This window comes from Gymnogyps californianus, chromosome 5 (assembly GCF_018139145.2).
Source record: "Gymnogyps californianus isolate 813 chromosome 5, ASM1813914v2, whole genome shotgun sequence".
NCBI classification, from domain to species: domain Eukaryota; kingdom Metazoa; phylum Chordata; class Aves; order Accipitriformes; family Cathartidae; genus Gymnogyps; species Gymnogyps californianus.
In genome coordinates this window covers 46,309,465-46,379,279 of record NC_059475.1, presented here as the reverse complement: position 1 = coordinate 46,379,279, position 69,815 = coordinate 46,309,465, and the positions used below count along the sequence as shown (strand labels likewise).

The following is a 69,815-nucleotide window of genomic DNA, read 5'->3' as shown; positions in this document are numbered from 1 at the left end:
ATGAAAATAGCAAGACAAGGCATTTCGTGTTATATTTCTGATCTGTAAGGAAAAGCAAAGAATGAGAAATGTCAGGAGTAAAGCCAGCCTTAGGAGATATCCTCTTCCCAGACAAAAGAGATTTGGAAGCACAACCATCTTTATTTTAATGCCTTTCTGAATAAAACCTCTGAATGTCTTGATGCATGGACCACCACTAATGTGATCAAATCATACTTAGACTGTCTGTGGATTTCTAAAGCACCTATCAGTGCTGCAGCTAGGTGACAGATTACAAGAATTAGAAGAGACATCGCTGCAGTTCCATTTATACCATATTCTCTGTCCCCCCTAAGGCATTTTAAGATGGATTCTCTGGTCTCTGCTAAATTTGCTTTGCACTGGTTATGGAGCATAGAGAGAACTCAAACAGGCAGGAGATTCCCACAGGAGAATTCCCTCAATACAAGGGAGGGCTGTGCCAGTTGTATAGCTGTCTCTTCTCTGCTGGCTATCCCTCTACTCTCAGCAGGAACAGGATGAAACAAAGTGCTATATTACAACAGATCTTTCTCTGGTATAAGGTCCATTATCTTGTTTGTGCTGGTGGTGTAAACTGGAGTATGTGATTTATTGTTATAGCTTCCAGTTGGATAAGGCGGCTAAGATTTGGACATCTGCCTCTCCAGCATGCCTTAGTCAAGGGTCAAGGTCTCTCTTATTCTAACTGTTTTGCAGGATAGCCACAGGGAAAGACACCCACTGTCTGTTTGGCAAATGACTTCATAGAGAAGGATTACAGCGTGCAGTGGCACCATGTATTGGTCTCAGCCTGAGGTCAGGCTGAGCTGTTACTTCACTGGAGAACATGACAAGATGTTCTCATAGCTGAACGTTTTCTGGCTCATGGGACCTTTTTGCCTAACAGAACTATGGGCTTCCCAACCTCAACCTGCTCACAGGAAAACCAATCATTATTTCTTTTCTTCTTTTCTCTTGCCTATGTTTTCACACAAACTAATCACAGACTCTTTACTGTCTGTTGTTGATAATCTCCTCCTGTCCCCACAAACCTCTCTAAACCAAGCCATCCAGCCTAGTCATTGGAGACGGGTTAGTTTCAGGTTCCAGTTTTACCTGGATTGATAATCTGCCCGCTATGCAATGAAGGTGCAGTTTAAATTTCTCAGGTTTTATTAGTCTTACAGTTCTTTCCCACCTTGCTCCTACTGGGCCCTGCAGCTGGTTAGCCAAAACTCATCCCGTACTTACTGCAGTCCAGACAACCTCAGGACATTCCTTCTGGGCTTCTCAAGTCCAGCTCCTTGCTTGCACAGCCAGCCATTTCATACAATCAGTTGAGTAAATGTGTCTAACTGCCTCTTAAAAACAGCTTGGTTTTTGGCCTTACTAAACCCATTGGGAGGCCTTCACAGAGCGTCAATGCTCTCAGCATTAGAAACCTGACAATCCCTAGCCTAAATGTATGCATGGCTAGTTTATACCCATTTGTTCTTGTGCCAGCATTGTCCTTTATCTTTAAATAGCTCTTTCCTCCTCCCCATGTGTTCACCCCCTAAAGTATTTATTTATGGATTGCAATTATATCCCCCTTTGCTAAGCTAAACAAGCCAGGCTCCTTAGTTAATTAAGCTCTGGTGAATGATGTAAGGCCAAACATCGTGGATGCCCAAAAGCTGCCTCAGTCAGGGCTACATTAACAGATTGTCGGGAGCCAAAAAGGACACACCTAATTTTTACCGGAGCTGATTCTAACTGCCCTCCTACTTCATGGGAAGCTTCTTAGTTCAAGCTGCGATCAAGTCTTCACTAGCTAGTCCTCCATTTTTTCTTTAAGGTAAGGCAGATGTGGGCTGCCTTTGATGCACCCTGTTCCATCCTGCTTGACATATCCAAGTGGCTGGTGTGGCAGATGCCACTCATCTGCAACAGCTGGGTAATCCATACTACATTAATCACATTGGGGTTTATTTTTAAAGTAGAATTAAGAAATAATTAAGTGAAAAATACGTGAACCTCAGTTGCTTGCTTGTTCAAAACATGTCCAGACAGAAACAGGAAATGTGTGAGAGGCAACAGTCCTACATCAGCTCTGGGAGATGGGCTGGAGGAGTTAACAGGGCTTTTCCATCTCTAGCCTGTAGGACTGTTGTAATTCATCATTTCTATAGCACCATAAATTAGACGGCACTTCGCAAGCAGAGAGGCAGTTCTTGCTTCCCTGAAGTCTATAGCAGGACTCTCTGGACGGGGTGCCTGGCTGAGGCACGCTCTTCCCCAGAAAGGCTTCCGCTGTGAATACCATGCCTACAGGATTATGTGACAATACTGCCCCATTGTCCCATTTGGAGTGGGAGTAAAAAAGCTGGGGAAGGCAGAGGGCTTTTTTCCCAACTCCCCCGTATCACAGCTGGACTTCTCATCTCTCCACGGCCTGTTTTAGCATTGCCCGGATGGAGAATAGGCTTCTTGGGGCTTTGATGCAGTCTGGCTGTCCTCCAGCAATATCCACAGTACTCCCTCCCCTCCCATATGCTCTCCATTAACATGCTCCTGTCTGCTGAATAAGGAAAGAATAACTCTCCCAGCCCCAGCCAGAGCCCCTGAGCCAGGGGAGTTCATCAGTCAGACTGGTTTCTCCTGAACCCAGAATAGGCCTTGTTAATGGGCCAGGAGGGGATTTTATTTTGCCTTTCAGCTAGTGGCTGCCCTGAGCCAGGAGTAGAGTCAAGTTACTGTGTCCGGGAATCTCAGCTATTCCAAGAGTAGGAGCAAGTGAGCTGCTGACTCAGGAGGCTTCCTAGTATTTTCAAGCAGGGCTCAGTCCTGTCAGAGCAAACTGAACTGTTGGTCTTGCTTTCTTCTAGCCCCAGGACAGGGATTAACAAAAGTCACAGCTGACTGGAACAGGCTGGGGAATGGAACTGGAGCAGGACTGTGGATCACACCCTTTCCTGGCATGGACACAGGTCCTTGCAAAGACTCATTTTAGTCCTTTACCCTTTTTTACTCCTCTCCTTGGAGGGCTGTTGAGTATAGTACAGACATCCACAAGCTATGAGGCAGCTCAGCTTTCTTTGCACCATTTTCTAAAAGGGAAGATAAAATCAGAGGGAGAAACAGACTTAAGAGGCAAAATGTTTCATTGCAAATCAGTGTCAAAAGAGAGACTGATGTTCAGGAATCCCTGCCTCCTTGCACCCTGCTGTCACCCAGAGACCACCTTGCTTCTAAACAGAAGGGATGTGCAGGGATGCGGGAGGATCCCTCCTGTGTAGCTACATCTTGCTTTGGGCTTCCCAGAGCCTGGAACGGAGTCCCAGCCTGTGTCTGGGACAAGCGGTTAGAAGTCATGCTGAGTTCAGGATTCTTGTCCTCATTTCCAGTCTGCCTACAGGCTCTTACTTCTTCAAAAGGAACCAATTTCTAGAGGTTAGCAGAGAAGATGAGGCTACTAAAGCAGTCCCCCACACTCACCCCTCATGAAGCAGCACGTACTCCTTTGCACAGAGAGTGAAGTCATTGGAGAGCATATGTTTGCACATTTGCACCCCTCCATCTCCCAGCACCAATGTGACTCCAGCCGGCCTGTTTTAACGTGTCTCCTTTCAGCCCCTGCAAAGTTCTGTCAGCAGAGAGAGCCTCAGCTCTCTTCTTCCAGGTTGTGTTAGTCCTCTCTTCTTTGCTGCCTCTCTCCGTGGGCTGTTTTCTCTTGCTGTCCTATTCCCTTCCTCAAACTCACTTCAGCAATGAATAGCCAGCTAGTATGTAAACGGCAGTCGGTACAAGCTACTATTTATAAAACAGAAGGTTTCTATCTGCCTGCAGCTATTAGCATGTCTGTCCTAGCCGCATCCCCTAAGACTAGGATCTGATATAAGGGCGAAGACAGGTAAGAGCTTCTTTTACTTTCCTTCAGTCTTGAAGTTACAAAGGCCCCCAGTTTGAACAGCTAAGGAGCTCTTGGCTTGTGGCCCAAATGCCACCTGTCTCTGCAGTATGACCAGATGGGTAGGATGCCTCTCTTAGCTAGCATCTCACAGAGATTTCCCTATCTAAGGAGAATTTTCAGCTACCTTTTTGAAGGACATAATATCCCTTTAGAGGTGCCCAACATTACAACAGTGACAAGCTGCAGATTAAGGCTTTGGCCCACTTACCTTTGGCATGCTGCTTGCTTTAGATCATGGGCTCTGTAGAGGTCCACAGATGGTGCCCAGGAGTTGTGATGGTTACAGGGAAGCAGCCAGGGACGAAGACATGCTCTGGGACATTTTCTTTTCTGGAAAACTGACAAGTGCTGATTTTTCTCCATCACTTCTTAACACACCATTTGGATTAGGCTGGGAGTCCCTTCTACAGAGTTTGTCCATTGACCAATGACCCCAAGAAACCTAGGTGTCTTCCTCCAAAAATCTTTAAATCAGAGGGAACTGAACTGTTTCGTTTCAGCTAACGAGGGCATGAATTAAGTATGTAGGACTGGAACAGAGTAAAAAGAAACTGCAGAGAGCAATGCCTGTAGGAATAGATTTCATTTGACCTGCTTGCTACCTGTGAGACAGGGATCCCTGTAAAAAAGGCAGGACAAACCTGCTCTGATAAATATGACCAGGTGAAATAACTTATTACTCAGTCTGTCATCTAGTTCAGTGAGTCACATGTGGTATCTCTAGAAAGTTGGTAACACCCCAGAAGTCACTAACTTAATACATGTTTAACTGAGGTCTTGTCTCATATTTAATAGCAACTCCAACTGGCTTGCACGACAATCTAGAGAAGGGTGGGGAATGCTAACATGGGCCTGAATAGAACACTAATAACCCTTTAGTATCCAAGACACCTAAGAAAAAGTCAGTAGAGCATTTGTATTTGTAGCCAAGGTTTATTTGCAAAAAGTGATAGAAATGTGATAAGACACCATGCTACAGTTGTATTGGCTAAGAAGCAGGAATCCAGGCTGAGGGCAAAGGATGGACACAGAGAGATGGTGGGGAGGCCCTGAACGGGATGGCTCCCATCTGAGGGCAACATTCAGAAAATGCTGTGAGCTCCAAATGTCCAGCTTCAGAGACAAAGACTGTCTTGAGAGTGTCTGGATAAATACAGCTAAGCTATCAGGATGCTTTATCTCCTTGGAGGGAGGGAGCCCAAATGCTGGAGTGTTGCATGCAGCCAGAATTCCATGTGCTGTGTGATGTGAAATATTTAAGGACACATGGGCTTTGTGGCATTTCCTGCCAATCTGCAAAGTACCAGTGTGGTGACTTGTAGTGCCAGGAGCTGGGTTAAGGAGAGCAGTTCCCCGGTGGGCATAACCTAGCTGCCGTCCTACGTGGGGCACGTGGCTGAAAGGCACGACTTGGCTATGGGGAAACCCTGAAATGTCACACTGTCCCTTCCAAAAAAATAAATAAATGTATCTGCCCCATCTCTGTCTTCCAGAGAGTCCTGCTGCTCCTCCTTCTCTAGCTATACACCCAAGGAAACAGAAATACTCTCCAAGTTCTCCAACTTGCCCCAGCTGTGCAGAGCAGTGGCTGTGACAGGGGAGGAGTACATACAGCATGTAAGGGCTATATCCTGTGTCCATGGACTGCCCTTCCCTCTGGATGACTTCTCCCCCATGAGCGGAAGTGACTCCTGGTGAGGCAGTCATCCAGCTGCTTCAGGTGGTGCACATGTGCCCACTTGACTCTCTCCTGGAAAACCTCATGCCTTCCTTAAGGATTGCTCACACCCATCCATATATATATATACATGTAAACAGCATGACACCACATTAACAGAGTTGAGATCTATGATAATGGCAACAAAACATGAAAGCTTCTCCCCTCATCCTTGTTTTTCTGGTTTGAAAGAGCAGGGTGTGAGTCCCTGAGTGGATGGAAGAGGGGTAGGTTCTCCTTCTGACAACTTAGCAGCCCTGCTCCAGCACTGCCTGGCCCAGCACTGGCAAGGCAGCTGCACTGCAACTGCTTGTATGCAACTCAAGAGCTTCAGGTCACTTCTGACCCGAGGTGGCATTTAGTGCTGCTGGTAATTGTTACTTCCTTACACAAAGCGAATAAAAATTCCTGCTGCACCAGCACAGTCACCTGCTGTGCTTTACCCAGGGGGAAAGGAGTGGGCAGTGATGGCCTGGCTGATGCAAGAGAGCGCTCTGTGCTGCTCCATGCTGCTCCATGCCTTTTGGGGAGATTAGGGACATTCAAAATCTTTCAGAGTGCACATTAGACAGTTTTCCTCTCCCATATGTGTACACCCCACACTAAACATGGGAACTGTCTACCTGACAGTCTTGTGGAAGGAAGTAAACTGGAGTGCTTATAGGTATGTGACTTGAAGTGCACAGGAGAGGGACGTGCAGATGTCCCTTCCCTCCCAGGCCAACTGGGAGGGCGGGTGGAAGGGGCTGGGAGTGGGGAGGGGGAGTTACCCCATTGAAGACGACCAGGATCTGTAAGGGCACAAAGCAGTGCCCCAAGGTTTTTGCAAATGGCTTCCTCCACTCTGAACGCCAAGAGCTTGTGAAGCGAAAGGAGGTACATGCCATTTGCAGAAGAGACGGGATTTTTTCGCCTTGTTGCAGGCAGGACCAGCTGCGTTCCAAACCCGTGACTGCAGCAGCCATGACCCCTCTGAAGGGAAATCTGAGCCCGCAAGCAGTTGTGCTGGGGAGGGCTATGCTCTCACGTTTCTCTGTTTTGTTTTGGAGCCTCTGATAACTAGTGGGCTTGCTTTTTTCCTTCCTTTCTTTTCTTTCTTTCTCTCGCTTTTTTTTTTTTTGAACGTATTTCCACAGCCTCAAGGAAGGAATTTAAAAAAAAAAAAAAAGGTTCTGGAATGGGAACAAGTATGTTTCAAATTACAGAAAGGATGTGAAAGGTTCAAGAATTTGAGCCCTGACTCCGCCTGTGTCTGTCTCCACCCCCCCAGAGAGCAGCTCGCATTGTGGCTTTTCCACTGCGCTGCACAATAATATGGCAGCGGGACCAGACCGCCCAGCGATCCCGGGGAGGCCGGGGAGGGAGAGGGTGCCCTTTGCAAGGGAACAGCCTTGCAGAGTTCAAGCGCTGCCTGCCAGCTTGCGCCGCTGTGCCTGGCTGGCCGGCCTGGGGCCTCCCGCACCCTCACTGGCTCACAAGCCTGCTGCCTGGCTGGATTTTCAAGGGTTTCAAAAAACCTTTTCTCAGCGCGCAGTTTGTTTTGAGCTTGGGTTTTTTTGTCTCCTAGGGTGTGTATGTGTGTCTGTGTGTGTGTGTGTGCAGGACTTTTTCCTTCCAGTGGTTAAGCTCCATCCCAGGAATGTGCTGAGGACCCACTTCTGAGGGCAGAGCGCCCTCTGCTAGGTGGAAAGGGAGGAAAAGCAGGCAAAGGTGCAGCTCTACGGTGGAGAAGCAAATTTGTTGCTGCTGCTGCTAAGGCGCTGGTCTTCCTTGGACACTTGCACACTGAGCGAAGCCAGTGCATGGTGCATGGACGCACCAGTGCCCTCACGGTGACTCAAGGAGAGGGCTGGTAGCTACACTGTAAGTTGTACAACAGCGCTAAGCCTCTGATTCTAACTGCCCTGCTTGGACTTTTTAGCACACATACCCAGTGCAACTGGGTCCCATACCAGCTCCACAAAGATGGGGTGGGGAGAAACCACTGGCAAAGAGGACTGTTGAAATGGCTTGGTTTTCCCTTACTGGGGAAGATCATGATTGGATCTGGTCTCAGTCCCTTATGGAGGACCATATCCTGGAGACCTTCTCTGTCATATGACCACTTTATCCTATGACCCCAACTGCAAACAGACCATCAGGGAATGCACATACTCAGTTTCCTGGAAGGAAGATCCTGTGAATAAGGTTATGTGGCAGGACATTATTTCCTTGTCCTCCTGTGACATGATCAGATACCCCCTTCCTGTGAGGCTGTGAAAGCTAGCATATTTGTCCCTTGAGAGATGCACAGCTAATAGCATGTCAGTGGAGGAACTAAGGTCCTCATGAAGTGTCTGGAACAGAGAAGGCTACCAGAGCAATCTCTCCAGCCTGTGGCGTGTATCTGGCTGCCATCTCAGCAGCCTGCAAGAAAGAGGGTGGCAAGGAATGAACCATGGGTTGATTGCATTCTTCTGGTGGGCCAAATTCAGAATGCAGTCCTTTGGCTGGGCTCTCTGGATTAAGAAACTATGAAATAGCTTCAGTATTGTTGATAGATAAGGAGTCACCCACGTAAGAAGAAAAGAACAATTATAACATACATTTTCAAGAACTGAGATGTCCATTATGATCTTGACCTTTTCCAGTGTCTTGTAAAAACCATTAGCATCAGTCAATTGACCCAAATCTGCTGCCTCATGCTGAAAAAATTAAATTTTGTCCTTGCAAACTTTCACTCCATCATCTCTTTAGATTCTATAACATTGCTGTGACAGATCCAGGTGAGGTTTTACTCACTGAATGAATGGACAGGGGACATATAAGCATCTCAGTTGCACTGACCAGTACATTGTGCATGGCCTGCTCCCAGTCCCATGATGCTTGATTTTGTGCATGGCTGCAGGATGCCCCTTTGCATAAGGCATATGTCCACTGATATACACTGAACACCTTTTGATATACTCATTATATGGATGGGAGGCCACTGGAACAAAGAACTATTGATGCAAGTTTAAAAGATGAAGACTAGTATCAGTGTACCCACTTCGGCAGCCCGTGAGATTTCTCCTTTGAAAGTAAAGCCAAAAACCTTTAGGCCAGTTCAGCTAGACAGATCAAAGATCTTCAGTGTGAACAAGCTGAGATAGTTCGGCATATAATGTTAGTCTTTATACTTCGAGATTTCCAGAGATTCTAACTAGTGATGTCTTTTTTAATGCAGTGATATGTTGTCCTAAGTGATGGGGTGGTGCCTAGGAAATCAGTCTGAATTGGGTCTCATTCTGCTGGATGAGATCCACAACAAAAAGATGATTTCCCCTCCAAGAGATCCAAAGGTTCATCTAAACTAGCTAACACATTAAATACACTTGTGTGCATGCTGTGTTTTCAAAACATGTTACTTAAACAGTGTTATTTTCTTTCTAATATTAAAGAGATCTGACAACGTCACTCGGCTGTGTCACTCTCACAAGCCATGGAAGATACAGAGATTATGTTTAGCCAGCTTTCTGCACTGTCTGATTTTGTGCTGGCAGGCTGAATTCGTGAAGTATGTTAGATGAGTCTCAGAGCTGCCTTAATTTATGCTGGCCAAACCATTTCCTTCTGCGCCATTTCACAGGTGCAGGATCAGCAGAGCAATTCATGTTCCACTCCCCGACCACCCCTGCTCAGTATCTACCACAGTTTATCCCTAAATTCCCAGCAAGGGGACAAATGCTGCCACCAAGCTTAAAGAAGCTTTATTGATCTGAGAGTGCTCAGAGAGACTCTGCAACAATACAAACTGCCACTACATCCCTCCACCATGCTGCTTGCATGTGAATTTGGAGAACTAAAATTTTCACTAGCACTCCCAGTTTTTTGCTAGTATTTTAGTTACATCAGGCCACATAGTAGGACAGAAGGTTGCTTCTAGTTCCTTCCCAGAAATCCAAGCTCTTTTGATTTTGTGTTTGGCAAAGTAGATAATTTTTATTTATCAAGCCCTTCTGGAATGGAAATTTGGGCTCAAACTCTTCAGCTGAAAGAAACCATCCAATCTCCCTGCAGGTTTTTCCTGGTGTAAAGGTACAATCTAGCTGCCACATCATTGTTGAGTCTGGAGTTTAAGTGGACACTCAAATAAAAGCTACACCTGCTGCAGGCCAGTACCCATCTCTATTTGATTATGTTGTTTTCTTACAGAAGATTTTTGATGGCTGTAGCTAATCTAGAATCTTAAGGGTGATAATTGGACAAATCAGTTTAGTTGGGCAGCTGATTCTGTGCAAACCTAAGCGGAATAGTAATGCATGACTAATACACAACGGCACTCTGCATGAGATAAAGATGCATGTGTTATATATGCAACACAAACCCAAGACACTGTGGGAAGAAAAGACAAAGGTATTTAACAGTATATGCGTGCTACTCCTCCACTCCAAAGTGCACCCTTTTCTGCAGAACACAGTGCTGTAGGGACAGTGAAGCGTGACCTTCGCTCTCTGCCATCAGGTACCCCAAGATCCCATTGTTCTTTCTTCCATGTTTTCCAGTCTGGAAACAAGTGAGAAACTTCTCACTCCTGATCTGGCTTAACTGACCATAGAGCATCTGCCTCCTGATAAGCCAAGAGGCTCATTTTTGAGGAAAATCTGGGATGCTGTAAATCTTGTTCTCTGTCAGGTAACAATAGTTGCCGGTCATGCTAAAAAAAACCCCACTCTTTTTTTGTGCAAATATAAAATCATTAGGTGTTCCCAGCTCCCCAGCCTTAATTCTCAGCCTGCACGTGTTGGTATTTACATTGTATGCCTCTTAAGCTGAAAAAAAAGGATTTCTTGGGTCTGAGGGGGAGAGAGAGGCATAGATACTTTATACTGGCATAGCCAGTGAATGGTGAACACTTGGTCAGCAGAGTTGGAGCCACTGAAGAACATCCTAGAAGATGACCTGTTTTAAACAACAGCCCCCTCCAGAAGTGATGAGTAACTACACTCAGGTCCATGGATCATGTGCAGTAACTTCAGTGGATCCAAGAGGTACTAAAACTGTCCTGCAGCAGTGATACCTCTCTGTACACATCAGAAATGTGGGCCAACAAGTGATGTCAGAGTTGCCACGTTGGTAGGGACCAATTGTCAGTATTTCCAGTCCCTCAGCCACCGATACAGTGAGTCCAGCACAAAACGTACCACATGCACTGCTCACCAACCCACCAGCCTCTGGAGCAGGATGGTGGAGGAACGTCTTGCAACAGTTAAAACGATGCTCCTGCTGGTAGTACTTTTCAGGAAAGAAGCAACGAAGTGGTTTTCAGAAGAGGAGCTGAAAGCAGGCTCCGGGCAAAGCCGGTGGGTCCCAGGGGGTTCGGTCCCCGCAGGGAGGGGAGGGGGCGGGTGGCCGCGCATCCCCCCGCGGGCAGCCGGCGGCGCAGCCCTCTCCCCTGGCACTGCTGGGGCTGGCCTGACATCTAGGGGCCAGCACGGGCACTGCCGCTCAGCGGCTGCCGCAGGAGTGTCCTTTCCTCTCACAAGGAGCAGTGTGTTAGTAGGTCTTTCTTAGGTGTAAGTGAGCTCGAATTGTAAAATGATGGGCATGGACCGCTCCCCCGCCCATGTGTTCAGGAGTAAGATCTTGCAGGTTTGGTGTACACTTCTATGAAAACATACTCCAGTGCTTAGGAACAGTCAAGAAAAGCTAATTACATTTTAGGAATGATGAGGAAAGGAACAGAAAACCCCACAGTGTTATACCCCTGCATGTGCAAACTACCCATCATCTCAAATGCTTTCTGCTGCTCTGATTCTTCATCTCAAACCCCACATATTCCACATGTGAAGGGGGCACTGACTGCAATCACAAGTAAATTCTAGAAGAGTCACAGGCATCAGAGGACACAGACCTGCTGGGGTAATGAGGTAAAGCCTACTGAAGAAGACTACTGAGCAGTTATACCAATGCCATCATGTCAACAGTTATGGTGACCTCTGATGAGGCACTGGAGCCACCTGAACTCTTAATTCAAAGATTTTTTCCATGTGGGAATTCTGCTGGGAAAGAGAGACTTACCAGATGGTAACTAGCTGCTTCTTTTCCTTTCCACTGAAGGCTGGTCTTCCCAAAGTGGCCAACATTTCCCAGTTCTCCAAGGTTCTTTGCATATACTCTATGTTGGCAGTTGCTCACATGGCAAAATGTACTTCCTGTGGATCTGCTCATCTGTACGTGTTTACATTTTCTAAATTCTATTTATAAATATTAATATATGTAAGACTTTCATTCCTTCTTAAGAGTTGTTGAAATATTTTTTTTTTTTATGTTGGTTTTAAAAAAGCAGTTCAGTATCTAAGCAATTTAAAATCTGTTATGGCTTCCATCCTTCTAGCATATTTTTTCCCATGGATATATTAAATAAAATTCCTATTACCCATAACTTTTTAAGCAACATGAGCTGTAGTTTCTCATTAATTGAATTTTTCTCCTCTTGCAAAGGTCTCTATGTCAGAACTGCTAAGTCTGGTAGGGGGTGTCCACAGGGTACTCGCTTCAGTCTTTGTCCATGTGCCCTCCCTCAAAAGGGGATAATAACAATATGTGAGTGTCTTAGTCTCCCGGTTCCCACTTTTTGTCTCCATCTTTGCAAATAAGTTCAGCATTGTCAGCATACAGAGCAAGACAGATTTGGTAACCAGGTCCAAAGGACCATTGTCAGCATACAGAGCAAGACAGATTTGGTAACCAGGTCCAAAGGACCAATCTTTCCTTAACCAAAAGGACCAGACTGTATAGGGACCTGCTGTGTAGTGGAACATCAACTTTATTTCTACATTCAATAACTTAGACTATCAGAGCTCCCCAGTGTTGGGCCTCCTCAAGCCCAGAGCCACTCTGAGCTTTCTTCCAGTGTTTCTCATACAATCTTTCATTGTCTGACCTGCCTCCTTGCTTCATTTTTATGGCTCTTCCTTCTCTTCCTCCTCGATTTCCCCTTCCACAGGATTCTGTGCCAGTTTCTGCTCTTTTAAGTGACTGATTGAAAAGAAGGAGGTGAACCAATATTAATCTAGTAAAGTGAACCTTCCCTGTCAGGTATTTTAAAGCTGCTGAGAGGACCTTGAGGAAACCGCTCGAGGTGGGAACAGTAAGGACAGCAAAGGTCACAACTCTTCTGACTTTTGTCTACAAGGTGAATATTACCACTACCACACATGCTACAGTGCTAAAATGCATTAAGAAGCTAGATAAGGAGTAGATATCTCTATTTATTTTTCCCCACATATCAACTCAGCCGCATTAATGGCACCAAATGAAGTCTTTGCCGGCCATTGGGTTTCAACAGTTCCTAATCTGCTTTACTACTTAATCACAGTTCTGTAATTTGTGCCTAAAGTACTTGGGAACCCCATGTAACCTCTGATTCAAGATTAACAAGGTTAAGGCCCATCTAGCATCTGAGCATGGATGCTTTTAGTACGGCACCGATGTATGCGAAGGAATAAGTACTGGACCTAACAAAGTAATTCGCTTCTCTTTGGAAACATTAGGAGGCTAAGAGGGGAAGAGATGTGCAAAACTGACCCATTGCTTCTAGCCTCAAAACTAGACTACAGCATATATTTAAACCCAACTGTATGTGCTGAGGGATGGGAATATGATTAATAGGGCTTTCAGCTGATGAGTCACATGTCAGAACTGACTGAAAATCTAGGGGGAATTTTAGGTCCAATGACAAGCGGTTTAGCCTGCAGCAACTGACAACCTCCGAGGAGTTTGCTGCTGACTGCTGAGGCTCTCAGAACTTGGACATGATTGCTACAGGCACTAAGGAAGAGGCACTTTCAAGAGAATGAAAAGTTCTGTAGTTTGAAGGCGGGTTTCCAGGGAAAACTAGGTCTCCTAAGAAGAAGGATCAGAGAGAAGGAAAAAACCCGAGAGTCCCTGAGGATGGAGGAAAAGGTCTGAAAGCACAGATATGCTGTCTTTGCAAATCTTACCCTGGCTTCAGGGGGAGGACAGTGTTGAGCTGATGCTTCTCACACAGGCTTATGAGAATGAATGAAAATGCCATTCAGCTCTGAGATCCCTGCACTCTCACAGCAAGTTTATCAAACAGAAAAATAAGACTGACTTCTAGTTTGACTCAACAGAGCTTCTAAGCATACACGTGTTTTTTCATCTACCTTTTACTTAGGCAGGTAATGGACTGGCCAAAAACGTATGTCCCTTCACCTCCTAAGGTGAATAAGGTTATGTTTATTTGGTGTTGAGCCAAATTAAAAAAAGAAAGACAAGCCAGGACAGTAAGTGGAGTCACTCACCTGTAGTCCACGACCCCTGTCTGATTCCGGTCTAGCTTGCGCACTAGTTCCCCAATTTGGACTCGATCCAGTGGGATGCTTGATTGCTAAGAGGAGAAGGGAAAATGCTAGCAAACCTGGGTATTTTTAAGCAGAAAAATCCTCCATATCAGACTGGGGCCTGGCCATCTTTTAATAGGTGAGCAGATGGCCTGGTGCATGGAGGAAGGGATGGAAAAAATCCAGAGTGGTGGTGGGGAAGCAATTTCACTCTTTTAGGATTAAAATAAGATTTTTTTTGCATTTTTTTGTAAAAGAGCATCATGGCTGGCTGACCATTGCTACTGATCCTAAGCACCATGGTGGTTTTGGTAGGAAGAGAACTGTCTACTCAGTGTGTAGAGGCAAGGGTTTAAATGCCTCTTTTTCACTTGCCCATAGCAGTAAGATATAAGTATCTATCAAGATCCTGTATATCCTATACAAACAGCAGACCTCTGTGATATTCTAAAGTTGATCCATTTCATGCCATATGCAGTATTTATTGGATGTCATAGCATTTCTGTTGGTCTCATTCAGGGCTCAACTTTTGCGATGGGTGAATTTAGCCTTTTAGCCTGAGCAACGTCACCAGCAAGGCTGGCTGGTGGCTGTGCTGCAGCAGAGAGGTTTCCCTAGAGCAGTAGCCTGCCAGAAGACCATCCTGGCCATGCTTTCAGAGGCATACCTGCATCATGGCTCTCCGGAAGGCTGCCACAGGGATCTTCATGTTTCCATCCTTGTCAATATTCCTAAAAAAGTCCCAGAGTCGTAGGTTGTGCTCTTTTAAATAGTTCTAAGAGAAGCAGAGATAAAACATGGCCATAACCAGGAAACAGCCGCTGGTACCTGCCTCCAGCTCTCCCCTTATTCTTCCATCTGTCACCCTGCTTTTACTCAGCCCATCACTGAGATATATGAGTCCTTAACTCCTTGTGCAGCCACCCTATTGTCAGAACAAAATCCTTTTGTTCAGGTTAATCCCATTCTTCTCAGTTATACCTCCTTCTCCCCCTTGAGACGAGACTCAGTAGTAAACCTGTTTCTTCTGATAATTGCATATGGTTATTTGGTCCTCATCCCAGCAGCCACTGCTTGGCTAGGCTATCTAATCCAGAGACAGTCCTCTCCCCCAGATCTCTGATCACTTTAGTTGCTCTTCTCTGAATTCCCGTCTGTTTGAATGAGGACACATCTGAGTACCATAATGGCTGTTAAAAACCGCAAAGCATGCTAGTGTGAGGATCACTAGCTGTGAAGCACAGCAGAACTGTTTCATGTGAGCTAACAGCCCAATCTTTTGCTTAAGTTCATCTGAATCCATATCCACAGCAAAGTCTCACCCAATTAGCTGAAAACCTGCACAGCAGCTAAGAATCACAGTGAAGCTGGTAGTGCAAAAGTGTTATTTAACTCAGCAATGCTCAAGTGCTTGCGTTGCCTTCCAGCAAGGAGGACAGCACCATCTGCTGCTAACCGTAGAAATTACAGACCTTGAAAAGCTAAGTAATTTCTATTTAGCACAGTATTTGCTTGTAATACCATATCCTACTTTTATGAAGCACGTTCATTTTGATGCTAAAGCACAACTGTCAGTGAAGGGTTCTATGAAAGTCAGCTGTTGCGGTGGGCTTGTGATGAGGACGGACACTTATTTGGATCAGACCTGAAATCAATCAGTTTGTTTTACACAGCGAGCAAACATCTATTCAGATTCTTTTTTCCCCCAGTGCTCTCAGATCCCAAGGCTTCTCCTGAAAATCAAAGGATTTGCTTAGTCAGTCTGCATGGACTGAGATATGTGAACATTGTGACAGTCTTTGTGAATATACTTTTCTGAGGGAACTTGGCTGAATTTCCCACTTGGAAGAAAGCTTACCCCTTCCAACTGCCATCCCTCCAAGTGCTTGGAGCATGTGTACTGTGTACAGGGGAGCTATGGACCCAAATTCAGTAGCTCACCTGAATCACTTTCATGGGATTTGGATGCTGCTTGGGGATCTTGGCAATACAGCCTTCGACCTCACCATAGATGACATCTAGTTCAGGACGCATTCGACACACCAAATCCAGCAACTTGATGAAAGTTTCGTTCACCAACACATTCTGGTACATAGGAGGAAGGAAAGTGCAGTCAGTGTGGACACCCAAAGAACAACATGGACTTGTTTGTATTCACAAATCCATCTAAAGTCAACATTAACCATTCTCTCCTAAGGGTGGTGCCTTCTCCTATCTCTGCTCTTCACTTTCAGGAATCCCATGGAGGCCCGACCCTAAATAAGTGTTCTTCTTTCTCTTTTCCCATGTCTGAGACAGAAAAGGGTCTACCAATTTATGTAGAAATTAGCTTAATGCAAGGTAGATATTCATCAGGTAAATGTCTACACCGAAGACCTCTTATGTTAGGTGATTCAAGTGATTCATGTTCATCCCTGAGACAGTTCTAGATGGGTCTCCTCTCCATTTGGTTAAGATGCAGACTGCAAGTTGAACAGTTAATGGCCAAAATGTGCCATAGAGTTCTGCAAAAATGAAAAAAAAACCCCAAACATCCAAATCCGAGAAGGATTAGTAAGTCCAGCAAGGTAGCTTTATAGCCCAGACAAGAGAGATGCACCTATCTGGGAAGGGTCCAGGTATATCCAGATGAAAAGAACTTTTGGTAAATCTCTGTTTCATTGTGTAACGCTAATGGAAGCTCCAGTCAGCAGTACAAGACCTGACGTTTGTTTTTTCCTAAGAACTTCAAACAGGGTAGTGACAGCTCAGCATCTCAAAGCTTACACTGTGAGTTTTCTGTTTTAGCACCTACAGAATGGGCAGCAGCACAGTGTCCTGATTTAGGGTTTTGGGATGTTAGAAAGTAAGGTATCAATGCAAATATTATTGATGTCACTGTAATTTATTCTTCTAAATTTAAGTTATGACAAATTTGCCTTTGCCTTGACTGATCTTTTAAAAACATGTTTTTGTTCATACCCATGATGACAGGGGAATTGTTCATGTATTATGTTAGTTATATACTTCATTGTTGGAAATTTCAAGGCAATTCAGGAAATTCATGAAAGCTTCTGTTTTCTGTCATTGCGGGAGGTTCCCAAGGCATCAAGCACCGTATTTTTTCCCAAAGTTTATTTACAAAGTCTCCCAATGCACTCTTATAGCTTCTTTTTAGAAGCTTAAGATCCACTGTTCTTAAGATCCATCTAGAAGCTTATGATCTACTGTGCAGTGAGCTCTTGACTGTTACTATTCGAAGACAGTCTTGAACGAGTCTGGGTCTGGCTGGGTTTACTAACTTTCATTCAGCACCAACGGTTTTATGGATGCAGAGTGACTCTCTGAAGAAGCCATTCAGACATCCTTGTACTAAGCACACTAGCAGAGTGTCCTAGTCCTGGGAACACAGCACAGGAGAGCCCGAGCTGGCTCTGCTGGCTGCCAGCTCTCTCTAAGGCTTGCCAGCCTGGGCTTGACCCCATGAGAGAGCCAGTGGACCTCCAGTGCGGCCTCAGAAGCAGCACAGCCAAAGCACCGTGTCTGGCCTAACAAACTGTTAGGGTGTCGGGTGGCACCTGGAGGGAGCCAGATTGTGCATTTCTGCCTGTTTGACAGAGTCAGTCCACAGTCCAGAAAAACAACACACGGACAGTTGGAAAGTGACAGTATTTTCTTTTGTACTGTGATGGTGAAGATGGGCACATGCTGGTTATTTTGATTCATGACTTCTATAAAATGTTTGATAGTCAGTATCTGCAAGTTGAAACCCTATAAAAAGTAGATTATGAAAAGAATGTGGGGAACAGTGCTTAGAAATGTTGTCAGAAGAAATAAACTGTTGTTAAAAATGTGCCTTTCTATTGCTTCGCCTTTGCTAGTGCTGTCAAACCCATGCAAAGGTTTCTAGATATGATCCTTATCCAAATTCCTCTTACAGACACACTAATTATTCATTCTTTAAAAGTCATGATAAGCATTTATCACTGGGAAAACGGGAAGAAGAGGCTTTTGTTTATGTCTTCCCTTAAGTTTTATAGAAAAGATTAAAACCTTTGCTAATTTCTTAAAGGTTTAAGGCAGCATAAGATCTTTGGAGCTGTATATTTGCAAATACTCTGAACTGAAATGCAAGACTCCCTACATCAGAGGTGGAATGAAGCCTGTCAGACAGATTAGATGTCTGTCTACAAGCATTTGATTGGGATACTGAAATGTCATTGTAAATTTATGCCATTGACCATTTATCTTGTGAAATGCCAGGTAATTTAGACTTTTTGAAGGGTGAGGTGAAGAGAGCATCTGTTAACCCTAAAAAGCAGAAATTCATAGTGAGATTTAGGTTGGATTGAAGATTCTTAATGTTAATTAACTCCTTGCCTCAAAATTTCTCGAGTGCCTCCTTTTAAATAAATGTATTTCAATAATTTCTTTAATTTCTCAGAATTTAGCTAAAATACATTAGTCTTTCCAAGTTTATGAATTGCTTAGGTTATTAGTAATAAAACTAGCAGAATCACGTATACTGTAATGAAGTCCTTTACCCCCACACAGCCCGTTTTATTTTTCCTTTGCAGAATGAGGCCTGACTCCTTGCAGACTTGGCAAATAATTCTCTTTGATCTTAATTTATGCAGGAAAAATTGTCTGCCTTAGAGGAATGCCTGTTCTTCAGATGATCTCTGTTGAAAGCCCTCGATACTCTCAGGAAAGACCATAGATGAATATTATTTATTCTGCTTTGTTTTAGTTTCTTTAATACAGTAACCACAGGACAAAGAAACACATGCAGATGTAACTTAGATACAACCCATTACGTGAGTCTCTGAAACTGCCCATGAACTGGTTTTTAGCTTGTTTCAGGTGTGAACATACTATTTATGTTCCAAGTCCCAAACCTACTCTTTGTGAAAATGCACGTTCCTTTAATCACGGTGCTGCCAAAGGTGGATGGAGGGCCCTGAGGCCCCTGATACGTTCTGTAACTGCTCCCATGAAGCACCAATGTATGGATGGGAGGGCCAGGAGTGGACTGATGTGTGCCCTGGTCTCTCCCCAGTGTTGGTCTACAATTCAACCCCTGCCCTCACTCAGGAGCTCAGAAGCATTTCTGGGTCTCCCATTATAGAAGCAGCACATGAGGTTACAACATAAGTGTCATGCTCCCGACTTGCTACGGAGTAGCATACTAAGATTTGGCCTCTTTGATTTTTTTTTTCCTTCCTTTTAATGTGTTGGGGGTTTTTTAATAAAATTGCTTTGCTTTCAATGCCTTGAAGCATCCATCATCTTCTTCTCCTCATACATACTGACAGGGTATCAAAGCACTTCACAGTATCTAGCATCTTAGGCTACCCTGGAGGGAGACAGCTCAGGGGATGAAGATAATTCATCCTCCAGTGGGAATTCACTCCTTGTTCTTGCTCTGCTATTGCAAAATGGAAGGGAGTGAAATGTGATAATACTACAGGCACCTCTCTCCAGAGCTAGACCAAAGCCCTATAGTTTCCACATGGCCCCTAGAAGGGCTCTCAAATAGTAGCCTCTTTTTATTAATGGCTGTGCATAAATGAAACAAACAGCAAGTCTCAAAACAGTTTTGGAAGGGGGTAGCTCTGTGATCCACCCAGTTCCTGAAAATGTATAGTGTATGGTCCTGGAGGCTTTCCAGCACATAAGCTCTTACTGAGATGTTGATCTCCTCCATCATGGATTCGGGGTTCTTTCTGACAGATGTGACTAGCGCAGTGGCACCTTCCATGGTCAGGGGATTACTGGCCATCTGTGGAAGAAGAGACATAGATCCAGACATGGTGAGAATGAGGATTTCATGCCTGGCAGAAGGCATGCTGTAACCTCAAGGATGACCCTTTCTTCCCATTCTTCAGCAGGGCTGTAGAATAACTGTGGTCCCTTTAGATGGGTTTGTCTGTTATCTCATCATCTCTTGTCTCTGTCCCACAAAACTCTGCAATGCAACTTCCCAGTGGAGTTGCCTTCTCAGCTTCTCTCTGTCTGCTTGTATGAAATTCCACATATCAGGTCCCTTATATCTGTCACGCAGGAGTATGTGATGTGGATCATGTTCAGACATGTGATGGGGAGAGGCTGAGGCAATGGGGTGCATTTGAATGTGTGCTTGCTAGTAGGGTCCCTCTGGATGGGGGTATGCCCCTCAGGACATTTCCCATACCCTTGGCTCCTCTTGGCAGCACAGCAGATCAGAGCTCAGGATGATCGGTTGCCTCCAGCCTACAAGGTCTAGGTATCTGGCGTTATGGGGTTGGCATTGCCATGGGCATCTCTTAGTGTGTGAACATCACCTCTCCCCCACCTTGGACTTCATGTGCAGTCCTCACTCCCACTATTTGAAAGAAAACTTTCTTGGTTAACATTGGCTAGCAGAATACATGTCCTCCTTTAAGTCCTTTGTGTTATCAGCTCCTAAGACAATCTGTGCAGTTACACAGAGAGAGGAATGCCTTTGTGTGAGCTAGTGACCTTACCTCAAGCCAGTTTAAGAGGAAGGCAAACAGACACATTTATTTACACAATCTAAAACAGCAGTCCCAAAGACTGCTGTGGTTGCAGTGATTTACAAGGACAGGGATGTCCAAAGACAGGCCTACATGAACAGCTTTAAAGATGCCCCTCAACCACCATATTGCCATTTGCAGGCTCTCAGGATGGTGATGTTAGGTCTAGCTGAGAACGCAGCTCATAAGCAAGCTGACTTTTCTAAGCTGAATTCCTAGAAAATGATCTTGGATTGAGACGACATGTTAACTCTCAACCCTAACCTCTGAAGCCAGCTTGGCTGGTCATTCAGTTTTGCCCTTTCCAGGACTATTGATCCCTAGCTTACTAGAAGGCAGTTTTGGCTTTCTTTTTCCAGGACTTGATAATATTCCTCTTCTTTAGGTAGTGCTGTGACATTGTCCTGACGTGGCAATGACAGTTTATCCTGTGTTTGAATAAATTTTTAGCAAATCATTAACACACTGAGAAAGGCACGCTGTTGCCCACCTGCAAACTTCAGTGTGAACCTTTGCCTTAGGTTGAAATGCATATTATGTGTACATATGTACCTTCACAACTACATTTCATGTATATATGCAGACCTGTTGAATGCCTAGGCTCTCTGCTAGATATGTTGAATGCGTAGGTTCTCACTTGACTGAGACGAGGCATGACAGAAATCAACCACTTTGGGGTGATAATGGGTGTGGGGTTATGCCAAGCCAGTCCCTGGGGGATTTTTTGAGGGAACAGTGCAATTTAGTTGCCCTGGAAGAAATTCACGGGATAGAATTTCCTTCCGCTCTGCTCACCTTCAACCCAGAGCAATATCATTTCCTCCAGTTCTAGCTCAGACAGCTCAACTCTGTCTTGTGTCCCTCCTGACTCAGATCTTTCTACTCCCTCCATTTATTCCTCCAGCACTGCCTGGGCTTTATTTTACCTTCAGGATTTTGAGTTTTCCATTGACTTCAAGGCCCCTGCAGAGCTTCTTGGCTCCCTCGTTGTTGATCTGGTTGTTGCTGATGTCCAGGTGAACCAGCACATTATTGACTTTGAGAGCTTCTCCTAGGGCCAGTGCTCCCTCGTTGCCAATGCCGTTCCAAGAAAGGTTGAGTACTTTCAGCGCACCATTGCCCTCCAGGGAGAGAAGAGGGATCTTAGCTACTGCATGCCCATCTTCTGTACCACTCTACCCTTTCTCGTCTGGCTGAGACAGGAGCATCCCTCAAGTCACAGCCAGGCAGCCCCAATGAATCCAACATCTCTGCAATGTCACCAACGTCTCTCCATCCACGTAAGTCACTAGACCTACTCACTGCTTTAGTCTTTCTCCTGGCGCTGACTGCCACTGTCAGGATGAGCCTTGCTAGAGCTAATGAATCCTGCTCAGACCTCAGGGATGTGAGTTCCCAATCAGTGTTTCAACCAGCTCCTGGTAATAATCACTGTGAAGGGTATCACAACACAGGGGCGTTCCTACCCTGAGACCTGTGCCCAGTGCTACTGTCCCCTTCCTCCTCAGGTGGTTCCAGCTCAGGTCCAGAATCTGCAGTGTTGTGTTGCTGGCTAGGAGAGAGAAACTGAGATGTCACCTCATCAAGAGTGGTCTGGACACAGCTGCTGACCCACTTAGGGACTAAGGGAAAGTTGGCTGGGGGTTCAGCAACAGCCTTCATTGATTGCAGTAGGAAGAACCTGTACCTACAGAGTCTTTGCTGTCCACAGCACACAAAGGACAGAGAATGGGCTGGTGATCACAAGCAGAAAGGGTACACAGTTTTTTTTCTGGCTTAATCAAAGAATAAGTTGTGAAGGAGGAAAGTAGCGAGAGGGAGGATTTCTTATATTAATAGACACTGTCTGTTTTTCTTACTGTGAAAAACGGCTGGATTCTCCTTGCCACATCTAAAATATCAAGACTCACTCTGCCTATGTTTCATTAGCAGAAGAGAGGAATTCAGCTTCATATGGTAGCTGTGCCCAGCTGTATATGTGCCAGTGCCAATTCACATGCATAGCACACCTCACGGCGTAAGTTCTACTTAGAACAGGGTATGTGTGAATTCATTTGTGTCTACTGTGACACTGGGAGGGGTAGGACTTGCTGCCAACACTTGTTTCTCATTCTCAGAGAGAATTTCTCATCCAGATTTTCCATGGATGGGAGGTTGGATGGAGGCAGATGGTGAGTTTAGCTGACTTAAAAATATTCCTTTAAGAAACAAAACAGAAAAGTAACAGATTCTGCAGTAATCTGCCTCAAGTGAGCTGGAAGGAGAGAAGAACTGTAAGACTTTTAATTTTTGGAGAGGCATTTTTCTGGGCTAGGAAGGTCACAAGTTTTAGTACTGATCTCTGCGTTGCCTGCAGGCTTGTCCAAGGCAGGGGCACAGTGCCTTGTCCTCACTGCAGTTTTAATTGATCCATCTTTTAAAGACATGGACTGTAATTAGAAAGAGATACATATTAGTGGAAATACTGAACCAGGAGAAGGAAAGCGTTAATTAAACTGAAAGCATTGTGTTACTGAAATGCTCAAGGAACACTGCATGCTCATAGCACACGCTTGTGGCCGTTATGGTAGCAGGCGTGTTGGACATACTGAGGGAAGAAGAACTGTCAGATATTCATGCAAGTCTTTCCCAGTGCACTAATAGCACCTGAGATTACTGGAAGACTGTAACCGTTTTGTTTGCTTTCCCTCTCCAGGGCTACTAGCACACTCTGGATCTCACTTTGTCTGAACAGATAAATTAGGCAGCTTAATTTTATTTCTTCCTAATCTGTTTCCCTTGCTGCTTGCTGTGCAATGGCTAAAACCATTAGGGTTTGGGCTACTTAACAAAAATTGAGATCACTTTGTAATCAAAAGCTTAAAACAAAAACCAGTTCTGATCCTATTAGATTTTAGTAAAATGCAATTTTCTGCTTTATACTCCCTGAGGGACTTCTCTTTCAGCTCCCTTCTCTCTGACACAGACTGCTCTGTTACCGTGGTTTCTCATCCTGTATTTGTGTTCTGATACATTAGTCATAGTTGCTCGAGTCACCTGTGGTGATGAAGGTGAGCCTGTGGACCACGCAAGAAGCTCTAAATCTGGGCAGGGCAGTCTTTTGTACTACCCACCAGGTCATGGGGCATTTTTGCTGGACAAGGAAATACATGTTCACTGTGCTGATGCCATCAAGTCCCCCAGTGCCTGTACTCCTGGCTTTGCAGAAGTAATAAATTAAGTTACCGAGCATCTGTCCCAGGAGCTGTCCTCCCTTCTCAGAGAACTCATTGTGGCTGAGGTCCAGCTCCTTCACTTGGTAATTGCCCTGCAGAAAGACAAATGTGCAGAGACAATGAGATCTTCCAGCCAGCTGCAATCAGATGCCATGCCAAGGCCCCCACATGAGGATGAAACAGAGGGATATCAGACACACTGAAATCTTCAGCGCATGGGAGATCATCAGCACGGAGATTGCGGCACTGCATGTCCCAAAACAAAGCTTTGTCAGGCATATAACATCACAGTGATTATCTTCCCAAAACAGCAAAAGCAATGGGACTTTGCATTGTGCAAACTTCCCTCACACAGCTCATGTCTGGTCTGCAACACATCCTGCAATTCTGTTCCTGCCCCTGTTTCACTCCCACCATTGTACCCTGACCAAGAGCGCTTTCTGGTATCAGGTCAAGGCCTTGCTTCAGGGCAGCTTCTGGTGGTGCCAAATGAGGCTTTGAGACAGGAACTAACCAGAGAAGTCAAGCGTCTTATTTTTAATGGAGAATTGCAAAATGATATGAAGTTGGGTTACTTGTGCTTCTTGAAAATTTGTTGTCACCCAGATGTCATTCTGTTGTTCTGTTACGCAGTCCTGAAGGTTTGTTTCTCAGCCAGACTCACGCAGCTGTCCTGAGAAAATGTTAATGCAGTCCATCCTGCTCTGTGTCCTCCCAGCCTCTCTCATTTCTGAAGTAAGCAAGAGGCACTTAGCGGAATTATGCCAGGAAATCATATGGGCATTGCCAAGTGAAATCATGCCAAGTGAGTAGCAGCTTCAAGGTGAGGGGAGTCTGTTACACAGCCAGGGCTACAAATGACCTTGGATTTCAGGTAACTCACCATTAACGCCTCAGCAAAGTATGGTGCAGTCTCCTCTCCAAAGTTGTTTCCTGGGGAAGAAAAGTATGTTAACAGTGCGCTGATCTCTCCCTTGGTGCTGTGCTGGGTTTGCGGGAAGCTGTGCTTTTAGGTGGAACCTCCAGTTAATCATGGCCCATATCTGGCTGTAAGAAGTTAGTCACTATTCCACTTCACTCCATAGAGTAGAATTACCCCAAGATGTGGGAGACACTCCAGCAATTATCTAAGTTTCTCGTAAGAGACTGGTTTTCAGAGGTGCTGGAGGTTGAGCAGGCCAAATATTTAATCACATCACTATAAATCCAGATTTCCACTGTTACACTGGGTTCCCATCAGAGACATAGCTGAGAGATTGGTTTTGCCCATAGTCTGACTAATATTCTCAGGATGAGAGACGGGAATGAAACACACGTTATTTCACTTCCACTACCATCACTGTTTGGGTGCCCACCTGAGAGCTGAAGAGCATGGAGGTAGGACAGGTTATCCAAAAGCAAACTGGCAATGGCTTCAGCTCCTGCTGTGTCTAGGTGGTTATTGGAGATGTTCTGGAAGGAAAGAAGGGAGAATAAGCATGAGTCCAAAGAATGAATGAGCTTTATTGTCTTCTTAATGCCCAAGACATCAAGGGAATAATGCAAGATGAGCAATATGAGAAATGTCAGCCAGACAGTAATTAGCATGTGAGTTATAGGTGTGTTTAACCCTGTATCCTTCCTAACAGGAATAAAGCCCTAGAGCCATCAGTTTCACATGGGTCTTTGTCTTCAGTGAACCAAGAGGCATTTGGCCAAGAATCTTTTCTTTCAGTGTGACACAGATCCCATGGCCTATCAAAAGTGCATTTTGTATACCCCAGTTTCAGACCGAAGGAACATTCCTACCAGTTCATATCTGAAAGTTTTGCATTATTCTCTTAATCTATTTAGAAAAGTTTCCCCGTGTCATATTGGAGCATGAAAGTTCCCGACCAAAACATTTTTTCCGTTGGCTAAGCATGAACTAGAAAGACTTAGTTATGGTAATTATTGTCACATCTGCTAATGAAGGGAACAGTTCCAGACTCACCAGACTGCCATCACATGCACACTTCTGCTTTTCAGAAGCTTGTACTTTTAAAAAGTAGAGCAGCATAAAATATCATGACTTTCAGAATGTGAATGTTTTTGCATGGGAACAATGGTTATTTGGTTAAAATTGTAATGGAATGAATTTGTTTTCTTTCAGATGGTTAACTTGGTAAGCAATAATTTTGGCTACAAACTACGTCAGATTGGGTACCAGTTCTTGAAGGGAGGAATTCTCTCGTAGCATCTCTGCTATGCATATGGCTCCTTCTGCCAGAATGCAGTTGTCTTCCAACTCTAGATGGGTGACAGTTGCGTTGGACTGGGAAGACACAAAGGTAAACAAACACACACAAAAAACTGCTGAAAAGTTAATGAAGGGCATGGTTTCCTCAGTTCAACAGACACTGGACATTTCCTCCAAACCTCAGAGAGCATTGCAGGTCCTGAGCAGGACAGTGATCAGGGGACGTGACAGAGCCATGGCAGTGGGAACTGGCATACAAAAGAGATGCTTTTTTGGAGAGGTTTTGAGTGGGTAGGACTTTCCGTTGCTTTCTGCCAGCCTGGAGACCCAGGTTCAGATCCAAGCTCCAATTCAGGCATCTTGGGCCTGTCCATTGGTGACTGTAGCATATCCCTATGCAGAACCCAGAGTGGGAGATACCAATCCCTCCAGCCCTACCTCTGGCCCTGTAGGAGTTAGGAGCACTGGGACTTGTGTCCCATGGAAGAGCATCAGTTTGCTCTTAGGGGTAACTCCAGCAAAGACCAGCAGTTGCCACACAAGACTTTCCTGTGCAGGGGATTAGAAACATTAGGGATGCTCAGAGCTCCTATGGGGAAGATACATGACTTTTTCTCCCACACTGTGTACTCAGTGATGGCTTCCAGGCCTGAGAGAGGCCTAAAATGCCTATTGTTCTTGAGAACAGTGGCCCCACTCTTACTGGCTACTCACCACCAGAGCAGTAGCAATGGCTTTGGCACCTTTGGGTCCTAGACCATGGTGGTTCAGGTTTATATAAGGCTTCGCCAAGTTCTGAATAAAGTGTGAGACAGGCACCACCCCCATCAGCCTGCATGCTTCGAAGTACAGCTCTGCACCTGTAATGCCCGCAAAGGCCTTCTCAGGATCTACAGAGAAAAAGTATATTGATGAGTGGTGCATTCAGTGTCTTCCCTTCTCTTTTAAATAAATTAAGTAACTTAATAAAATTAGGTAACACTATGCAACAACAGTAGGGTTTTATTCTTAAAGGGTTATCGTCCCCTGGTTCTCCCCATCCCTTTATCCCAGACCTCCAAGGGTTAATGTATCCGCCTTGCTTCTCCATTTGGCATCCAGTGACTTGCTGCAGCTTCTCACCAGTCTGCAATGTGACTAAACCTTTCTTGGTATAATTGAGAATTCTTGACATCAGGCAAAAACATTTTCTTTTTTTTTTTTTTTTAAATCTTAATTGAAGCACACAGCTGATATTGCCAGCAGAGCTAGGGCAGCTCAGAACATTTTGGCTTATAACCAGCAGAAAGAATCCCAGCATTTTCATCTTGGCCATTGGGTGTTGTTGACACAGCTGCAGTGAGACATACCAGTGCAGCTGGCGGCTGTACTTCCACAAAAACCTGTCATTTGGAATTCCTTCATCAAACCCCATACTTAGAGCTCATATTTCTCCATGTTGTTATATGCATTCAATGGTCTGACCTCAAAACAAATTCCCCTCTCATCAAAGCCATTTTCCAGTTCAATCTGAGGCCTCTAACAAAACAGTCTTTTATTCTTGCATTCTTACAGCTTTTGATTTTCCTTCCATTTATAACAAGTTAAAAAGTTCTCATCCTAAATTATGGACAAATCCTACTGTTACAAAAATGAGTGCAAGACTTTTGTTTAGCCAGAGGACTGACTTCACTAGGCAGAAGATAAGAGGAGAGTCACCAGAAAAGTCTAGGACAGTTGTGGCAAAGCTATGGTACACAGACCGCAGTTGCTACGCAGTGTTTCATCAGGAGCGCACAAACAGGGCCTCAGTCCCATCTGTGGTTTCAGCAAGCTGCACCTGCTGCCCAGATAGCGGGCTGGTCTGGTAGCATTGGTTATTAAGGACTAGAGAAGAGAAGAAGGAACAGAAGAATAGCCATGGTGTATAGAAAGCAGTTGAAGGAAAATGCTTGACATCAAAGGGAGAGCTCTTAGAGGGAAATTCATCCCCGCCCCCCGCCTTTATCAATTGCCAGATTACATGTGATTGTCAGGACCCTGGCAGGGTTGTGTCCTTGGTCTCCATTTTGGATACATACCAGTTAGTAGGTACAGCTCTGACTGTAAGGGAAAGGCTAGTGAGGGCAGGTGGTCAGAAAACATTCACCTTCAACCTCTAGGTCAGTGTCAGAGCCTTGTGTGGCCTTCTCTGCTGAGGTGTCATCCAGCGCCACAGACTCCAGAGACTCACCGATTTCAGACGTCTCTTCATTCTGGTCTGCCATGAAACCAAACAGATTCATTTTGTCAATGCAAGCCCAGCAGAGCTCCCTGGATGTGATAGACCTCCCACTGCTCTCACTGAAGCCTGTGCCCCTCTTCAACATGCTGCGGATGCACTCCTTCCCCAGCCCTGCTTCGTGCCCACCGCTCCCTGTGCATTGTACGCATGTGGTGCTGGCCCTGGTGTGGGGATGGGCTCACTCTGGGGCTGCAGATCTGCAGGCTGGCTGTGGCTTGGCAGCTTCTGGAAAGAGCCCTCCCCAAATTCTGCAGCCCATGTGTGGGGGACTCACAGTTCTCCTGCATTAGGTCTTCGTTCCTTCATGAGCTGCGTTTCTCCCCTTTCTCAATTTCTGAGCCCACCAGGCAAAGCAAATTTCCCTTCTTCATCCCATTTCCCCACAAACCTACAAGCCAAACCCATGCCAGTTCCTCCTAGCTCTCCTGAACTGACTCACACTTCCCCAGGCACGGGCAGGACATTGTTGGCTGACTTTGCAATCAGACTGGGAATGCTTTGTAGTACTCGTCAAACATGGCAGAAGAGAAAGCGTTTGAATGCTATTGTATATTGGGACTGAATGTAACTAGACCCGCTGGAAGCGATACAGCTTCTCTTGCCTACAATTCATCATTTATTTTACAGTTAGAGAGAAGGAGAATTTGGAAAATTCCTTTTTAAGAGGAATAAAGGCATAAAAAAATAATGAAGAGTAACTTTGCCAAAATAATTTCTGGCTAATAACATAATACATATTTTTTTCCTACTCTGAATCTTCCTTTTCATTCCTTGTCACTGCTTTTACTACCTTCTTCCCTTACTCCTTATTTCCCTTTAGAGCTCCAGGCTATTGACCTGTAATTTTGTACCCTTCTTGGGTGTCACTTAGCACTGATGTGTGATGTGGAGCTTGCAGTTTGGCTGTTCATTCAGACCTGTGTGAGGGAAAGACTGGCCAGCTGGCACCCACATCACCGCATTTCAACCAGCCCTGCAGCTGCAGCCCCTTCATTAAGACCTTTTCCTTCTGCCAGACTTTATTTGTTCAAATGATGGGTTTACTTGCATTACTTTAGTGCAAGAAAGACAAAAGAAAGGGTAAAAATAGGTCTAAATCCCATGTAAAGAACTCATGAGACAAGTAGAACCAAAGATTTGGGACATTATGACAGTACCCACTGATCCTCTTTGCTTAATGGCCCTACAATGCTGGACATCCTGATAAAAATAAACTTCCCACTCTGGGGAACAGACTGTCTATGCTATACAAAACCCATCCAGACTGTATCATCCCCGATAACATGGCTGTCGTGCCCAGTACGTCAGCCAGTCCTGCAGTGTGTGGACTGAGCCTTCTGAGGTAGATCCAGCAGTGGTTCCTGCACCCCTGTGGAGCTGTAGAAGTTGGCACTGATACAGATGATAATACTGTCATTCAAGCAGAAATTTGAAAAGTATTGAATCATGATTATTGGTGTTAAAACCAATGCAGTGGAAAGTGATGGGTCTGGAGACTCCTTCATCACCCTCTCCTTTCCCCAGGTGTTGGGGCTGCAGACACAGCTTTCTGGTCAGCCTGCCTCATGCACAGCTTGTACGAGTCACAAACCAGGAGCTAAGAGGGGAGTTCACTCCATGGTTTGATGTGCGACTTGTGAGGGATGCATCCAGGTAACTGCAAATCCCTTCTCTCATGCTAGGTGAACAATGCCTATTCTCTGGGTACGTTGCTTTATGTTGTCCCCTCATTTGTATTGTACAAATGCTCGATAAATCACACTAGCAATTTACACTTCAATAGCTCTGTGGAGTAGAGAAAATGTTTCTTATCTTTTGCCTAGTATTGCAACAAGGTCCTAGTTTGTGCCACTAAACTAATGAAGTGGTCTCTCTTAGAATCACTAGTGATGGATGCAAAGGTCAGATGAAGATTTGAATAAATTGTTCTCCTTCTCTGCCAGGATAAAATCTAATTGATATATACTAAGGAATTTCAGCTGTGAAAGGAAGCTACCAAGGTTGTCCTCACTTCTTTCATTCTGAACGTCTGGCATAAGAAATACATCAGAATAACAGCTCAACTGGGGCAACTCATAAAATGTGACATAGCATTTTGCAGTATGCAGACAAAATAATACTAATGTAAATGCTCAAATATAAGAATTTTTCTACATTCTGTAAGGAATCAGTTAATTCAGTGATGTGTCAAACTATATGATTATACTAACTTGGGAGTATTAAGTGTTGAAGGAATCTATGAGGAAAGAGCTACAAGATGTGGTTTTGTATCTAAGCAAAGTCTAAGCAAAGTATTTTGGAATTAATATCCTAAATGTTGTCATTTATTGAAAAATTGAGAAATTAGGTTTACTGTGGTTTGGAAAAAACTTAGTGTGTCTTAGCTTGGTCATCTAGTCAAGGGTATCAAATCTTTATCTCCTATTTTAAGTCATGCCACTGTGGATATCAAAAGACTTCTAGAGAAATTATGTTAGATATTTGTGGAAAAAAATAAATAAAATATAGATTTTTTTCTCCATCCTAATATAAACAATTTAGACCAAGAAAAAAACAAAACAACCAGACATTTTGACAACATTTTGCCTCTGGAATAGGGTAGGATTAACAATTATACCATTCTGCTCACTGCTACGGTCAGTCAAATTCAGCCAGCATTTTACCCACAATTATTTAATTCAATATATAAGGGAAAATGGCAACCAACTATTAACTGACCAGGTATTTCCTAGTGATAATATTTTTTAAGTTAATACTGCCAAAAAACCATGAGAAATACTAATTTTAATATAATTGTTTGGGCTTGATAGCAGATAATTAATTTTGTCAGATCCCACTTAAGGAGTGAAAGTTTCAAGAGTTCATAGCCAAGAAAATAAACCTTGTTTGCAGAAAAGCTATCTAAAAGGGACTAATCCCAAATAGGCAATAAATTATTACTGCTGGATCAGAAAAAAACCCAGAGTTACCTTTACAGAAAAATAAGAAAGGATATTTAGACAAATGTCATTTTGAAACAATGGAAAATATCTGATAAAGGTTCTCATCTATTATAGCAACCATTAGGGAAAATTATTATGTAACACTTCATAAATTGCATTATACTCTATTTAAATACAGAAAAACAAGAACCAAAGAGAGAAGTTGTCCCACATATCTGACTACCTTACAGTAATTGCATTATGAAGGAAAATAAGAAATCAATTTGTAATGACTAAGTGACAGGCCAGAGGAGGCTTTGAACTTTGAGAGGAACCGTTATGCTAAGCTAGGAAGTCAGGCCAAAATGCTGCCAGCAGACCTGGAGCCTGACTCTGCTGAGTACAAGCACAGCCTGACAGCAGCAGGTTCAGAAAACTCTTCTTTCCCTCATGCCCTGCCTGTCCTGGGCGGTGGAGGGCTCAAACAGGATCTGGTCTCACAAGGTGCTGAGCTCCGACATCTCCTGTGGGCATTAGGGGCAGCCGGGTGGAGTTGCCTGGAGCTGGTACGGGCAAGCCCTCTTCTGATGCATTTTGTTTTTTCCAAGCTGCTCCTGGGTGGCAGCTCCCGTCTCTGGGCACTGGCACCCTGCATCCCTGTTCGCCACCTTTCTCCTTATTGCTGCCTGGCCTGAGGAAGGGAAGCCTTCCCACCTGGTGATCAGCCTGCTGCAACAGCAGTCCCTCTTGGGTGCTTGGTGATTTTCCTTTGGCCATTTCCAACTGTTTCTGAAGTGAGTTTGCTAGTAACTAAACACCGCACCTGCGTCCTTCTCAGATTCGTTCTCCATGTCACCACCAGCGAGCAATGGGTTCATTTGATTTTTCTCTTCTGTAAATGAGGAGTTCACAGCCACCTCCTAGACCCTGTAAGTTCCTCGCACCTACACACAAAAAGTGCAGCCACTTGGCTATGATTAAAACATCTCCAGGACGAATGGTGCCACTTGTGAGATCTGTGTTCTTGATTTATACTGCTTATGAACAGGAGAATCCCATTTCCCGCTTGCAGGGGCTGCCCAGGTGTCATGAGAAAGCCCTGCGCAGCCTGCGGCTGCACCGCCCCCCCCGTCCTGCCACCACCACCCTTCTGTGACCTCACCTGCACCTTCCAGCTCCAAGGGGTGACATTCAGTGCTGGAAACCCCATCGCTCTGGGATCCCATCGGCTCCTGATAACTGCGAAGAGAACAGCTGCAGTTTTGGCTGTGAAACCCCCCCAGACGTATCAGAGAGTCGTGCCAGGCTGCTGGTAAGAGTTCTCCTCTCCTTTGAGTTCATATTCCTGTTTGTACAATTTCATGAGAAAGCCAGACTGCGGCAGTTTTAGTCTTAAAGGAGATGAGAATAGAAGGAGTGTATTCGTCTTATTAGTCTTGAATAGATTCAGACTTCCCTACTGCCAAATTCCCGGTACATTTGGTAATAAAGTGAGGCTTGTAAACATGTCAGCACTTAATGTGGCCTCGAATCAAGTACTCATTCATCCCACCAACTAGTGTTGGTGCCAAAATTGGTTCACTGCTTATTGTTTTACATCGTTTATACTGAGGACTTTGTGACCTTTCCTGAGGGGCTAAAACCAAAACTGTAACAGAAGAGGCTTTCTGATAAAGGTTGAGCAGAACTAACACATACACTTAGAAATCTTTCCATTATGGGCGATGCTCAGTGAACATAATCTCTCATACAGATTTTGAAGTTTATGTAGCCTACACAGTGTAATACAGAGAGGAAGAAAAAGTCCATTTTCCCAAGTATAGGGTATTTTTAGCGGTTTTATTTCCCTAGGTTCTACTTAAACCTCTCAAGTAGTCCAGTCATTAGAGACCATGGTAGGGTTATATTTGGATATAGAACAAAATGCCGCAAAAGCCAGTGGAAGGTTTGACCCTGAAGCAGATGACCATTGTCAGCTTTGATTTTATTGCCAAAGTTTGTAAACATTTTTTCTAGTGTAGGCCAAACAACTGTGGCTGTCCGGATACTTGCTTGTTTGTGGCACTGGCTAACATTCTTCTCTGATTTCAGTCTGATTATCCTGATGTGGGTTGGGTCTGAAGATACTTTCTTAGATCTTTCCTTTTAAAGAACAGCCTTGTTCTAAATGCCCCAGTCATCAGCCCTTAATGTTGCAGATCCTTCCTCTGGAGAACACCCTCCGTTTTCTGACTAGAAACCAATGATGGTTTCCAGAGCTTTGCTTACTGCAGCAGGATATGGGAGACCACAGTCCAGTTCTGTGCTTTTCCAGAGACATCTGTGAGAATTGAGGCAAGTCACTGCGTCTATGGTCTGTGGTGTTTTATAACTGGGGATTTGAAAACGAGACTGGTAGGATTTTTATTTATATACATAACATCAGCTCAGATCCTAGCCGTGGACACCCATTGTGCTAATCACCATACACAAATAGGGTAAGAGGCAGGTTGTCCATCAAAAAGTGTTTCGTCTAAGTATAACCCATGAAACAGCAGCTGGTCACCATCAAGGGAGCAGTTTGGCAGCACTCGTCAGCGCAAAAGGCAGGGATGACATGAGTCTTGACTTCATTGCAAGTGCCCATCTTAAACAGAGTTTGGAAGAAGGCTACCAAGATCACACATAGAAGTGTGTATTTGGTGTAAAAAGCCGTAGCGGTGCTCAGTTTGATCTGTTTGCCTTTAGATGTTGTATGCATTCAAATATGGAACAAAGCAAAACATTAAAAACGTGGACTTCAACCAGGACTTTTCTTATGAAACTGTCTGGTTTCAACATGTGACAGGTCTCAACTTGCAAACGCCACAGCGTGCTCACTGCCAGGTGAGAGGGAGTGATTTTGCAGAGCTGTGATGACCTGTGAGCAGCATACCGAGGGAGAGGATGCTCCTGCACCAGTATTTCACCCACCCCCAATGGCATTTGTCCACATAGAGGCTGCACTCCACAAAACCTTGACTATAATCAACTGTGTTTGGAAAGCCTGTGTAATTATTAACTCATCTGGAGCAAATGGGACTTTATTTGCTCGGTGGCTTTCCAGGGGAAAAAAAATCCTGGAAATCTTCCTTTCTGTTTGGAGTTCTGGAGAACGAGGGGTGAAAACTTTTGTTTGAAAACACAGATTTCAGGGTGGCGGGGCCAGAAAGCTGCCGTCACCCTGCTTAGGGTCCCAACTCCCGACCTCCTTCCCCCTCGCCCCGGGCACAGCACTGCTGCCGGGCCCTGCCGCAGGGACTGCCGGGTGCGGGGCCCCGGCTGCGCTCCTGCCCCACAGCGGGGTGGGCACGGCCCCAGCCCAGCCGGGGCCGCCCAGCCGGGGCCGTCCCACCCGCCGGCCGCGGCCTCCCGGGGGCGGGCGGCCCCGGAGCAGCGCACTAGGAGGGCCAGACCCGAGCTGGCCTCCAGCCCCTGCGGCGCGGCGGCCCAGCGCGGGGCCGGCCCGGCGCGGTGAGTGCCTGCGCGGCGCCGGGGCTTAGGCCGAGGCCGCGCCGTAAGGTCGTTGCTGAGGCGGGGCCGGCGCGTCGCGTCGCGTCGCGTCGCCTCGCTGGGGCCGGGCCGGGGGCGGTGGAGGCCGGGCCGCGCCGGGAGGTATGATCGGCACCGTGCTCTGCTACGTGCTGCTGCCGGCGGCGCGGCTCCTCCGGGCCCTCCGAGGTAACCCGGCCCCGGGCGGGCGGCGGCAGGGGCGGCGGAGCCGGCGGCGGGGGCCCGGAGGGGCGGGGTACGGGTGCCCCTCGCCTCTCCTCGCCCCGGCTTGAGGGGGGTGTGGCCGGAGGGGCCTCGGCGGCTGAGAGCCGGGGTCGTCCCGGCTGCCCCGTAGCTCCTCGAGTCCCTCGCCCTGGGCAGCAGGAGAGGCGGGCAGGTGGGGGCCTGGGACTGCTGCCCGAGGTGGCGTGGGCACTTGTGGCGGGCCGGGGCCGCTGACCCCCGGGGCAGCGCGGGGGGCTGGGTTTTTGGCGAGAACAGTTGCCGACTGTTGTGCTGCAGTGGCAGATTGCAGTCTGCATGGAGGCCCGAGCCTCCTGCCCCGGACCTGCGCTGCAGGTTTGGGGAGATCTTTGGAGGTGGGCTGCTGTCAGGTCTGAGACTCCTCAAGGACCTGCAGGTGACTCATGGATGGACTCTTGCGTGCATCAATATTTCACTTAGTTTCCTAGATCCTGCTGCTACTTTACAGTCCCTGGTGACTGCACTGATGTAAAGGCACTCTCCTGCCTGAACCTGTCTCCGGGCCTGTAGCAGCCACTGGCACGCTGTGGTCATAGTGAGCAGCTAGCTGACTCCTGAAATTCAGCTCCTGTCCTGTAGTAACAGGCTCTCGTAACAGCCGTGCCTGGCTAGTGGTGTGTGAAAATGTTACCTTGGTGCATTGGTGTTTCTGACACTCATGAACTTAATTATGAAACTACAGAGAGGAGTATGATTCTTAAAGCTCCATTTCTGACACATACAGAAAGCTTTGACATGAAAGATACAGTAAAAGCATACACGGATGTTGCTGACTCCTGTATGTTATTGCTCTGGCTGGCTGACTGTCACAGGTATACAATAGAGAAAAAGTGATTTGTAGACAACAGAAATTGCTAGTCAAGAGTAGGGACTAGTGTCTGTGCAGCACGTAAATGCTGTCATCTCTTACATAGATACAAGTGGGAGGAGTCCCTGTCTTTTTCTACTTTACCCCACCAATATTAGTATATTCAAATGTTACATTAACAGCAGGGTTTTTTTTAATTTTTTACCACAGATGTCAGTCATCAAGTGATCTGTAATTCTTACCAGGACTTCTTCTGTGCATATATTCTCTCTAATAAGGCTTTTAACAGCACATGTTGGTCTCTCTGTGTCTTTATTTTTCATGTCTTAATAACAGAACAGTTTTTCTACAACACATTCTTGTGATATGTTTGATCCTCTTAGCTGAGCACTACTTTCTTACTGAATCCCTGGAAAGAAACTTGCTCCAAGTGGTGATCTACAAGAGCTTGGCTTCTTAGCCCATGCAGCCCATCAGCTAACTTCTACAGACTATGCCTTTACATGTGTTGCTGAGAGCTGATAGTTTCCACAAGGCCTTTTAGCTTGGCTGACTGGCTGTGGTGCTGTGTAAGTTAGAACTGCATTCCCTAGAGTTGGTAAAGCCATTGTCATCCTGTACAGTTTCAGTGACTTTCACTAACATAACTAGAATTGGACTGTGGCCTAGTGTTCAGGAGGAGACAGAGTAAGTTATTCAGACTGTAGCTGTTTTTCTTCAGAGAAGTCATTTGTTTGGGTTGCTATACTGAGTGTTTTGTTGCAGAGAGTTACAGCAAATGCGTAGGACAAAGAAAAGAGTGAGTGAGAAACGGTTTCCATCTGTCTTATGTTGGTTTTGTTTGTTTTTAAATGGCAGATGCTTTCTTTACCTGTCGAAAGAATGTGCTTCTGGCGAAGAGCACGTCCACCCAGATAGAAGGCGTCTTTGCTGCGACCAGAGGAAGATCAGTCCCAGAAGAGCAAGAAGCCCTTCTCCAGCAGTGGCTGGAAGAAGGAGCAGGGAATTTGCCAGCCAGTGAGAGTGCCCCAACAGTGGGGAAAGTATCAGTTACGCTCACTAGTGACTGGTTAGAAGGTTCAGAGCTATTGATGACTAGCCTCAGTGACCTGAATTTGGCTCCAGAAGTCACCCAGTGTGCTGGCCAGCAGCTCACAGAGCTACACGCCTTGGCTTCTTCAGAACCGCAAGATCATGCAGTGACTGAACTGGCAAAATTACCAGCAGAGGAAACAGTGGCTGTAGCAGGCAGTGCTCCTTGGGCAGCTGTGGTGCCACAAACAGATCACCAGATAGCTGGCTGTGCCGCTATTGCTGTAGAAGTGCAGAATGAAGACCCAGCTGTGCTGGCCTGGAGTTTAGCGCGTGATGCAGAGACAGTGCCAGCGGAGACCCCAGGCTGGCCCATTCAGGATACGGTACAATTTTGTACTCTCCCGACAGAGGTACCCTACCATGGTCAGTAGTAACAGCTCTGAATCTAATGTTGGGTTTGGGATTTGCATTTGTAGTGAATGTGGTCAGGTTATTGTGTCTGGGCTTGCTGTCAGTAAGACATTGATTGTATCTGTTGATGCAGAATTGACAAGATCTGCTAGTGAAAACTACAAAGTGAGTTTTTGCTGAGGGAGGGCTTGTCACAGCTAGTAGTCTCTGTGCTATTAGATCATCTGGTCTGATCATCAATATATGCTCATTTCCCAAGAACTGTTCCCAAGTGCTGGCTTTATAATATAAAAAGCACCCAAAAGCTGGTTGAGTGTTTCAGTATGCTTGACTCTGGTCTTCTGTTAGGCCATCCCCATTGACAACTGTCCAAAGGCATCCAAAAAGAGCACTTGATGACCGGAGTGGGTGAGGGTTTGCTCAGAGGCTAGAAAAACTCTAGCTTAGAGAATGAGAATGGATATTTTCTGGGTCCCAGGAGAACAAAAGTCTCAGCAGGGTACCCAGCATGGCTGTAACTTGACTTTTTGTCTCTTGCATATAGAGCTTTTATGGAGAGACTGGGAGGATCTTTCTGTCCAGCCTTGTGTGCTAGAGCAGGTCTCGAAAAACACTCCTCTCTTTGAATTTCGAGTCATGTCTTACAACATCCTTGCCCAGGACCTGGTGGAGCAGGGCCATGATCTCTATCTACACTGTCATCCAGACATCCTGAACTGGAACTACCGCCTTCCAAACCTTTTGCAGGAGATCCAGCACTGGGATCCTGATGTGAGTATGACTGAGCCCTTCCCACATCAGTGTCACCAGAATTTGGATTCCTTGTTTGATCTAACAGCATTTAAAAAAAAAAAAAAGATGGGGGGGACGTCCTAGGAAGATACTACCTGCTTGGTAACTGAACGCTGATTCCTCTGAGAGTGTTTGAGGCCTTGTGCATACCTTTTTTTGGTGTCTGTCTTGCTTTGATTGTGTTACTGTAGAAACTTGTCATAATTTGATAGCAGGGCTTAACTTCTTTAAACAGAAGTAGAAGAAGAAGAGATAATGTGTGTTTGGGGAGGAAAGGACCAGGTTTATAAGGCAGCACAGGAGGGAAAGCCTGCATAGAAGAGGACTTCATGACTTTCTCTGTTCCTTGAGTCCTCTTTGTGTGATGAAGGATCTTCTGCCTCATCACTGCAAAACTGAACGATAAGCTAATGCGACCCAGAAAGTTACTGATCTCTATCTGGAAAGTACAGGACAGAGTTGCAGTGATGACCTTTCTGGTTGCAGGGGTGGTATGTGAATGCACTTTTCCGCTTTCTTCCTTCCCCAAAACAAGGTAACTAGCAAATACTGGTGGAGCGAGTGAGGTCTCTGCCTTCCTTCCAGGTTCTGTGTCTCCAGGAGGTGCAAGAGAACCATTACTGGGAGCAGCTGGAACCAACGTTCAAGGAGATGGGTATGTCCTGCTTTTGTGTGTCTGTACCTCCAGCTCGTGGGACTGGCCAAGCAGTGCTTCCTGCTTAACATCTTCAAGAGCACTCAGTCTTGAGAGAGCTCTTCTTGTTTGTCGCGTGGCTGCTGGCCCTACTTCTGAACTGTCTGCCTAGACCTTTACCCTTTCTTTTGTAACTGATCTTTCTCAGAGTTGACAGATCAGAATAACAAACCTGAGAGGGTCCTAGAAGGACAAGGAGAGAGAAAATACCCTAATGATAAATGATAAACTGTGATTATTGGAACAGAATTGGGTATAATGCTGTACCCAAATGTAGTAGGAACCTCTTCTGCTACACAGACTTGCTGAACTCCCCAGCTGATGAGGGGAGCCTGAGGTAGTAACTGGATAAACCTTTTAATAGGTGATGGTTTCTTTTCAGGCTTTGCATGCTTCTATAAACGGAGAACTGGGATGAAGACAGATGGCTGTGCAGTGTGCTATAAGCACAGCAGGTTCCAGCTGATCAGCCTCAGCCCCATAGAATACTTCCGGCCTGGCCTGGACGTCCTCAATCGGGATAATGTGGGCTTGGTGCTGCTGCTACAGCCTCTGCTCCCGGAGGGCCTAGATCTGAAGGCAGTCAGTCCTTTGTGTGTGGCCAACACTCACGTGTTGTTCAATCCCCGGCGGGGAGATATCAAACTGGCCCAGATGGCCTTGCTCCTAGCAGAGATCGACAAGATTGCAAAAACTTCTGAAGGCAGCTACTATCCTGTCATCTTGTGTGGAGACCTGAACTCTGTACCTGATTCTCCACTCTACAAATTCATCCGGAATGGTGAACTTTCCTACCATGGGATGCCAGCCTGGAAGGTAGGTGCCAGCCGGAACTAGGATTGGGTGGCTCTTTATTGCATGCTGCTGGAGAAATGCATGGCTGCATTCTTCCTCTCGTGAGGAAATAGCCCAAATACTGAATTCAGTTATTCAGTAGTCTTCCCCAATGCCTCCAGCACTGCTGGGGAAAGAAGTGGACAAATGTGTGTGTGTTGTTTCCACCACTGCTCTTTTGGTTTCTCTTGAGGCAGACCAGTGATAATAGACCACTTAATTTCAGGTCCTGGTTCTCCCTTGCTATGGGATTTTTGTGACTGGGTGACTGGAAGTGTAGGGGAGTACAACTCCACCAAGACTTACTTTTTATGTGGATGTTTGATCTGAAAACAGTTTGGAGGGGGCACCTATGCTGGAGTCTCTTGTGGTTACCTGTTACTGTGTATCCATGGTCAAATACATCATTGGCTTTGAAGCTAAATCATCAGTTCAATAATAGATGCCAGCAAAGTATCTTGTCAGGTGACTTTTAGCTAATTGTATCTGTCCCCCACAGCTGAAGGTTTATTATATCTGCACCATATTCTGAATAGCTTAGTTCATGCCATTCTATGAGGGCATTCTTCTGTCTTGCTCTTGGCAAGTGTATATATGTACATTGTCTATAGCTTGCAAAAGTTCTGCTCTGTGTTGCTGATGTTTCCTCTCCTGTTTCTGGCCTCCTTGCAGGTGTCTGGTCAGGAAAACTTTTCCCAACAGCTGTATTCACGGAAACTGCTGGCCCCACTGTGGCCGAGCTCACTGGGTGTAACGGACAACTGCCAATATGTCACACTGTGCCAGCCAAATAAACTAGGTGAGCTCCGGTGTGCACTGAGAACATGAGTTTTCTTAGGATGGACAGTTTGTGGGCCTTGCTGTCTCTCTGAGTAGTTTGGGCATGTGCTGCATGAGGCACTCAGCAAAGATTCTCTTCTTCTATCCATTTCCTTGGTATATGAATTAAATTTAATTTTTCTGGAGTCTATTGCTGTAGCCCAATTTCTGCCATTTTCTTTTTCTAGTCAGGAGCTGAATGTTCCCCTACCAGTAACGGTTGCTCTGTGTATCTCCTTCATATTCCCAGACTTAAGCTTTTGTGTAGTTGTAAACCATGTTCAGCAGCCACAGCTTTCAGCTACAGGTGTTTGTGGGAGTGGTTTTGGGCAGTATTTGCACACCACTATGAGGAAATAATTCCTAAGAGCCCAGTTACAATCATGACTGTTCTCTACTGTCCTTGGAGAGGATTAAAAAAAAAGAAGGAGCCCACACTAAACAGCTTTTGTTGGAATCTTGAATGTAGAACTTGTACTCAACCTAATCTCCAGAATTGTTTTTTGTTTTTCAGCAGACGTTTCCTTGAGTTGCACACTAACTGATCTGCTTAAAAGTCCCTTGAACTTGTGGTGTCTCAGAGGGGACATTCTTAATTTGTTTCATCAAGGTGCTGACCATGACTGTTGCAGTAGCTAAAGGGATAGCAATAACTGTGCTCTGTTCTTCTACATTTACGCATCTGTTCTGTTCTACATTTAGGTTATTAAGTGATTCCCATTCTCATAGTAGCAGAGTGCCTGGGCACAAAAACCTCTCTCAAACTAAAGAGGTCTAAATGTCTAAAGAGTATGCAGAGGTTCCCTGTAGATGTGACTTTGCTGCAGTTACTTTCTTCTTTTTAACTTGTATTTTTCTCTGCAGGCAGACGTAAGTACAGCCGGGACTTCCTGCTCCAGTTTCATTTTTGTGATGCTGCCTGTGAACGACCACCGCAGCTGGTCCTCTTGGAAGGTGTGACAGATGCTAAACCAGGTATTAATGGGAGATTTTTCAGCTTATGACTCTTCTAGCTCGATGAAAATGTGAGGTGGAGGTAATGCCTGGTGAGAAAAGGGGGAGGCAGAAGGGTGCCTTCTGTGGCTGTGTGATTACTGATGGATTCCATGAGAGCTCAGAGGAGTACAGTCTTACCACCCTCATACACACTGACTGTGTTCCTTGAGATGCACTGAGATTCAGCCTCTTTTGGAGGCTGTTTCTTATAAAATGATATATATATTTCTTTTTTTCTGCTTCAAGATTTTTGGTGGGGGAGAACAAACCTGAAGACTGTAATGTCACAATGGCCACTACATATATGTCTCTGGATGCTGGTACCCAGTAGACACTGCCTCACCTCTGGGCCTTGTGGCATGGCTGGTTCTGCTCTCTCCATTTTTGTTCTGCCTTTCTAGAAACCCTTTGAGTAAGCTGAAGGCTAAGGCAAATGAACTTTCTTTGAGAGCAAAGATTGAAGTACCCTGAGCTTTAATAATATTAAATGCTTTAAGGACTTGTCCTTAGCAGGACAGAATATGACTTCTCAGTTGTTTGCACTGATCTGCTCTCAGGATGTTCCTGTTAGTCTTAGAGCTGGGGTTTCCTTTGAATATTTTTCTTTAAGGTGCCTGTGACTGGAAGCTACCTGCTTTTCTTGGGCAAAAAGATTCGTTTGGTCTCAGGAGAAGCTTCTCAGACTTGGGATGAGCAGCCTGTTCCAGGATCTATGTAGGTCTGGCTGGAATCTCTTTGCTCCTTTGCAGACCGCCCTGCACACTGGCCCAAGCCTGCTGCCATGGTGAAAGACCCTGATCCCCAGCCATTCGTCCCAAGGTAATTTGGTGCACCTTCAATGGCTCCACTCTTCAAGCCTGATCTCATTGTCCTGAGCACTGAAAATCTGGCTGAAGTAAAGACTGAAATAAATGTGAGGGTGGAAGAGAGTAAGGAGGGCTATCTGGAAAAGCCAGATCCTCCCAGGGTTGTCCCAGCAGCTGGGCGCTGTTCTGTCAGCGTTGTGTTGGTGAGGTCGAGAACGAAGGGCATAGACAGGACTGGGTATTGGAGACAAAGGAAGTTCATAGTCCGCTTTGTCTTTGGTGTAAGTGGAGTGAATAATTCTGAAAGACTGTCTTTTATGTGTTCACAAAGTAGAAGTAGTTTGTACAGTTGCATCAGCAAGGGAACATCCAACTTCAGCTGTGACTGCAGTACTGAACACTGCATCATTCTCTTTGCTTCCTTGGTAAACGGTGACTGTTCATGTGCAGGTCTTCAGGCATTATCCAGCATGGCCTCAACCTGACCTCTGTCTACAGCCACTTCCTGCCACAGAGGGGACGCCCGGAGGTCACAACGATGCCCATGGGGCTTGGAGCCACTGTTGATTATATCTTCTATTCGGCAGAGCCTGTGGAGAATGGGAACAGGGGGGGTGAGTGTGGCAGTGTGGGGCTTATCCCTGTGACATTGGGAGAGGGCTGTGAGGCGTGCCAGAATGCAGCTCCATGTTGGGCAGTGCATTTTGTTAAGCTGAGGTGGATCTACAGGGTGTGACTTTGACTGAAATGATGCACAAAGTGGAAGCAACATTTGCTCAGGTATCGTGAGAAGACACTGTTTATCTTTGCTGTGGAAAAACTGAAGCTGCTTAGGTTTCTGTAGACTTTTGAGGAAGCTAGAACAGAATGGATTCTGTTCTTTTGTATAAGTATCTTACTTGTGGTCCTGATAACAGGCAGTGCTGGGTCCTAAGTTCAGGGTTTGGACTTCTGATCTGACTGAGACCACACACCGGCCTTAGAAGGTGGTGACTCTGGTTACCTTACAATGGCACCACCTCTCTGCTACCTGAAACAGGAGTTACGTTGATGAAAGACTGCATGTAAATGCGTCCAGGAACTGTCTCTGAGCTGGTTTGGATCATGTCAGAATCAACTTTGGGGAGGAGGTTAGGAATGAAGAGATTAATTCCTCCTCAGGGGAGAATCTGAAGCTATTGCTAGGACTTAGTATCATGAAGGGAACTTCCTGTGTAAGCAACTGCCTGGTGGATTTAGTATATGCATGATTCCTGTGCCTGCAAGTATATGAAACCATTGCACAGCAGTATTACAGGATGCTCAATGCTTTCACATCTAGGCTCAAAGGTGCATGCAGTGTTTGTGCAGGCTGTCTTCGTTAATCAGGGAAAGAATGGGAAAGCATTGCCAAGCATCCCTCTGTGAGTGTATGGAGTTAATCTACAGCACCAGTCTCTCGCTGATGTTTCTTTCCGTTTTCTTTGTCAGGTCGCAGGCTGTACCAGGATGGAGCCCTGAAGCTGCTTGGCCGTCTTTCCCTTCTCTCTGAAGATGTCCTGTTGCTGGCAAATGGCTTACCAAATCCTTTTTGTTCATCTGATCATCTCTGCCTGCTGGCTAGCTTTGGCTTGGAGATCTCCAGCCTCAGAGAGGGTTAGTGTTGGTTCCCTTTCCTTAAAGAAAAGCTGTTCTGAATACAGCGGTTGAGGCTCTGGATGGCACAACCTGCTTGCAAGAAAACTCTTTTCCTTGTCATGCTCTAAAAGTCCCTTTCTCCCCTCACACCCTCACAAAAAGCAGGAATGGGAGAGTTGAAGCACTTTTTTGCATTGTTGCTTTGTGGGTCTCTGCAAACCTGAGCTGTGTTCCCAGTGGGCTTCCAGTTGAATTCAGGCATTACCATCTCTTAAAGGGATCCTTGTTCCACTGCTTTGTTTAGCAGATGTTTTAGTGATGTGGGAACCAACATAACTCCCATGTTTATTTGTCCCTGTGTGAGACCTTCTAGGAGCTGGGAAAGAGAGGGGCAACGCTGTCTACTTCTGGTTAGCTAATTGCTACCGAGGAGCAGAAGATGTATACACCAATATTATTTCACACCAAAACAATGGTTCTTTTAATTTCTCGGTGATCATTTATGAAGTATGGTCCTTCCAGGACTAGTTGTCATGTTGCCTTTGAGAGTGTTGGCTCTGCTAACTGCTTGGAAATGGCTTTTACTTAATAACGTGTAAGAGCTGCCTTGCTGGCAGAAGGGTTTGTGTAGTTGAACAGTTTCTACAAGAAGCTGCCTGCTGTGACTAATGGACCAGGGAATGGGATTGCCAGGAGTGGAGCTAGGGGTTCTACAGAGCCACCTGCAGGAGCTCTAGAACTGCAGCAAAAGCCTAGAGGCCTTGGGGAAGGCTCCCTTCCTTTCTACCAGTCTCAGAATGGTACCTAGTTTGGCACTTGTAGGAAAAATATATATGATCCTCCCAGTGAATATCAGGTGGAGAAAATTGTCCTGTAAGGCATGACAGCCCTAGGAGGCTATGGCTCTGGGAGGTCCCAAAAGAGACATGAAAATGGAAAGCATGTGAGAGGCAGCAGAGCCATCAGAAGGAAGAGCTGGTACTTGTCACTTGCCCTACTCTTTCTGTGTGCCCTCCCTATTACATTCAGCCTGCCAGGGGTCAGATAGCCAACCTGTAGCATCCTCCGGCGTCAGACTGAACTTCATGCTACTGCCTTCTGGAGCCAGCCATGTTTAGGTAGGCAGAACCTGTAGGACTGACTCCTGTCTCTTGACAGGCATTGGGAGGGAGGGGAAGGCTGTGTAACTTGGAGCCAGATTGTCAGTCACTTGGATCTCAGTGTACCTTTGGTGTCCTATCAGTGTACTTTTGTCAGCAGTGGCTTGGCCAGTACAAAAACAATAGAACTGTACCTGTTCCTAGGGCAGATTCCCCAGTCCAGCCTGACATTTGGTGCTCAGTTTTTCCGTGAGAGATGAGAGCAATATTGGCAGAAACATTACCAACCTTCTGTTCACAAATGAGACGGGGAAATCTGGTCCCCCCTCAGGTTTTTGTGGGAAGGTATGAGGAAACTTGAAATGTTGTTCTTTCTTCCTGGGTTATATCGGGGGAATTTCATATTTTAAATGTTACTTTCTTTATTGAAAAATAAAATTTTTCTAATCTAAGAAAAAACCACAAAGTAACTGCAGCACTGTGTGCTCCTGGAGCTGAACCCTCTGAGGACTTGCTCAACAAGGCTTTGCTGGCTGGGATGTGAAAGAGAAGAGGACAAATTAGCTACACAAGATAGTAGTAATGAGGGTTGAAGAGACGGAAGAAGTGGGCCTAGCTGTTGTCTCCCAGCTCATCCCCAAATCCCAGAGGTGGTTTATTTGGCATTGGGCTTGTCTTGGAAAATGGTTTGCATTCAGGAACTCTTCCTCTCCTCCCAAAGAAAGCAAGTACTGCTGATCTTTTACAGCTCACTTCTCTAAACTGTACAGAAACAACGGAGGGGTGGGTGAGGATTGTGTTCTGTGCCCATAGGATTGTGTCAGGACTGCATGTTGCCTTCTTGCCCCTGCCAGATGTGGTGTGGTATTTGCCTGGTGATGTGTGGATGACTTTTGCTACCCCAGTTGGGATAATATGTAGGAGTCTGTATAAGTGAACAGCAGTCTGGGGGTGAATAAGTTTACAGCTTTGTTTGCCCTTAGTTTCACAGGTAATGGTTCTGGCATGGCACTGGTGTTTGTACATGGGGAGGGATGCAGAGCTGTGTATTTCTGTGGCTCTGTTTATCTGACAGTTGCACTAATTTCTGCAAGTACTCTTATTCTGATTTTGTAATTGGTTGTGAAGGAAGGGGAGGAAAGGGAAATTGGTGAACTGAGAGCTTTATTTTCTGCTAGGCTTGAAGAGAGGTTGCCAGAAAGCAGCCTGGTTGCAGATAACTCCCACCAGCTGGTAACTTTGTAATAGGAAACTTGGAAGACACTAAAGGTTTAAAAACAACCAACCAAAAGCAAAACAAAAAAACACTGTGACACATAGTGTTGGCACCTACAACTTTGGCTGTCTGCTTCAGTTGTAATTGCTGGCTGGGTCTGATGGTCAGTTGATGAGGGGCGTGTGTGTTTGTGTGAAAGCAGCCCTCCTGCCCCACCTATTGAGACCCATAAGGTGTGCACAGTACACCATCAGGTGAACTGGTTGCCCCTGCACTGGCCGAAGCACCCTGCCAATCCTGTGATGTAACTGAGGCGTAGGAGCTGTGCTTCAACATCACAAGTGCTTCTTCCATTTTTTTAAACCAAAGACTTGACTTTTCTTTTGGGTAACTTGCATGAAGGCGTCTCTCAGGGAGGTTTTAAGGTTCCAGCTATATTTTGTTGGAAAACCTAATGTTCCACAGGTCAAGCTAATGCTTTCTCTTTTGATACGTGAAATAGTATGGTATGAACTTGGAATGGTCAAGTTGTTGAACGCTGGATATGGAGTCATGTGCTGAGAAACCCCAGGACAATGCCTGCAAGTCCTCTGATTCTTCTTTCTGAAGGTTAGAAAGCTCTCAGAGGGACCTGCAGCTCCTGAAGCCCTGGCTCACACATGCTTCCTTGGGTATTCATAGGTGAAACTATTGCAGAAATGCAGGACCATTGCTAGTGACTGCATACAGACACACAAAGGCAGAGTTGAAGAGTTGATCGCTGTGGTTGTTTTGACCAGTCCCTGAAGCTCTGGTATAGACCCCTACAGAGTTGGCCTGTTTCAGGAAAGAAAAAAACCTGTGTTCTAGAGCAATTTGGAGTTAACATCAAATGGATCTGGAGACCTGTGAATGCCTCCGGCTGTGGTGGACTATCGGACAAGTTTGGAGGTGGGGTGGGTGGAAAGAGTCCCTACCTCTAAAATAGCAACTAGTATATAGTTGTAGGAAGAAAATAATGTGTTCTGTAATACTTTAACAATAGCACACAGTAATATAATAAGAGGCTGTGGTAATGAGCAACTGATGGTGGGACGCAGAAGTAAGATTCCAGATGTAGCTCGTAACGCTGTTTCCTGACCTAAATGCATGACCAGTTGTCATTAGCACAGCTTTCTGATGAATTACAGAGGGGTCTGTAAATGGTTACGAAAGTGGAACAACAGGAATATCTGCTATACTCAGAAAGGGAAGGTATCATAGAGGTAGGATCATCTACATCATCTTAGTAGTGATGCAGAGCTCAGGGAGACTGGTACTTAGGGCAAGGGATGCCAGAGACCACTGGCAGTGTATATACATACCCTGTTACCAGTCTCCTAAGCTGCAGGAGCATGCAGCTGTAGAGGCAAACACATACTTGACAAAGTATCTTTGCTAGACAACAGCTTAGATTGCACCACAGCTGCTAGGCTGTATTTAGTTATGCTATTTAGATAAAAGTTGGACTTGCTTCACTTTCTCAGAGTTTTAAGTTCATCACTTTAGGAGGATGCCCTTTATAATCAGTTTTCCCAATTACATGGGATGGGAAGAGTGGTAAACAATATAATTGCTCTAGTTTCTTTCCTTTTCTTAATAAATGAAACTTGGCTGCTGCTTGAGGGCTTCTTTCTCCATGCCTTTTCCTTACGAGGTCTCTCTCCAGCAGCTGTTTTCCCACGACTGCCATATCCAGTTATCCTTCAGAGTTACTGATGTTTATTGTTTTCTGCAGCTGTATTTCTTCAGTTAAAAGCTATGGGTGGAATTCTTTAGGGCTAAGTCTTATTATAAACTCAATATTTAAATAGCGTCAAGCCATAAGATAGTGGGTTTTCTCACCCCTGAAGAGTTAAGTGGGAGGGGTGGGAGCTCTGAAACCACCACTTAGATGGGAATAACTCTTGTTATATAAAACAAAAAAAAAAGTTTAAGATTTATCATTAGTGCCCTGTATGCCACCTGCTTTGTGAAGCACAGGAGAACTCTGAAATATACATGACCTTAGTTCCTCTTCTCTGAGGAGTCTCTTAGAGGCTCTGAACAGTTCAGCATCTCAGAATCTCTTAAGAGCGGATCAAGGTATGTGTCGTGCTCCTAATGATATTTGAGAGTGGTGTTGGCAAACAGTCTGCAAAGCAGGGTGTTGCTATAGTGCAATTTCTCCTCTCATTGCCACTACCTCGCTAATGAACGTTTATTGCATGTACTGTTAGGAATTTGCAGACATATCCAAGGTTCAGCCAAATGCAGATGAAGCCTTTTGTGGCTCATCTAAAGGAGGAGCACATAAGCCTTAGTGGGATACCATCTCCTTTCAGTAGGCTTCCTGTTGTGCAAGTTAATTGAATTGCTGGCTATGACCTGCTCCTTACCAGACTGTAGCTGCCTGGCCTGTAGTGCTTTCCATAGCGGCGTCACACTGAAATGCACAAGCTGCATGATCACTGCCATTGGATGTACTGCATTGTGTTTTGAAGTATGATACTGAGTTTCTGTAGAGGACTTACCTGCTATAATGATAACCAAGATGAGTGATTTAACAGCTGGCATGCCTCTAGCTCCTTCCTTTTGTCAGCTGTACAAGTTTGGCTTCTTCTGTCAAGGCAAGTTATCCTCCAACTTCCACTGAAAATGTCATTCTCGTCTTGAAGCTCTTTTTCCTTTTATTTCTAAATTTATTTATTTCAGATCTTAGACTGCACATTCTTGTGCTCTAAGGGAATAGGAATGCTATATAGTAGAGCTGGAAAATTTTTCCTAACTTTGGTTAGACAAACACAGCAGCTTTGAAGGTGCTGAGGTGGCAAATGGGAGAAGGACTAGACTAGACACTGGCATGTGCTACAACAAAAGATGCATTTGTTCCATCCAATTTTTCCTTTTATACACAAAAAAGACTTGACTTCAAGCCTTAGCAATGTTATTTAGTTTTTTAGTCTTTTCTTTCTGGATGGAAAGCCGCTTACAGCAGTCTTAAGTTTATTCAGTTATTGGCCACTTTCAGGAGCTGGTCCTGAACTGGAGGTAGATGAATGCAGTAGTTATTCTAAAGCTATTCCTCTCCTCCCTTCCTCCCCCAGAGTGAGGTTGGAGATAGGATGGTAGTCACTCTTCACCAAAATAAAAATATAATCCAGGAAAGCCAACTCAGCTGAGTTAACTGAAGTCTGTAATGGCCTGCTATCCACAGCATGTCATATGCCTTTGCCTTCCATAATCCTGCAGTCTCTGCATGAATGGTGCTCTCAAGGCTCAGTCTTACTCTCTCATGAATGCATTGCTATATGCTTTTAGGCATGTGAGAGCCTTAAGTTTTGCAGTCTTGGGCTTTTCAGCATAGTAGCTGACTGGGTTTCTTTTTTTTTTTTTTTAATTACTGCTTCACTGAGTTGTGTATCCTTTCCACAATAAAGATTTTTCACTAAGGTCCAAGTAGCGTAGTCTCTCACTGACTTAAAAACCTCGAACTGCAGGAACTATCAATAGCAGGGGGAAAGCCTGATCTAAGAGAGAGCAGAAAGCCTTATTTTTAGTCTCAGCTGTGGCCAAGTCACTGTTTTGCTGTTCTCATTCCATTGTCTGGCAATCACCTGACCTATACATCTATAGGGGGTTTAGGAGTTACCTGATTTTTAGCAAAATCTGTAAGAAAGACATGGGGCAGAGAGTATTTTCAAGCAAGTTTCTGAAGTAGAGGTTTATAGAAGTCACAGCATTTTGGTCTTTTTTTGCTAATATTACTAATCTTTAAGTATTTAATAGGGGAGCAAGAAGCCTTCGACTGCTGCTGAAGTCTGTTGTCAACTCTTGGGCTTGAGCACAGGCCATGCAGGCTTATGAAGCGGCTACTTTCTTCTTTTGTGTCTTCATACCATCTACTAGGTGCTGTGCAGTTACTTCCCCTCAGGGCAGAAGTTGTTCATATAATTAACTTAGCTAAGAGGGACTATTGCAAGTGCCATTCTCTTTGGAGTAACAGGTTAGGGGATGTTTATTCCTTTCCTCTACGTGCTGTAGGCTTGCCTACATCCTGGCCCTGGTCCCAGCTATTACTCATTTCCCTAGAGAGAAGGGGTATGTTATGCCTGAAAGATGATAGCCTGAATAAAGTTGGATCCCCCTTGCTGGGGAAATGCACTGAATCTTGCAGCTGACTGTCCTTTATTAACCCAGCATTTGTCTTGAGAAGTCCTGGTGAGGTCATTAGTTTGGAAGGCCACTAAACTACAGACATTAAGCAGAATTGCTTTTCAGGCCAGGAAGAGAGACTGTATCATATGTTGAAGAGTAGAGCAGTGCAAGCAGAGGCTTGTGTTAACCCTTACAGTATTGTTTCAAGACTGAAATTTTTGTTGCTGTATCCACTGACTTTTTTTTCCCATCCAGCCTGACTGATGGCAGTTCAAGAGGAAAAGATGAGTTTTAGCCTTTGCTACACAGCCACATACATACTTCTTACTCTTTGGCAGCTGCCTCTGTGTGTACAGACATACTCACCTGTTCAGATGTTTGAAGGAGAATGAGGGTTCTTCCGTGTCCATAGTGTTGCAAGTACAGGGCATCTATACATAATCTGTCTGATACCATCATGCAAGGCTGTGCCTTTGACTTCCCAGCTGACTGACAATGGGAAAGTTTAAATCGGAAAAAAAGACAGTACAGACATATTGTTTTCTCTGTACAAGCTGAAAGCAGTACAGAGAGAATTTTATTGTCTAAGTGTCAAAGGAAGCAGGAAGAAGTATCAACATGAGGGCTATGGAAGTGCAGTAAGAACTAAATCTAAATACAAGTTCTGTGTTGGCTACATAAGAACACAGAACCACACTGATTAATTACAAAAAGACACACATGATATTGTTCTTAAAGAAAGAAACCTTCCATTTCTTAGTTCTGAGCTGTACCAGTGATAAAGATGTAAATGGTTTTGGAGCACCCTATCAGTGCTAGAGTAGAATACTGATGTGCATGGAAGGGGACCACTCTGGTCCCACTAGCACCATCTCAACCCTGACCTGGAGGGAAACTCTGCTCTGCAGAGATTACGGGGGACTCAGTAGCCTTCTGGGCCTAAGTTGAGTTGCTCTTGAGCAGACAGGGCCAGGGCACCACTGAAGGAGAGTGGTTGTGATACAAGTAAACACCTGCTCAGAAAACAGACAAAAATACTAAATTCCCTAAGGAGTTCAGCTTGGTTGTAGAGGGACCATCTCCACCTTGTTCTGGCAGAGCAAACACCAAGCCAGAATAGCACTTGCTTTCTTAGGTTAAGTTACATATCTGTAATGCAGGTCTTAATGTTGACAGGACAACAGTGCAAGACCACTGGAATATGTGGTGTTATTTCAGCCAGGCTTGCACACACAGTACGCATGGCACATAGGGCACCTCCTGCTTATATCTAGTGCCTCATCATCAGGACCACTTGAAATACTTCACTTAGAAGGAGCAAGTGGCTAAAACAACCACCTGAAGTGATTAGCCAGAGCTACTGGAGCAAGGTCAAGCCCATCTAATCCAGACTCTTGCCCTTTGGCAACAGGAGCATTCTTCTGTTCATTATGGTTTCTTAAACTCTGCAATTTTAAGGACAGTCATGTTTCAGCCTATACAACACCATATGTGAGCCTACCTTAAGGGGCAGGCACCTGATTAAGGCTTTCACCTGAAATACTTAAAAAAAAAAAAATTCATGTTAAGCAGATCTGGTAACAGCAATACAGCTACTGCATGAACAGAAACGACGTTTCAACCACAGTTCTGGAGTCATTTATTCTGGTAGATCCAAGCATACTATGTACTGACCCATACAGTGGCACACAGGTAAAACAGTCAACTGAAAAAAACCACTCCACTCCCAGCTAAAACACTTGCTAACATACCTTATCATACCAGAGTTAAAAAAAAAAGGCTAGTGTGTCACAGACTGATGGACACCCAACCCTGCTCTTTAGTGTATGAAGTTTATAGCAGAGTGACACTGTAGCAGAAAGGTTTGCTCACTAATCCATTCATCCATTTAAAAAATTGCAGTTGGCCAGGTATCAAGAGACTTGTCTACATAAAAGTATAAAGAGGAACTCTTATTTCAAGGTTTGCATTACAATTAAAATAGTTTTGCTAGTAGTAGATCAGCATTTGTTCAAGTCTTTCAAAGCTCACCTAGACTTCACGTACAACATAGGCAGTGTTTATCCATTCCTAGTGTATGGATACAGTTCCCTTCCACAGAGTTCAGAAGGACTTGTACTGCAGAACAGATGTCAGATCAGACCTACTGAACAGTGAAATTTACACCCCAGTGCTACATGAGCCATCATATTAATATTTAACATTAAATAATTAATAGGACTCCTCAAGATCCATCTTTTTTGTTCTGCAGGCACTAAGGAGTATGAGTTACAGTCTAGTTCCTTATTTTCATTCCTTCTCTGTAGCTCTAAAGACTGCAGAAGTGAAAAAGACTCAGCTCCAGCCTTTTTTTCCTTATGGTTAAAGGCAGACAGACCAGAAGCCAGAGCAGGTGGATGAGGGAGGAAAGAAGTGGAGGTGCAAAAGTTCATCTTTCATTGTACCCTCAGGTTTCTTACAGCATCAATCTGGATTGCACTAATCCTCTCTGTCACAGGGGGATGCTGTCTTGTTTGTTAGCAAGGAAGCTAAGCTTTTTATTGAAGTGATTCATCTTGTTACTAAGATGGGGGGAGCAAGAGCAAGAAGGGGAGAATTGTTTGGTCATTTTCCAGTTTCTTGCACCCTCTGCTAAACTGGAGATACAGAAACAGTAAGGGGCAGGAATTCTATCACACAGAGAAACCTAGTAGAAGGCTTGAAATAGTAACCCTTGCAGAGGGCTCATGTCTGCTCCTGTGTCCATCTTGAGAAGTCATCAACATTAGATACATAAGAATTAAATGCCTCCTAACATACATAATTGTGCAACTAAATCTTGAAAAGCGTATTCTTGTCTGGCTACAGCTGAGGATTAAGAGACCTTGAACTCTACCTGTCATTCATTCCTTAAACATCCACTTCCTTTGGTGTTCTAAGCTATTGGCCTCAGTTACATCCTGCAGGAAAGCGCTTAATTACCAGGTCCAACAAAGCATTTTGTTTTAAGCCATTCTGCCCTGGTGATCTAACACTGCTGAGCATCCCTTTTGCCCTGCTCTCAAGAAAGCGTCATTAGCTTGCTGCTGACCCCTCACTTGCCCCATCTCTTTTGAAGTCTTCCTCCCCCCAACACACTTCCCCTTCTTTCCATCTAAAAAGGCTCAAGTCTGTCCAGCTATTGAATGTGCTGTGTATGAAGCTACTAATTATTCTCAAGAGCTTTTCAGTTACTCTGAATTAACCAACCAAAGTCATGGTGAGGATGCACCCTAGTTTTATCTAAGTGGCTTTTATAATTTTTTTTCTGGATTTCATCCACTTTAATAAAACCTGACATTCAGTCTCCCTTGCTGACTGCTGCTTGTATTTATCGTGTGATTCACAGTGGCACCTAAACTTTCAGTCCGCTGCATAGCAAAAATTATGCAAAGGCAGTTTGTGGCTTCGAAGTGACCCAACTTATTTACAGGTAACTGTGGTACCTTTACAGCTAACATCATTGTTAGCATCCAGACACTAAATATGTTAATTTACAGCCACACAAAATTGACCAGAGGACACATTCAAATGGGTGCTTGGCTTGCTGCTGCTGTCTAATTTCAAATTGTTGCATGTAGCTGGAGTGCAAGGGAGGGGACACGTGCTGCACTGCACTGTGGAAACTGGCATCCTTTTCTGGATTAACCTTATCTTGGATCACCAGCAAGTTCTGCCACCTCCCTATGGATTGTCCTGGTCGTACAGCATAGCAGAAAAGTACAGACTACAAAGAGAGCTTGGAAGGACAGACTGTAGTGGTATGGATATAGCGCCTTGCAAATTACATCACAGTTAAGGATGTACAATTAGGAACCTGTAAGGCCTGAGTTAAATCGCTTGTGGGTGGTGCTTCAAGGATTAACACTGCTTTAACTCAACAGAAGAGCTAATTTGTTTGGGGATAAGAACCCATTCTGTGCCACCAAAATAGCACTGGTTATATGAGGGTGTGGCACAGCAATACTGCAACAAAAAACCTGGTAGAGCTAAGCTCCATCATGTTTCTAACTGGTTCACAGGAAAGAATAAGCCCAGTTCTAACAAAATCAAATCTGTAGTATTTCAGAAAGTTTAGCTCCTTGTCAGTGCTGTGATAAAACAAGACTCAGTTTCTCTCAAGGATACTCCCACTCCCAAGCTCAGTTTTTGCATCCCCTAGATCCACGCATCCAGATCACTTCAAGGCCATGCTGTTCTGACTTCTGGCAACCCCACTGTTTCCAGGCCCTAGGCCTCAAAGAAGGGTCTGACAACACTCCAAATTTCTGACAAGCATTACGCTGCTTGATCAGTAGTACAACACTCCCCTGAAAAGAAGCGTAGGAAGAGTCAAGGCTGTAAGCGGGCAGAAAGGTCCAGCCCAGCCCTTTGAGGAAGGCTAGCATAAGTGGTGCTGTTAAATACTGCAGCTATCCAAAGAGCCAGAACACAAGCACAGCTCTGGGACTGGGGTGGGGAACTACTTTCAGGAGGCTCTGGGCTGAGCTGTCAGGAAAGCAGCTGCAATCTCCTCGAGCAGGGCTTCCCACCAACAGGTGTCTGTAACTCTAGCACTAACACTACAGTGAGGAAGGAGCAAGACCCTTGTGGAAAGGAAAAATGCTTGTAAAACCTGTTCACATCATTAAATCCTTCTTTAACTATTTACTCTTAAAACTCATACCTCAGTGACTGAAGTGCCTTCCACAAGCTTTCACAGTAGCAGTCACTAGAAGTTAATAGAGAGAAGGCTGATGAAGAGATGACTCAAAGTTCAGGCTTCCCACTAGCCCCTGCCTGCCCCTGCCTCCACTGCTGGGACAACTGAGGTCTCTGTGCCTGTTTTCATATGGCAATGGCATAGGCATATCCTGACCCACTCAACCACAAAAGGACTTACAGCAACAGCTCACCAGCATTGCAGTGGGTAAAGAGGATCATCATCCCACTGTCTGCCCCCTCAGAGACAATGAAATGCTTTGAAATAGGCAGGACTAAACACACAAGATGTGGTTTCTCCGGATGAGAGGCCCTTGTATGATCAATAAATCAGGCTGAGCAAATTCAGCCCTGTCTCACAAGAGCAATGCTAAACAAAGTGTTCATAATGACAAAACCAGGAGTTTTTGCACAAGATGTGGGGGCCATCCCATTCCAGCATCACTTCTCCCTCAGCCCTGCAGGCCTTGCATGGGTTGAAGACTTCTGTGCAGACAGGGAAGAAGTACTGTCGACAAGAGGCTTCATCTACTTGCTGTCAACACAAAAAAATTGATAGCAAGTCTGCTGATCCCACTCCATATTCTTCCTGCAGCAAACTCTCACCAACATACAGATCTTTTTTATTTTTTTTTTAAAATACTTGTTTTAGTGAATTAAGATGGACACCTCTCCCAGAAACAGGCAGGTGAATCCTCTGGGACCCATGGGATCCAGCTCTGGGACTGACCCACTAGGAAGTACCTGGGAAGATCAGCACTCTGTTCCGCTTCCCCTCCCCTGTCCCCTTTGTCAGAATCACTGCAGGTGGATCCAGGTCCCAGTTGTGGCCAGCAAGAAGTCTGTGGAGCCAGGCACACAAGGCACAGCTCTCTTCACACCCGGATCTGGTACCCATTGAGGTCTGGCATGGCTTTGGAATCGGCAGGCTTCTTCTCACCAGATGGCCTGTGAGCAAAGTGGGTAAGAACTCTTCAGAAACTGTTTTTCCCGTCAGGAGGTGCTACACATAGAGATGGTAGCACAGGACAAGGTACTGGAAAGCTTCAGACTTATCCTGCACTATTGAGGGCAGGATTATTCTGCAACCTCCAGTAACTCTCCCAGTGACCTCCACAGAAGAGAATGCAGGTTAGGAAGAGTAGGAAGTCCACTCTGGTACCCCAGATCAGTTTCGGGAAAACAATCTCACTGACAGCAGTGTAATTTTTGGAATCTCTTTGGGGCACAGGTCTGTGAGACACCAGAGCTCATACCCCTGCATAAGGTTAAATATCAGTTACCAAGATCACTGTCTGTTTGAGCTGCCTTCCTCCTCCCTGCCAAAACAAACAAAAAACCAGCTATCCCCCCACTCCCCAAGCAATGATAAACTCACAAAGGCACAGACTAGGGAAGAATGCTACTGCAGGTCAGAGAAGTATCCCCTGTTATAAAGAACCCCAGTAAGACATCAGAAGGATCCAAAACAGACAGCAAGGTGGAGTCTGTGAGTAAAACAGAGATGCTCTAGATAGGTCTCCTGCCCAGCAGCCCCACTCACCGTCGGTCCCCGCGGCTGTTGCGCCGATGGGGGCTGGCCTGACCTCTTTGTGGGGAGGAGACATCTTTCTTTCTGTCCTTCGTGGGAGATGGTGGCCCAGTTCCTTTGCCAATCTGCCAGAAGAATTAAAGTAAGAGCAACATGAGCAGAAAGCCAATACAAGTAGTAACCAGAAAACGCAAAGCCTAACAATGATGACTTATATGGGAATAAAAGACAAAAAGGCAAGGCAAGTGCATCAAAAATGCAAAAGCCAGAAAAAACAAGCTACAGTGACAGGTATGGCTCCAAGGACTGTACGCAGTCCAAGCTAATCGCAACTGCAGTACTGCACAAGTGTCCATTAGGGGACCAGCTTGTATACAAAGGAAAAGAGCCCCCAGCCTCCAATTCACCCTCTACTCCACGACCATCTAGGAGAGCCTCCTGCCACTTCATTCCCCCAGCACACCATCAGCCAGGCAAGACGGCGGATGCAGCAGCGAACTACTCCGTCCTTGCTGCTTACCTTCAGCCTCATATCACGGGCATGTCTCTCAAGCTCTTTGCGGAAGTCTTCCCGGGTTAGCTTGTCTAGATCCAGGATGGAGTGCTTCCACTCAATCTGCTCCACACTGTGTGGGTCATGGGACACACAGTGGCCCAGCTTCACCTTTTTGAGAGTGTGCCAGCAGCGGCGATATGCCTCCTCAAAGTCAAAGATGAGTTCGCTCAGTGTGCGGAAGACGGGTGCTTTGTACATGAGCTCCTCACGTCGGCTGATGCCCAGTGCCCCATAGCGGCCTCCAAAGTTCACCCCCAGCACAATGTGTCGGAAGTAGTTCCCTGAGAAGTGGGTTTTGAAGCTGATGGGGAAACGGTCCAGCGTGGTCATGTTGTTGGTGAGGTAACTGACAGCAGCCACTATTCAGGAAACAATTAGTGATACCATTTTCTTGACAAGATACTTCCTTCCTGCTCCAAACCCTCCTAGCCTGCTCAGCAGACTCACCACTGATTCAGGCATCGCATAGGCAGGATTTGTTTTCCAGATCAAGAGTCCAGCTCATTGCAAGCTGCCCTACTTTCATCTGGGTCATGGGGAAACCAGACTTGGCCTCTTCAACAAGACGGTCAACAAAGGGAAGTTAATTTCGACGCAGTTTTGTGATGCAGAAGTTGCAATGCTAACACCTCAAGTGTACTGTATTCCATAGCTCCCAAATTGTTAACGCTGTAGCATTATTCCTCAGTTTGTTTAATCTGTTTTACTAGCTACTACTTTACACACAAACCGAGGAAACTTCAGGACAAAATACTCATCAGACTACCCTTCTGAACCATTCACTTGCCATCTCTGCCCCTCTGGGTGGCTTTGCCAATGTGCATCAAGAATCTATAGCCTGAATGACATAGACTAAGCCTGGAAGATAGCTAGGAAAGATGTGTACTTAAAGACGACACATATCTAGAATTAATAAAGGTATTGCCTAAGCTGGCAGGCAGTGTTAGACATAATAGTAGTGACATACACCATAATTAGAAGTTGGGGAGGATCCCTAACTTACTTTAATGTAGAACACATGCAGGCAACATTGTAGTAAGGGAACAATGTTATCCACAAAGGACTTCCTGACCTAACTCTAGGTATTATTTTTGCCCCTCTTTAGATGTTCCTTAGATCCTTCCTTTGTCTTTTGCTCACTGGTAGAGTTGCCCAGAGCAGCACCACCCTTCTTGGGGAAGGAAGAGCAACTCCAAAGAACTAGTTCTGATATTTCAGAGAATTGCTTCGATTTGGATTTTATTGGTGGGTTTTTTTGGGACAGCTGGGGAGGGAAAACAGGGGGATGTGGGGCTTGGTGACAATATTATCAGCAGCCTCAAAGCATCGTAAGAGAGCAGAGGAGAAAACATAAGGATGGGCAGACATGCACAATTCCAAGAGGAAAGGATACATTCCCAGGATCACAGCTTCCAGGCATTTTATTGGCAGGGCCTCTTTGGTCATTTCTTTGGCCAGGTCCATCAGCCTGCAGAGTGGGACAAGGGAAAGACAAGGACAGTTAGAGGGCTTGTGCTATGCAAGTATGGCCAGTTCAGCCCTTTTGCACTATATAAGTAAGGTACGTTTCCAGGAGAGAAGGTGGCCCACTGAGGACAGGGAACAGAAGAAAATATCTTCTTTAGGAAGATATTAAATCCAAACCAGGTCTCTACCACATGCTGTCGCTGCTTACAAGGAACTCCCTTCAGTGAGTTACAGCAAAGCTGCCTACTAGGCTAACCTCTGTTCTCAGGGAGACCACAGCACTTGGCTCAGTGAGTTCTGGATGGACAATGTGACCACAAGCAGAAGCCTCAAAGGACCAAGAGCCAGCAAAGTTTGCCTCACAAGGTTCAAGGACAGTGAAGCCTTCTTCTCTGGCATCAACCCTACTCTCCATTCAACAAATACTGTGGAGGAGACATTGCACTGATTACAACACAAGACATTGGGGGTCACATAAGTCTATGGACTAGACCAATAGTAAGAAGCCAGTCTTGGGAGACTCTCAGTATTCTGGCCAAGAGAGTCAATGAACATCAGGTGCTTATCTCCAGGAACTTATGGGGCACAGCTTTTCCCAAAATCTGCAGTCAGGAGAATCCCCCTTCTCCTTCAAAGTATGAGACACCAAAAGCTTAGTGAGCCTAGATTCTGCAAAGGCACTCACGGGAGCTATGAAGTTAGACCTGTAAATAGATACTTGGCTTTTACAAAGCTTGTTTAGGGCAGGACCTAATTTCAGAATCCATCAGAAGTTCATATAGTTACATTCCAATTACAAGCAGGCAGAATCTGCACAACTTTGAAATACATTTATGTTATTTTACTGGATTTACTGATTCATGACAACAAAACCTACTCTTGTCCTTGAGAAAGGCCAGACACAGCTCTGCCCAGCCGTGCCCCAGGCAACAGACAATCAAGTCACCTAAAGTAGGATGGAGCTGCGGTACTGAAAGCCCTGAGTGCCACCTAAACCCTTGGCTAGGGGATGGAAGAAAAAGCAGTGGGTATAGCAAGGCCCCAACATCTTAAAGCAAGGATTAAATGCTGTAGGGGCTGCCAGCACCTACCCAGTCAGAGGTCTGCTCTTCTTAATCTCAAAGAATTGTGTCCCAGTGTGATTGTACCTGGAGGCAAGAAGTTAAGGGCTTTGCAGCTTGGAAAGTAGAGTTTGAAGAAAACCTGTCTGAAGAACTTTCATGTTACTTACTAGTCTTACAGCAAAGTCATGATCCCACAAATACAAGACCAATGCAAGAAAGTCCCCAGCTCTCTCCCCTGCATCTCTCCCCTGCATTTCTCCCATTTATAGTCCCTCCTTACTTCCGCTGTATTACCTTCGTGTCAATTCTTCTCTTTCTCCTTCCCACACACAGGTTTCCACTCCATTTCCCAAAAGTCCATGCTGACAGCACATGCTCTGCTCAGCTTTCCAGTTACCAGGGCAGAACAAAGTTTGATACATCTCTGCCTGCTCCGGTCTGCACAGAATGCATGGAGCGTTGAAATGTTCATGGTACCTTATTCTAAGACTGACTGGGACCCAATCCAGAGCACAACCACCTCAGATGGGTGAGAGGTGCCAAAAGGTCTGCTGCCTTACCTTGTTTTAGGGCTGAAGCCAGAGCTAGCTCTGTATCTCATCAGTGAGTTTAGACTGTGCTTGCATGGCACATACCTGCTGTCCAGCACAACAGGGATGGAGAAATCTCATTCCCAGGACACAGTCACACAGGCAGCTCTACATATAAAGGGGTAGGATACCACAGATGCACAAAAGCAGGGTGGCTGACTGTCCTTTAGACAGCTACAGAGAAGAGTGTTCAAGTAGGATGACTTGAGAGGCAGTTTTCTCACCACTACAGCTCACCCATGCCTTAACAGTGAGGTGACACAGTTTGTAGTCCATCTGAGATCCAGCTGTCAGGGTCTCAGCTATGCATGTTTTTAATGAAATGGCACTGTAAAGCCACTGATCTAGAAGGGTGGGTAGCGGGGAAAGGCCCTTGACAACATGCCCATTTGTTACATGCAGTGAACAGGATCAGAAGGTAACTTGGGCAGAAAAGAAAAGAAAAAGAGCAGCCAAACAAACCATCATCGGAAGTCCAGCTTCCTGTTTTCAGGAAGCAAGTTTTAGTTCCCCTCCAGCTACAACAGAATGAGCTTTTCTGTTCTTCACAGGGAAAGAAAGTCCCCTTGCTCCCTCTTCCTGGGTTATCACACCAGTGACTAAGGTAACAGTAAAGGATACTGAAGCTCCCTGATGTAGCGCTGTACAGCTTCCAGGCGCTCAGGGATGGGGGTGGACGGCTGGAACGCAGGCACACTTGGTATGGGAATCTGAAATGGGGAGCAGAATGTGAATCACTGCTTCCAAACCTCTCCAGCTTCTTGCTGAACTCCGTGGCGCATAGCTACAGGGAGCATGTTCCTCTGAAACCAGCCCCTTTTTCCTGCCCAAAGTGACCACACCAGGAACATTCCTCTGTTCCCACACTGATAAATGGGGATTCAGAATGAAGCACCACCACAGAGCTGCAAGAGAAACTGTGTGAAAGGGTCGTGCATTTAGGCAACATTACATTGGAAGAATTAGATAGAATTAACTGACATGACAAGATGCGAGACAGGAAAGCTATCACCTGGGTGAGCTTGGCCTCATTTGAGTATGCAAACTGGAAGGCACAAAACAAAAAGAGAAGGAGAGAGAGAGGCAAAAATGGAGAATGAGTTTCCCCGAAGCCACCAGAGCACGGAACAATCCTGTAAGCAAGGGTATAAAGGTCCCTCACTGCCTACTGGCGTATCAGGTGAGTTGGCACTGACTAGGACACGGGCTTGACAGCATCATGACTCCCCCCCTGCGGTGTTCGTCGTTTTGAATTACGTGGTCAGAGAATGACTTCTGAAAGTTTACCATTCGGACTGCTGTCCCATTCTGAGGCCTCGGCCTTATGGGTCCAGTCAGATTTTCCTCACCATTTACTCCACAAGGGATAACTGCAGCCTTGTCAGCAGCTGAGAAGATGTGTCTAAGGAAAGAGAAGGGTCCTGTCCACAGGACAAATATAATGGAGAAGACACAAATTTGGTGTGACTGACAGGCCCAGCATTTTCCCTTTGAAGCATAGCTCGTGCCTTGCACACACCCCTCTGATACCAGAGTGCAGCTTTTCACAGCAGTTTGGTTTTTAGCCTTTCACTTCCTCCTCAGACTTCCCCCAGAGCTGGGCTATCCCCAGCTAAGAAAGAGTGAGTCAGAACCAGATCTTCCCTTGGGCCTTCTGCTCTGCTGTCCACAACTGCCTCTGCTCGCCATGGTTTTGTAGCCAGCAGTGCTGCTTAGCCACTCATCACCCTCCATGTGTATTTCTGTGGCCGCTCATTTCCATACCTGCTTCTTCTGCCCTGGGTTGGCACAAGTGACTGGTGAACCAGGTCGGGCACCTGAACCAGCTGAAAGCCGAGCCAGCAAGCATGGGTAGTTCCCTGTCCTGGTTTGCCACACGGTGGCACTCTGCTTGTGCCCGCACAGCACAGGGGCCAGAGGCTGCTTAACCTTGAGAGATGGGCTGTCACTGCCTCTGGAAACCGTAACCTGTAAGTGTTTTTCAGTCTAGCTCCAAACACCATCAGCAAGTAAACACTGAGCTAAACTCTGTCTCTATCCATTTTCTCTCCCGTGTTTTGATCTTTCTTTTCTCTTTTTTTGGAAAACTAAGTAGCACCATTTGGCCACTGGTACCCATTTTCCTAGCACCTCTTGGAGGTGCCAATTGCCATCTCCAGTGCCTCATTTCCGTACCCTGCGTGGAGCGAGCAGAGGCACCGGCTGGCTCACTTGCAGAAGATGGCACAGGAACGGCAGCAGCAGATGTGAAACTGGGTTGGTTCAGCCGCAGCAGAAGCAGGGAAGGCTCCAGAGAGCGGCACAGGGATGGAGCCGTCTCTGGAACCACACGAGCTGAGTCAGTTTGGATGCTGTGAGCTGACACACTGAGTCATAGGAAATCATTTCCAGGCAGAAACAATGAAAGAGGTAACAACCAGGACAGGCTGACTATTTAACTTTGTTTCATTTCTTCAGCATGGAGACTTTCATGCTTTTTGAGTGTAGACAGATGAAGTGTATGTTGACAGCACAGACTAATGATTCTGGGTAGTTACTCCTCCCTTTACTAGTACAGACCCCCAGATCCCCTTTTCCTCAAAGGACTGTGCGACATGGAGACAGCGTAATGGCAACCAGTTCAGCAGGGGACTAGTTAATGCAGAAGAGCGTCCTGCACCTCAAGTAATTAAACTGATGAAAGTACAGCATGCTCTCTCTCTCAGATCTGGGCCTGCAGCCCAGACTGGGCTACAGTTTCTTTTGCATCAGGTCTATAGCATTTTAATGGGGCAATGGAGAGGAATAAGGTCTCCATCCCTCAATCCCACACTGACAGGATGGGAAACCCTAACGCTTTGTTCTTACCCAGCAATGTCCACTGCACATCTCAGAAGGGCTATTAAATATTAGGCAGTCTTCACAATCCTCCAGAAAGCAGGAATTTATTTGTAATCGAAAAGATAGGAAATGAGATCTATTTTGCTTTCCCTTTAGTTATTATGAAAGCTGGAGAGAGAGCTAGGAAGAGAGCCCAGATTTCCCAGAGCACATACCTTTGCCAGGCTTAGCAGACTGACTGAACACGTCCTTGGTCCCTCATCACTTGTGTGGAGGGGTTGCATCACCTCACTCCTAGATTCATGCACCCCGGCAGGCTGGCTATATGCATGGGATTGGGACTCTGCTTTCAGAAAGGGGATCCCGAGAACAACAGAGATTTTCATGTACCAAGAAGGCCATGCTATACATGAGACAAGGCAGACGGGAGCAAGGCACAGACAAAGCTCCACCCTTACCCATATCACAGAGGTGCTTTTTTGGCCAGCCTAGTTTAGCAACAGTTTCTTTTATGGTGCTTATATGTATTCAAGCACCTCCCTAATCTTCCTTTTGCAAGCAACATGGGAGCAATACCAATCCCAGTTGCTAGCCTGACTAAGGAAACTGGATTTTTTTTCTCTCTCTCTCTCTCTCTCTCTCTCTGAACCCATTAGATGCAACTCTTCCTGTCTTTGCCCTCATAACCACCTCATTTAAGGTCCATCATTTCTTAATGAGGCAAGCACATATCACTTTGTATTTCCAGTGTGCACCCATGTGATGGTCCCAGCAGCTCCAAGCAAAGCAATATCCCACCTGGTTGCTAGAAAGGAAACAACCTACAGGAGGGTGGCACTCTCAAGCCTACCATGCATGGCCAATCAACTACGTCCTGCCACCGTGGCACGGCTCACTCGATGCCCACTCACCCCAAATCTACCGGAAGGAAATGGAGACCAGAGGAGATCTCTGAGCTCTCACACCCAAGTGGAAGACACGGCCCCTGCAGCTGATCTGTGAACATATTTATAAAATCTGATCACAGCCTCCTGCAGTAATCATTTTACAGTATTAAGTTTAGTTTATGGACAACTCTTTTGAGAGTTATTTCCCCCAACACCCAATACTGGCTACCGTTCAAGGCCAAAAATTTTGGGAGTAGGCAAACCACTGTCCAATTCCCAACACCTGAAAAGGCCTATTCACCCTCCAGCACATGGAGCGTACCTGGCTTTTCAAAGGAGCTAGCCCTGCAGAGTACACTCATTGCCCTAATTCTCATCTGTTGCATCAGCCATTCAAAGAAACTTGATGGCACAGAGACGGGTGGTGATATAAGCAGCCCTCAAAGATAAAGATAAAAACACATCCCTAGAGGGGAAAAGGAGATAGGGAAACAGAGCCCATCCATCCTTGCTGCTTCCTGCAACCCAGCATCCTCTCAGCTGTATGCCTGGTGAGCTTGGGAATGGAATCTCAGATTGCGGAGCACCAAATAAGAGTTTATAGATCTGGTTCCCAGGGGTGCTAGCAGATGCCAAAAAAAAATGGATAGCCCCATTTCACCTCTTATTGCAAGAGCTCATACCACTTTTGTCCCCTAACTGTAACCCTTTGGCACCAAGACTAGTAAGTGAGAACAGCGGAAGTACTTCACATTAAGACCAAAACCAGAAACTGAACACTATTTCCCTCCCCTCATGCACTGGACTCTTGTTTGTCAACTTCTTTCTTCCATCTCCCTCACCTCTCCTGGCCAAATCAGCCCTTTTGGTCAGGAAATTAAGTAGTGCATGTTCTGATTGATCTGAAACATGTTTTCAGCCTTCACCCTGGCTGAGGACAAAGTCAGAGGGAAGGAAGGAAATCTGAAAAGGAAGGAAAAGTCTAGTGGGGCTAGAATAGGGACTGTAATCAGGATTCAAGATTTGTTCTGGTTGCTGCCACAGATGCCTGTAACTCTTCACTACACAAAGAATGTTACATCACATGCTTCTCCAGAGTTCCTCGTGGAAAGTGGTACGGATTGCCTGTGCACTCTATAATAGCATGTTCTTGCATACTTCAAATTACCTTCCCAAGGAGGTAAGTCCTTGCTAAAAAAGCCTGAGCAGAAAAAACTTCATCTGTTTGTATTTGAATTTCCTCTGTTATTGTGATGGGAATACTCTCATAACCCACCAATGGAGAGACACACCAAATGTTTGCAGTGTCTTTTGTTCACAGGATGCCAATGAAAGGGGGAGATTTTCCTCCGGCTGAGGTGCAACACAGATAGCAACAATCACAAGAATTCACATGCAAATGTTTCAGTATGGCACAAGGTTAAGTGAAATGATCACCAGTTCCTCTTTTTGTAGAGTTCTCTGCAGCAAGGCCAGGAACGCGCTTGGAAATCACAACATCTGACCCTACACCAGCAACAAGCTCTGCAAGCATTCGCTAACTCCTCTTAAAACTCTTTGGCACCAAGAGTCTCTCTTCTGACAGACACCATTCTGTGCAAGAATGCCTTTTGGTGTGGGAGACTGTACCCAAATCTAATTGCTTCTGGTTCAAAGACTCACCTCTGCCTGTCTCACCCTCCCACCTCAAGTAGTCCGACTCTTCTAAATTTAACTCTCCTCATCTTTTCATCATTTATCCAGTCTTCCTCTTTAGGGCAATCCATTTCCCTCCCAGGGGGCTCGCACATTAGCCACCTGAAGTCTGTTTTCCAGCAAGGCCTTAGAAGAAGAGGGTGCTGCTGGTGCGCCAGGGCAGGGCAGAGCCCCGCAGACAGCCTCCCGCACTCCGAGTTAGAGCGTGGCTTTGCTTCCTGCAAGAGCCCCCCCGGGGGCCCTTTTCCCGAGGGATCGCTCCCGAGCTGGGGAGCCCGGCCTCCAAGGGGAGCAGGCGAGCGACCCCTCCCAGCGGGATGCCACCGTTTCCCCTCCTCCCTTCGTGCGCCCCGCAGGGGACGGCCCGGCCCGGCCCGGCCGCTCCCGCCGGGACCCCGCGCCGCACCGGCCCCGAGGCGGGGGCTCACCTTGGGCAGGTCGGCGGCGCCCCGGATCCTCTGCGCCACCCGCTCCCCCTCGGGGTGGATCCTGCCCACATGCCGCCACATCCGCTCCCAGGTGGGCTCGTCCACGGGCAGCCCGCCGCGGTTGACGAAGAAGGGGACGCCGCCGTCGCGGAGATCCTCCTCGCCCTCCTCCTCCTGCTGCTCCTCGTCCCGCGGCGCCGCCGCCGCCGCCTCGCCGGACGGGGGGTGCCTGGCGGCGGCCGCGGCTCCGCCGCCCCCCGGCATCGGCATCTCCGCCGCCCGCGCTCAGCGCCCGCCGGCCGCCGCCGGGCCGCCGGGGGCCGCGCCCCGCATGGCCGGCGCACCGGGCACGGGGCGTCACCGCCCCCGCCTCGCCCCCGGAGATATCAAGGCGGAGGGTTTTCGGGGAAAAGGGGAGAAAAAGCCAGGCGGGGCGGCGCCGGGTGCCGCATCAGGCCGCCGCGGCGGGGGAGGCGCCGGCGGCCCAACCGCCCGCGGCAGTGACGGCGGGCACCGCGCGGGGCGGGCCTGCCGCCGGGGCGCCCCCGCCGCGCCGCCTCCCGAGCGCTCCGCGGGGCGGGGGGGCGGGCGGGGACAGCCGCCTCCCCGGCCGATGCTGCATGCGGGGTAACAAAGCCCCCGCGCGGGGCGGCGCCGCGCTGGGCCGGGCCGGGGCTGGGCCGGGCGCCGCTCCCCTCCGCTCTGCTCCGCCCCGGGCCGGGCGGCGCGGGGTCTCGCAGGCCTCGGGTCGCGGCGGCCGCCCACCGCCGTGCCCGGAGCCGGCCTGCCGCTGGCGGGGGGTGGGGGTGCCGCTGCCCGCGGGCGGTAAGGCCAGGAGGCTGCGGCCGGGAGATAAGGGGGGCGGGGCGGGAGGGCGGGAGCGAGCTGCTGGGGGAAGCTGGGGGCGGGGCCAGGACGGGCGGGGCCAGGACGCGGCCGTGTAACGGTTGCCGTGAGGGGCAGCTGCCGGCTCGGCGCGGCGGCGTTAGGACACGGCTGAGCGCGGTGTCCGGCGGGCCGCGGTCTGCGCTGGGGAATTACCTGGGTGAGGCGTGAGGGAGGAGGGGGAGCAGGGCCGGGGCTGGGCGGCTGGGGGGGTCCGGGGAGGTGGTAAGCCCCGCTGGGCGGTAAGCCCCGCTGGAAGCGGGGGCGGGTTTCCGTGTAGAGGTAGCTTTGAGGAACAGAAGAGCTGGGATAAAATTGCCAGGTAGAAAGCGGTGAGTGGCAGAGAAGGTAACTGGGATACTCCTGTTTTGACTTATCAAGTGGCACAAAGTGATCGTGAAGGATGGACTTTCCCCAGGTGGGAACCACGTTGCTGATCTCAGCGTGTGCCACGTGTAGCGCGTCTGTCTCATAGGAGGGGCCCAGCACGGCTCTTCTGCCTGCAAAGACACAAAATGCACCTTTATATAAGGTCTGAAGATACACCGCATGGGAAAGACTGAGTGCTTTGCTCAGGCTTCGTGGTCTGGTTCTCTTTTTCAGCCCTCCTATAGTACTGTGAAGTGCGCAGCTGTGATGGGAGGTTCTCCACACGAGGCAGGAGATGTAGAAACCTGTTCTCCAGTGTGTTCCTGGCACAATGGTTGTGTCCTCATCCATAAGAGCCAGCCTATGTCTTGCCATGGACGGGACTGCTGACTGTGTTTTATTGCCACTCTGTAATATTAATCCATTTTGAAAGCTCTAGTATAAGAAAAAAGTGTTCTGTAACTTAAGCACTGAGTAAAAGAAATGTGTACAAAGTAACAGGTCAGCTGTTGAGGAACCTTCTGAAGGGCATCTTGAAATGCTTGCATTTAGCACTCCAAACAAAGGGCTGTTGTTCAGCATCGGTGTGGGGAATGAGGGAAGTACATCCTGGGTCTGGTTGCCATGGGATTTGATGCACCCTGAGAACTGGGTATAACCATTACAGAGTCTGGCAGAGGATTTCAGAGAGAAATGCCACTTCTCCTGTAATGCTCTGTGGACAGATGTTCACATGAAATCATTTCTGAAGGCAAAATACTTGAACACAGCATCTCTGTTGAACTCAACATTGCCCAAATTGCTGAAAGGTTGATTTCTTTTCAGGAAAATTAAGCTACATGCATATCCCTGCTTCTTCGTTCTGCCTTCCAAACAAATCACCGGCATTGCTTCATGCAGTCTATATTGACTTCTGTAATACTTAAACATATACTTCTTCACTGAATAAGGATTTTCTCTTGAATGGGGACCTTGAGCAGTGCTGATTTATCACTTCAGTAAGGTTTTTAGTGTTTTTATGGTTGTCTTTGACTTTTATCTGTGAGCAAGTGGAGATCGGTAGAAGTTGACTCCTTACATCTAAAGAGGCTGCAAAGGCTGTGGCGGGAATCACTCTACAGCCCCTGAGTGGAAACATTTTGTAAGAATAGTTCATACCCTCCCATGTCCTTGGTCCCTTCTTCCCCAGTGGTCCCCAGTTCCCCTACAGACACAGGACTGGAAGTGTGCCAGTCATGCGATGGCAGTGCACAGGAATATTGGGGGACATCATCTGCCTTTTGGCTGAGTGGCAGGTATATTTCTGGTAACAGCACTGGGGAAAGGATAAGGTGCAAGGGCTCTAAATGCTTCTTTTAGAGCTGTATTCCCTCCCCTGGCTGAAAATGAGCACAGATGTCCATAGAAGCAAGGATGCTGGTTTCGATTTTGAGCTCCAGCACTAATTCATGGCTGGTAGTTCGTGTTGCCTTCTGTACCTCAGCTTTTCTATCTGTAAGAGGGAAATGCTAATAACCCCGACTTGCAGCCAGAGATTTTGTAAAGATCAGTTGGCATTTTTGGCACATTAAGAATTATTCTTTCCTAAAAATGAAAATAATGTGTTATAGTAGAAGTGAAATACAATCCTTGTTATCTTTAATGCCTTAAAATATATTCTCAGATCTCAGTTGGAGGAAATGTAGCTGATAATCATCAGCACGCCTCAAAATAAGGCTTGTCAGGGGACTTTTGCTTCAATTTATATTACTTAATTATTAGGCAGTGTCCCTCCCTTCTGGCCATCACTTTAAATAATTTGGCAGCAACAGGGGGTCAGTATTTTAAGGTAATAACGTGGCACTACACTTTGTTTATCTGGGAAAGAATAGAGCACAGCCATGCCGAGTGAGCCAGTCCCTGCAGAGGGGACTGAACGTAACTGAGGTGACAGCAGAGGACAGAGATTTCTGCCTCTTCTGCACAGCTCGTGTTTCCTTGTCTGCAAATGTTGTTACCTGTGGCGCAGGCTGTGTAATGGACATTAAACACTGCTTCTAATTTCTGGCAGCAGATTATTGTGGCTAGGACAATGAGGGACCAGAAGACCGTTAAATTTTTGTTTAATGACAATATAAATCTTTCATTTACCTATGTTCTGTAGAGGAAGACTGTGCAGACACTCTGTGTGAATCACACCTGAAAATGGTTTAAACGGGTGAAGCTTTGTTAAGACAGAGTTAAGATTTGCTGTTAGTGAAAGAATAAATAACATTGATAAAGGACTGAACTCAAGTGAGAACTTCTTTGAATAAAGAAGTTATTTCATAAGATATAAAATATTTCATAAAAGTATTCAAGTGATGTAGACAGCACTTGAAAAATAAATTCTCTCCTCTCCTCTTCTGGGTGAATTGGGAGTTTTGTCTCTATTGGAGGGGATCCAAAATTTGTTTCTGTAAACATGGATAGTAAGTGATAGTGTTGACTTTCTGTTTTGTAATGTCTTTTACAATTTGATTAATATTTCATTTTTTCATTTCTGCCAATCATTTGTTGTTATGCTGTCATTTTGGTTTTAAAAAAAAAATCTTCAAAAGCACCAGACTGTTCTTTAAGCAGTGTCTCTGTGAACTTGCA

The 69,815-nt window shown here is 46.1% G+C and overlaps 3 protein-coding genes across 4 annotated transcripts; 1 reads left to right on the top strand and 2 right to left on the bottom strand.

Annotated features, from left to right (window-relative positions):
- Positions 1–12,592: 12,592 nt before the first annotated feature.
- On the bottom strand, positions 12,593–32,338 carry LRRC74A (leucine rich repeat containing 74A). Its single transcript, XM_050897099.1, has 15 exons — positions 32,291–32,338; positions 31,952–32,048; positions 28,073–28,183; positions 26,659–26,834; positions 25,912–26,019; positions 25,082–25,178; positions 24,610–24,659; positions 23,737–23,818; positions 21,978–22,063; positions 21,438–21,632; positions 19,662–19,757; positions 15,938–16,081; positions 14,664–14,771; positions 13,958–14,043; positions 12,593–12,668 (listed from the first exon to the last, which is right to left on the bottom strand). Exons 1-15 carry the CDS (start codon positions 32,336–32,338, stop codon positions 12,593–12,595), a joined length of 1,560 nt encoding a protein of 519 aa, XP_050753056.1.
- Positions 32,339–34,564: 2,226 nt separating this feature from the next.
- ANGEL1 (angel homolog 1) lies at positions 34,565–45,333 on the top strand. 2 transcript variants are annotated; one of them, XM_050897222.1, is made up of 10 exons: positions 34,565–34,620; positions 36,569–37,168; positions 37,701–37,927; positions 38,534–38,603; positions 39,025–39,458; positions 40,149–40,275; positions 41,160–41,270; positions 42,041–42,110; positions 42,548–42,711; positions 43,568–45,333. In XM_050897222.1, the coding sequence occupies exons 2-10, from the start codon at positions 36,802–36,804 to the stop codon at positions 43,735–43,737; spliced, it is 1,740 nt and encodes a 579-aa protein (XP_050753179.1). In that variant the 5' UTR covers positions 34,565–34,620; positions 36,569–36,801; the 3' UTR covers positions 43,738–45,333. The 2 variants fall into 2 exon arrangements, with proteins under 2 accessions (XP_050753179.1, XP_050753178.1); XM_050897221.1 differs by lacking the exon at positions 34,565–34,620 and adding an exon at positions 34,764–34,827.
- Positions 45,334–50,721: 5,388 nt separating this feature from the next.
- On the bottom strand, positions 50,722–66,406 carry VASH1 (vasohibin 1). The gene is made up of 7 exons (XM_050896817.1): positions 65,943–66,406; positions 60,734–60,822; positions 59,550–59,606; positions 58,385–58,459; positions 56,956–57,337; positions 56,448–56,560; positions 50,722–55,852 (listed from the first exon to the last, which is right to left on the bottom strand). Exons 1-7 carry the CDS (start codon positions 66,210–66,212, stop codon positions 55,780–55,782), a joined length of 1,059 nt encoding a protein of 352 aa, XP_050752774.1. The 5' UTR covers positions 66,213–66,406; the 3' UTR covers positions 50,722–55,779.
- Positions 66,407–69,815: the final 3,409 nt, after the last annotated feature.

Excerpts from the sequence above, each read along its gene's own strand:
- LRRC74A (XM_050897099.1), bottom strand. The coding sequence starts at position 32,338 with ATGGGGTTTCCAGCACTGAATGTCACCCCTTGGAGCTGGAAGGTGCAG. Across the intron at positions 26,835-28,072 it reads CACTGACCTAGAGGTTGAAG|ATCCTGAGAAGGCCTTTGCG; the intron begins GTGAATGTTTTC and ends TTTTCTCTGTAG. Across the intron at positions 14,044-14,663 it reads TCCGGAGAGCCATGATGCAG|CAATCAAGCATCCCACTGGA; the intron begins GTATGCCTCTGA and ends TTCTCCTCTTAG.
- ANGEL1 (XM_050897221.1), top strand. The coding sequence starts at position 34,764 with ATGATCGGCACCGTGCTCTGCTACGTGCTGCTGCCGGCGGCGCGGCTC. Across the intron at positions 38,604-39,024 it reads ACCAACGTTCAAGGAGATGG|GCTTTGCATGCTTCTATAAA; the intron begins GTATGTCCTGCT and ends GTTTCTTTTCAG. Across the intron at positions 42,111-42,547 it reads CCCCAGCCATTCGTCCCAAG|GTCTTCAGGCATTATCCAGC; the intron begins GTAATTTGGTGC and ends GTTCATGTGCAG.
- VASH1 (XM_050896817.1), bottom strand. The coding sequence starts at position 66,212 with ATGCCGATGCCGGGGGGCGGCGGAGCCGCGGCCGCCGCCAGGCACCCC. Across the intron at positions 58,460-59,549 it reads AAGAGCAGACCTCTGACTGG|GCTGATGGACCTGGCCAAAG; the intron begins GTAGGTGCTGGC and ends CCCACTCTGCAG. Across the intron at positions 56,561-56,955 it reads CCCGTGATATGAGGCTGAAG|ATTGGCAAAGGAACTGGGCC; the intron begins GTAAGCAGCAAG and ends TTCTTCTGGCAG.